Consider the following 72,089-nt stretch of genomic DNA (forward strand, 5'->3'; position numbering starts at 1 on the left):
GGTCATATAGCAATTCAGTGCAGAAATAGGAATAATCAGAATAATGCATCATTCACTAGTCTTAGAAATGTAAGATGTCATGCATGTAGTAGATTTGGACATATGGCTAACCAATTCAGATCAAAAGGAAATCAAGGAAATCAAGGGTTTAACAAAGCAATTTGGAAGAACAATATTGTCTACTATGCAAGCAACAAGATTGGACGTATTGCTAAATATTGCAGAGGTAAGAACCCACCAGTAACAAATGGAAATGCAGATGAGAAAGGAACGACAAAGGTGGAAGACATCATAAAACAACATGAGAAAAGATGGGTAAGGAGATTAGATACACAACCGATAGAGCCATCAAGTCATGCAATGGAAGCAGGAACAACCAGTAACTAAGAAACTCTGCCTTAGGGGTAGGCAAATCATTGAAGATCATGTAAATACCCTAGATTAGATCTGTATTCAGATAATTCTGATTCCAGATGGGTACTCAAGTGACTTCAAGTGTTTACTAGAACCTACTTGCAAATTATGCGACCCGATCAGTCTTCCCAGCAACATTTGTGATAGTGGAAAATTAGGGTTAACGGGGATAGAAAGGGAAAGGTTATTTTCTTCACAGTGATTGAGCATCCAAAAGAGTGATTTCCAGAGCATTCAAGTGTCCAAGGCGATTTGTGCAAGCATTTTCTCTCGAAAGCAATCTCATCATCTGGTAGTATCTTGAGGTATTTTCGTTTGCAGAAACCCTAGCTTAAGTATCTGCATTCGATATCATGTCTTCTTCATCCAATGTTGATACTCCTTTTGTGATGGAAATCATGAACCACCCTCATCCTGAATTCAAGAAGTATCCCTTCAAATCCCTTTTGGATGAACCACTGGGAGCGTTCTCGAGTGTTTGCCATGGTGGTCTTCACACCAAAGACATTAAGGCATATATTTACTGTGACATTGAGTATATTAGAGGATATGAGTTATCCTTTATCTTCACTGAAAATTTGATCATGAATAACCAACTGAAACCGGAATTTTCCCACTTGCAGAGGAAGGGTTTCACCCAACTCATGGATTTTCTCACATTTGATGAGGCAGAATGGGTCTAATACATACTAAGATGCATTCACAAAGAATTTATCTGGTTGGACCGATCCTACAAGATCACTAAGGAGGTAATAAAGAACATCACCTACCTACACAAGATTGGAGGTCTACCCGGCCCTAGGTGCAAGCTCTCTAACACAAAACTCTACAAACTCATCAGCACCACCTTCGATGGTAGTTAGATGAGAGTTGATGATGTAAAAGAAATTGATGTTAAATTTTTTGCAATGATAATCAGATACAAAGTTTACCAATCAAACCTACTGAAATTTGTCTTTAGTAACAACATTTTGATTGCTCATCAAATGGTGAAGGAGGATGCACACTATGATCTTTGTAGTGTGATGTTGAAGGAGCTAATGTCAAACCTTTAGAAGATTAAGCAAGAAAAGAAAAACACCTTCCAATATGGTTCTTTTGTTATTTTCCTAGCATTCTACTTTTTGGGTATTGTTCCCAGTTATGGGAAGATACAATGGGCTTTTGATCGACCGGTAGCCACCCAGATAGCCCAAATTTTGGATAGACAAGGGGATAAACTGAAAAAGGAAGATTTATGGGCATTTTTCAAAACTTTTAAAGAGGAAATGAAAAATAGAGCTATAATTCCCAAATCTATAGTAGAAAAATATAAAGATACTATATGTTTTATGGTAAATAAGGATGAATGTATGATGGAAGCAATCCAGCCTAGAATAGTTTGGATTATGCTAATGGGTTATGAGTTGGATAAGGCCACACGCGATGCGTATGCACAACATCTACTGCAAGCACCAATTGATGAGAAAGAGGAGAAATTTGGCATAGCCCAGGAGAAAGGACTGGAGGTTCACCAAGAATAGGTTGCACCAGCAATCAGAAGAAAAATGACTAAGGTTGCAACAAAAACTTTAATAAGTGAAGGGAATGATAGGACAAAAATAGAACAAAAAGTTAAAATTCTTGAAACTCAGAGAAGAGAATAAATGAAACAGAAAAGGAAGGAAGAGAGGGAAGCCAGGAAGGCAGCTCACACCACTCCCAATGTGGTCCTGGTAGCTACTGATTCTTCCACACAACTAGAATCATCATCCATTGAGCCTGTCAGTTCTAAATCGGCTGAACAAGTAAAGAGAAAACAAAAGGCAACCCGATAGTATATGACAGTTTCTTCAGAGTGGGCCGAGTTAGATGAAGAAATCAAAGTTAATCCAAATAAGAAAGACATTTTTGCAAGGGTAATATGGGAGAAGAAGGAAGAACCAGCTAAGGAGCCTCCCTGGAAACCTAAAATTACCATTGTACATAAATGCAAGCCAAAGTTAAATGAGCAATCTAAACCAAAAGCCAAAAGAAGAACCGGTAAAAAGAAATTAGATGCTCAAGACATTATTGATCAGATTATTAATGATGGTAATTTAGATAATATTTCTATATTCTTTGATGAATTTGATGAGAAGGATAAGAAGAAGATTGAGGAAGCTATTCTTTTATATCTTGATTCTTCCAGTAGAGCATTGAATGAGTTAGAGAAAATTTTGCCTAAATAATTGTATGATAAGCTAGAGGCCAGGAAATTACATGCACAAAATTTGGACCAGCAGATGAAAGAAATTGAATTAGTTAATATTTACCCATCAATAACTCTAGAAGAGGTTACTGATTTGATCAATAAAACCAGATCATCTGAATTCAATCCAAAGCACAAAATAAATAATTTAATGTTAGAAAGATTTGAATAAATCAGGAAGGAGACCATAGACATTTGGGTCAGAATTCTTTTGAATTTAGGTTATGGGTTGAGCCCCAATTTTGTTCAATCACAGAATATACAATTACCAAGGGACAAGAAACTGGCAAATACTGAGGAACAAAATGTAAATACCTGAGCAACCGGCTAGCATTCCACCAGCTACTATTGTATCGAATAGTGAGTTCAATTTTGCAGCAAAGGATACCAGACAGATAATGTATAGAATACAGAGGATACTATTGATAAGGATAAGGATACATACAATAAGGTTGTTGAGGGTGTATATGATCAGGATAAAGTACCAAGTGTTGGCATTTGACACTCATTGGATTCATATGTTGTCATTGATGGCAACAAGATTCTATAGAAGGCATATACCGGCAGATACCGGCATTGGAGTATTCAGGGTCATCACCGACACCGACATCCAGCACTTCAGTGAAGTCGACATCGTTTGGGATCTGAAAGGTTTTATTTGTAAAATCATTTTATAATTATTGTATAAGGCCGACATTGAATATATTTTATAATGTAAGCCGACATAAGGCATATTGTTTGTAAAGGGTATATAAGTCAGTTTATTAGGTCATTTTGATATAGGACAAGGAAGTAGAATAGTGTGATGCAAAAGATATGTATGTAGGTCATTTGTATGAGAAATTTATATCATGCAATGATCAGTAGATGGTTTGTAAAACATTCTTGGAGGAAAGGAGATACCGGTAAAAGGGTTTAGGGTTTATGAACTGATACAGAACAAAGCTATAACCAGAACTCTTTTTGGCATTGCAAATGCATTTTGTGAGTTCACCATTACTATTTTATCTTAGCAGAAGCTTGTAGTCAATGAGACTCTTTTGTGTTGAGAAGTGTGATCTAGGAAGTGTGCCTTCTTGCATGTGCAGGCCCCCATGCTCTGTAATATCTTTCATATGGCCAGTGAATTGATATAGTGGGTCACAAATCCCACCATGGTTTTTCCTCTTTGAGGTTTTCCACATATAAAATTTAGTGTGTTATGGTGTTCATTCATGTGGTTGGTTTATTTACTTCATGTTATATATTTCTTCATTTACCGATTTATATGTGTATGTTATAATAAGGTAAAATCTTATATTATTGGCAGAACACTGATTCATCCCCCCTCTCAGTGTTCTTGGATTCCTTGTATTCCAATACCAAGTGCCGAAGCCACCTGTGCACAACAAATAAAGGATTCAACAGATACAATAAATAAATCTCTAACAAACAAAGGGAAAGAAACTATGATAGATATTTTTATCGGCATGGCAATTGATACTAGACATCTATAGCCAAAGGAAATTTGTCACAGTTTTCTATCAGTTTTAACAAGCCTTGTCACAAGATGTCTCTGGCAGAGAAGATTTTGGCGGCAGCTACACTTTAGGCACAAGCAACTAACGATTTGGCTCAGGAGGAGTCAAAAGAAAAAATTAATTAAGAATAGTTTTGAAGTGTTGAAATATTTGGCACCTAAATTACAAGCATAGGAGAGCACAAGCTCATCCGATAAATTGGAGGAGATTATTAATTTCATTCCTAAGCATTATGATTCTTTGCTTAAATTTTCAATAACTAAGGCTAAGGACAAATTTGTTGAATCCTAGAAACAAACATTCTTACAAATGATTGCATCTGAAAAGAGTAAACTCCAAATTCTCTTGCAATCCATTGATACAACATTGGAGGAAGGAGGTAAAGTTTATAAGACTTGTCTAGATTTTGCCAAGTTCACAACTTCCATAGACAAGCAACTTTCAGATTGCAAGATTAATTTGATTCAGATTTCTAACTCTTATAACCCGACAGCCAACCTTACAAGTTCTTTGGATGGTCCAATTTTGGTAATCATGGATCAAATTTTGAAATTAGAGAAGGAAAGGGACAACACAATAAAGCAAGCAACTGAGCTCTGGAATCTCATAGGTCCTCGATTGGATAATTTGTTATTTCATAAAACTGAATGTATTTCTAATATGCGAAAGGAGGATCTCACTGAATTAGACGCAATTGAGTATTACACTAGTCACTTGAATGGATTCACCTCCATTATTGACTCTTTCGAGCAAGGTTGGCACTTATTTTTCATTTTTGAAGTCTATGTGTATAGATATTTTAAAGATTGTATAGAACCGACATGTATATCTCTGTACAAAACTATTTGTGGGCACCCCGCTTTGTCATTGATGCCAAAGGGGGAGGAGTATAGTTAAAAATGTATATATTGCTAAGGGGGAGTATCAGATGTATATTGCAGATTCATGAATAGGTCAAGATGTGCAAATTCAATAACAACACCATTTTTCACATGAGTGTTGCCATCAATGCTAAAAGGGGAGATTATTGGCAATCGGCACTCATCTAGTAAGGCCAATGGCACTTAGAGTTGTCATTGATGGCAAGTCATCTAGCAACTCACCTTCTGGTGTCTATATCTTCCATCAAGATTCATTGATCTATCATTTTACTTTGTTTGGGTTAACTAGTATTCACTACACTCAACTGTTATATCCACTTTGCATTACAATCGATTAAGTCTTGATCCCGATAACATGTATTTGGAACCCCGTTAAGGATGGGACCCAACTAAGATATCTTGTGGCTTCGATTATTTTGTTCATGGAATTTTTGCTAGCATGTGAAGGCCGACATGATCATCGGAATTATGCATGTTATACCTTGTGATCCGGCAATCGATAGGATTATATTCTTCATTGAAGACAACATGGTGAAAATTTAATAGGGTATTTAAGGAGATCTTTTAGCAATGGATTACATTATTTTTGGAATGTGATTATGGTTGTGAATTAATCAAAGATTGATGATATGCATGTTGGTCAACAATAGGAAGCTTTAGTGCGTAGTTTCACATGCACAATCTCAACCAGTACCAGAACTGGGCAGAACAAAGCATCAGTGAACCGATAAACAATGAGGGTTAACAGAGCTTAAACCAAAACTTATCCAGCATGGTTAGATGCATCTTATGAGTTCATTTTTTCTTGTAATGACTTTGTAATACTATGTAAGTAAGTGAGACTTCTATTTGAGCAGTGAGCTCTAGGCAATTGGCTTAAATGCATGTGCAATCCCCTCTATGTAATATTTGTATACCTTGATCAAGTATATACATATTGTGGGTATTAGCCCCACCGTGGTTTTTCCCTTTGCGAGGTTTTCCACATATAAATATTGGTGTTATGGTGTTGCTTCTTTAAGTGTTATTTGGTTTATGTACTTTAATTTTTGGTAGATGATAATGGGTAAAGCATGATGCATATGATAGGAAATAGGACTTAGTTGTTTTAGGCCACAAGTAGAAGGCCACCTTGAGCTTTTTTCTATAGATCTACTATCATGGGTAGAAACCATAGAGAAACTATCTTGGACATTAAGCCTAGAAAGGGTTGCATACCCACCAAATAGTTTACATTAAGCCATAGTTAGAAACCAGAACTACATATTTTATGCCTTGATCTGTTCCTAAAGGGGTATGTAGGTAGTCTAGAGACAGAGTTGTCCCTAGTACTTAGGCATTCGAGGATGGGGATTAGGATTTGGTTAAGGTTGAGTTGTTGGTTCTGGAGGCTCCTTAGTCTTTCAATCAAAGGGTTTAGATAACACTAAGTGGTAGATCAAAAGTAATTCAATGCATACTCAGAAGGAATCCCGTATGGATTTTCTTGACTTCCCAAGGCTTTACGCTGAATTCTGAGGGGTGAACTCACAATAATGGTTCCCACTTTTTTGCCACTTTTGACACTGAGATGTACATTTTTAAAATAATCTTCAACTTCCAAGAACTATAACTTTTAAACTATTAAAAATTTGAAGATGATGTAAATTAGTGATTTCTAGCATTTTGTTTGTAGATTCTATATACATTTTTTTCAAATTTTTTTGAAGGATTTTTTTAAAAATTTTCCATCTCCCTCGAAAAGTAGTTTTTTACAACAAACTACATTTTTTAAGAGTGATGTGCCTCCCGAAATGCATAACTTTTTTTCTATAAATGATAAAAACTCAATTCTTTTGAATTTTGGTTTGCAACATTAATATCTAGGGCTTGCATTTGGTTTTACAGTGATATGTTCAATATTTTTCATTTTATAAAGTTTTGAAGTCCGACTAGTCATAATTCAGACATAGGTTTACGTTTGAACACATAACTTGTTCTATATAAATCGAAATTCAATTTTATTTTTTTGTTAGAAAGAAGACATCAATACCAGGGGCATAGATATTTTTCAGAATTTTTTTGAACTAGTTTCTTATTTTTCACAATGCATTGAACAGAGAAGTTCATGTTCGGTGAAAAACCAATTTTCCATAAAATTAAAAAAACAAGAACATAATAAATTCAAAATATAACAAAATTATACTCGTTGGAAAGCTTTCTCCGAGTAGTACCATCTAATATTTTGGGGTTATCAAGATTATTTCATTCGTGCTTTGAACCAGAGCTCCAAAGTCATTAATTCTTCAGAACTCTAAAATTTTTTGGGAGAAACCTCTAATTGGAGAGTTCGAATGAATAGTACTTCGAGGGAATTGGGTTCGCTCGAACCGTAAGGGTTCGAGTGAACCCCCATTCGCTCGAACCAATGGGCTTGATTTTGGACTGTACTTTTTTGTAATGGTCATGTTCGAACAAACTCGACCATTTTTAACTGTCGGGTTTCATTCGAACTCTGGCCGACGCATTTTTTGTTTTTTTTTCATTTGTGGAGTCGTATAAATGTTCATAATTTTTTTCATTTTTTATCACACAAATGATTAAAATAATTCGCATTTTTGGATGAGAGAAGACATTTGAAAATTATTTTGAGGGCAATAATTTGAAGGTTTTTTGTAAAAGCATGGGGAACAAGAAGAGAAGGCAAAATAAGACTTCAAGGAATTATTCTCCTCATGATGCAAGTATGTATTTTTAATTTTATTTCGATTTAATTTAATATGTATTATGTAACAATTAATTAGTTCAATATTTTTTATCTAATATTTTTAATGAAAATTAATTTTAAAAATCTTAATTAAATTAATTGGAAATAATAGGATTAAAAATAATCTTGTTTTAATTGGAAAGCATAATTAATTTGAGATAATACATGTGTATTTGCAAATTTCAAATTCCATCAACTTGCTTGTTGTGTAATTGCATTTTTCTCCTATATAATTAAGTCCATTTATAATAGATAAGACCTATTAAGTCATAAAATTAGTACGACCTATTATGTCATAATTTCTAGGTTCTAAATTATATATATTGAATATTTAATATACATGTACAAGTAATTTCATGTGATAGGTCCTTTAATATCACATAATATATATGTCTTAAGGGGAGTTAAGTATATTAATTGTGAAATGTTTTTTCATACATGGTCATATTGATTTTAATAATAAGGCCTATTAGGACTATTACATTGATTATAGGTCTTAAATGTGACATAAATTTATAAGGTCTATTAAACATGTTGAATAATTTAGGTGAACTATTTATATGACTTCACGTACATGCAAAAACATTTTAGATTATGAAGTCTATTATGCAATAATAGGTCTTAAATATACATAGATGTGACAAATTATAGTCCACCTACATTATGGTCCATAACAAATTAATATGAGGTCACCTTTATCGTATGCATGCATCAAAATATTTGTACTTTTAATTTTCAAAATTGGAATTTCTAACTTATCAAAATTTTATTTTATGTGTTAAATTAGTGCTGAAAATTAGAGATTGAAGTTTAATACTAACCTGAGAACAAATTGAACTTTAAACCTAAACAGGTAATTTAATTAGAGTTATAACAATAAGGTCCTGAAAGTAATTAAATTTAGTAAACCAAATTGAACGGGCTAATTTTTACATGTAAAGCTTTAAGCCAAATTCACCCCTATTCTTAAACCTAATTGAATAATCTCTTATTAATTCAAGAACCTTACACAAACTCTTAAATTATGTGCAGAACGGGCTCGAGAAGAAGGGAGTTTTGAAGCGAGAGTCAAGGCAAACGAACCTATTGAAGAACACAATATAGTTGATGAACATAGGGAGGAGATTGTCCAAGTTGAACCAATGGAGACCTTTGAAGGAGAGGGGTCAGGCTCCTTACCTCCTACCACTGATATGGATGAGCATATTGTGGATCTAGCTAAACAGGTGAAGAGAAATATTTCTTATAAAAATTTAGATCATTTACTTGAAATGGATGTGGATGAGTTGAAACGTCTCAATGAAGAACCTAGACATACTAAAAGGAGGTCAATGAATAAAAGTGGAAAAGAAATAATGTCTCATTTCAACAATCTTGATACTACACTAGAAAAAGCTCAATTGTTATCAATTGTACTTACTCATAAAGACTTAATAGATCCAATGAAATTGTTGGGTATAGATACAACAAGTCAAAAGAGGAAAACTTCTCAGCTACAAAAATCTATTGTTGATAATGTTAAGAAAGGTTTGGTGAACATTGGTAAAAAATCTCGAAAACGAGATAAGACCATTTCAAGAAGAGTGATGTTGACATCTTTAGTAAGTGAAAGATTGCCTGAAAAAAGACAAATCTCTTCACTGTCATCTGAGTTTGGTTTTAGTAGAAGGACAATATCTAAATATGTTAAAAGGAGAAAGATTTTGGATGATACTACCTCAGAAGGGAATTGGGCAATTATGTGTAGAGCTCCTCGTTCTGATAGAATTGAAGATGTTGTTAGGAACTTTGTGACAAGTTTTTGGAATGATAATACTCGTCCTTCATCAAATAGTAGAGATGTTATCAAGCAAAAGATTGGTCCTGATCGTTATGATCTCCATGTAAAACATTGGATAGACACAACAAAACATGAATTGTATGTATTGTTTACTAAAACAAACCCTCATATAAAGATTGGACAAACCATGTTTGAATGGTTAAGGCCATATTATGTGAAGTTAAACAAAGTTTTCAAAACTTCTTGTTGTCATTATCACATCGAATTTGACTTGTACTATCAGGTGTTTTGAAAGATTAGAGAAGATAGTGATGGTTTTGAAAATGCTCCTCCTAAACGAACAAGTCAATTCATAGCATCCATCTTATGTGATAAATCAGATGATAATGCAACCGGTCAAATAAATTGCATAAGTGGAATTTCTGGAACATGCGGGGACTTGGCTAAATTGCCTTTGAGAGATGAAGATACTGACGCGAGGAAGATGGTAAATTGCAAGAGTTACAAGTACAAAAAATTTGAAACAAAATTTGGAAAGGAATCTACAAGGCTAGACTATGTAGAAGAGGAAATACCTATTGGAACATTTATGGAAAATTTTTGTAAGTTGATAAAACCATACATATGCCATGGTTTTTTTGCCAAGTGGCAAGTAGAACAATTTAAAAGATTAAGAGACACTTTCCCACTTGAAACTATTCTATCTGTAGTTGACTTCACAGAGAATTACTCTTTTGCACATCAAAAAGAGATTCAATCAGAGTATTACTTTTCAAAGCAAATCACTATTTTGGTGCATGTGTGTTATCGACATGCACAGATGAATTTGGATGGTGTTGATAGTACATTTGAAAATCGTGTCATTAAGAAAGAGTACCACTTCTATATCAATGATGATAAGGAGCATGACACACTTTCTGTACAACATTGCTTTAAGAAGTTTTTTGAATATTTGAAAGATAGAGGCATAACAATAGTTAAACATTTTGTTTGGTCTAATGGATGTGCAGCACAATTCAAATCTTCGAGGCCATTTTATGCACTATGTAGATATCATTGAAATGACAAAATACCACATGTTTGGAGTTTTTTTTAGAGTGGTCATGGAAAGGGTGAACATGATGGTGCAGGAGCTTGTATCAAACATGCTCTAAGAAAGCATCAAATAAAGTATATAGGAGAACGTATAGAAGATGCACATGATGTTGTTGAATGGTGTAAGAAACACTTTGAGCAACCTAATAATCTTGGGGAATCATCATCGAGAACATACAGACCCGTTTCATATAGAGTGTTTTGGGAGATAATCGGTACGTGTTCTCTTTTAGTATTTTATTTTATTTTTTTTAATTTTTTAAAAAATGTTCCTAGTTCAAATGTTCCAATTTAACAACTTGATCTACATGTACATTCTTGTACACATGTACATTTTGCGGATGTGGATAGAAAATCAATGCATGGATGCAAGAGCGTGGAGAGGAAAAGATATTTGCATTGTGTCATGAGTATAGATAATCGCCCATGGACATTATACACTAGGGATTATTCATGTTCTTGTTCTAAATGCATTTTCGAAAACTATGTTGATTGCAAGAACCAAGAGCTTGGATATGTTAGTGAATGGAAAATGGTGCCACTAGATGTTTCTAACACATACGAGTATTCAAATGAGGATGAAAACTTTGACGACATTCCTTTGATATCTGGTGATTACGATCATATTTCAGGATTGATTAAAAAAGGTACATGCATGACGTACACATGTAAATATTTCCTTAAAAATGACATATAACTTAGAATTTATTTAACTTGTGTCAAATTGCAAGAGATATTTTTGCAGTCATAGCAGAAGATGGAAATATAGAAGGTGTTAGTTATTATTTATTGTGTTGCACAGAAGAGAGAAAGAAGTTATCGAAATCTGAGATGAGTGATGGAATGTCATTTCCCACAGGTTTGAGTTCTGATTTGAATATGTACATGTACAAATCACTTACATGGAAATTTTTAATTTCTCACGTTTCTTATATACATGTACATGCAGGATCAGTTGTAGTGCAAGGGACATATTTCCAACAATTTAAAATTGTTCAACATGGGATTCATTTCACTGAATACCAAATTAACAACAAGGTATATCAGTATAGTCACTTGGTCATTGTTGTTGGCCTGATTCTTCAAACAGTTCCATGTCGAGGGCGGTCTCAAAAGTGGAGACTAGATAGTGAAGATCATGACAAAATATTAAGTGTTATTGAAGAGTGTTCTGAACCACTTGATGTGGTATGAACTATATATATATTTAGTAATCCAAAGTACACATGTGGTTCAGCCCACATGAATTGAATTAATACTCAAGATAAATTCTAGATCTCTTAACTTGTTTTGAAACTAAAGGATAAATATTTTTTAAGTTTAAATATATTATATCAAATTAGGATGTATTCAAAGTTGATTCAAGTACATGTACATGTTTAAATGCATGTTTAATTTGTATGTATAAGGTACTGTATCTAATTCTAAATGCATCTAATTTGTAAGGAGCACTAGTTAAAATAATTTAATTAAAAAATGCATATTAAAATTAGAATGTAATGTACATTTGTAAAATTGATATAATATGGAATTAGGACATTTGTAATTAGGACATGTACATGTTGTCAACTATTTAACTACAATATACATACCTAGAAGCTCACATACCATGTGAACTATTCAATACATGACCTATTAAGTTTAGTTTGTTCATTTCATACATACTCTTTTGTTTGAACATGTTCTTTCAAATTTTAATGCATATCTACTTGTATTTCTAACATGTGCCCGTGATATATATATATATATAATCCAATCCAGTCCATCGAACATAAAGTACATATATAATCTAACATGTATGTACATGTGCACATGGAATATATAATCTAACACATGTACATATGCATGAAATATATACAATCTCTAGTCTAAACTTCATATCACATGATGCAGTGGAAATATATATAATCCGATCAAACACAACAGAGATATAAAGTATAATCTAGTCTAAACCTCATTGTACATGCATGTGAAATATACAATCTAATCAAACATGTATTTAAATCTAATCTAATCAAATATGTATAAATCTAATATAATCAAACATGTATAAATCTAATATAATGAAACATGTATAAATCTAATATAATGAAACATGTATAATCTGATCAAACACAAACCAGGTATAAAGTATAATCTAGTCTAAACTCCATGTACGTGCATGAATATATATAATATGAAAGCCTATAAAAAGATGTAAATGAGCTATAAAGTCTGGAGCAAATCAACAGGGATCATGTCAGCTACGAACTAAGTGACCATCTGAGGGGGAGTCCTGCAAAAGTAGAATTTATTTAAACATTAAATATAATATATCTATCTCTCTAGACGTGCATGTACATCATATCCAAGTAGAGTTAAATAAAAAGTTAAATATAAATTGTAACATGCATGTATACATACATGTACATATATGTACCAAAAACCATAACTAACCTGTACACTAACAGCATCTAAAGAATCTCTCCTACGCACACGCTCAGAGCTCAAGGAAGGAGTGACATGAGCTAACTGTCAATTTAAGGATTAGTCCATGATTAATTTAAATGATCTACAAATTAAAACTTAGAACTCTAGATTATTTATTAAACATGATCTATATATATATAGATTTATCCTACAAATTTGCAACATGTATACATATCTTCTAAAAATTTAAACGCACATGTACATGTACATACCTGTGTATCACCTGGAGTAGGCTGTATAGTTTGATCCTATCTCGTGATGATATCAACAACATCACTTGTGCCTGCATATCTCTCTCTAGTTGTACATATCATTGAGGAGTGCAAGGGGCTAACTAGATGAGTGGGTATCGTGGATGAAGTGTCTGACTGTAGTAGCATGTCCATAAATCTAGTATGGCTCAAATCTCTCAGCTGATCCTCAAATGAGTCCAAACCCTCATTTGTGATATGGACCTGATTAGCTCATATCTCCTCCTCAAATGAATCCAAGCGGCCCTCATCTGTGATATGGACCTAATCAGCTTGTAGCTCCTCCTCTGCAGCAACAGAGTGATCTGTAGGTGGGTCAGTGCCTGGAGCATGCGTAGAGTGATGAGAATGTTGTGACTGCCTCGGGGTATGCATCGATGTTGTTGTAGCCTGACCATCTCTGAGAATCTCCTCTCTAACATCAGCCAATGGTATCCCAAGTCGAGATGAAATAAAACTATAAGCATGTAGTAGGTCCTCGGCTAAATACTGTGACATCTGTACATGTCTACTACCTCCAACTATAGCTGCTACCTCATCTGGGGAGGGGATGCCAGCAGAAACATACCAATCATCTGAATCTGAAGCCCCCCCATGACTAGAAGATGCATGATCTGTGGATGATCGCGAACGTGGTCAACTCATCATATATCTGCCCACCCTGTTAGAAGATATGGTGGCTATTGCTGATGCAATCTGTCTAATCCTACAAATTGCTTCTCTTTGAGAAGCAATCACAACGTGATCCACTATGGGTGCCATGGATGGGACTACTATAAGAAATCTCTGGCCAACAAGGTCCCTGTGTCTAGGCAGAGCTCTATCACGCCTACGATATGCATCTCTATCAGCAATCCTGCCCCTCCCCTATCCATAATATCTTGGAATATCAAGGTAGTTTGGTTTCATCTGATAATGAACCTCAACATATACCTGTTGTGCAAAGTATAATGGTATTTGGTCGTTATTAGGATAACGACCATGGGCATCTAAGAAGTGTGGGTAAATCAATGATGCAACATGTGGGTTGATACATCTGGTAGCCTGATATCCCCTCACCTTACTCTTCTCCTGATATTGTGGAAAGCATCTCTCCTTGATGGTCTCCTTCGAGACCACCCCCACCACATCAGTAAAAGAATGAGGACCCCTCACCTCACTCCTCAACTGTCTATATATATCCTCTATAACCTCAGGTGAGAATGAGGTATGAGAAATTAAGTGGTCCCTCAATGTCCGTAAACTATCAAAAATGGACGTGAATGTACTCTTGTACACGCCATCAGTACGAGGGTCATCTAATATGACCCTCAACCTATGCAACTCCCAATCACTATACTAAAAAATAATAGCAATGCCGGGCAAGGGGGGATCCTGCTGTGGAGGATCAACATCATCAATGTGTGGCTCATGATGTGGAGCCTACATAGGTGGATCCTGATTACGAGCCTGCGAAGGTATATCTTGGGATGCCATCTATCTAGGTACATGTCATAAAGTTAAAATAAATACGTAAGCAGAGAGAGAGAGAGATCATTTTCATGAGAGAGAGAGAGAGAGAGAGATTATACATATAAATCTTCATGAGAGAGAGAGAGAGAGATCATTTTCATTTTCAAAAAATACATGTAAAATTTTCAAATATTTCAGTGAGAGAGAGAGATAAGTTTATTTCAGATCTAGAGATAACATATATTTTAGATAGATAGAGAGATCTAACACGTGTATATTTAAATCTTTGACATACATAAAAAATTCAAGAACATGATATATAACATTTGGGCCCAGATATGATTATATTTGGGCCCATATGATTATAAAAGTATTAAATCTGCAATATGTGATCTTAATGGGAATGTCATACGACCCCTTAAGACACTATGTGATGGACTAAGGGGTATGTCATTCACACTAGGATTTTATAAGGGGTCATATGCGGTTCTAAGGGGTCATGCATATGTTAGGACACTATATGATCCTAAGGGGAATGTCATATGTATAGTAGGATGTTATAAGGGGTCATATGTGACCTACTAAGGGGTCACGCATGTGTTATAACACATGCGTGACCCCTCAAGACCACATATGACCCCTTAGGACACATAGGAAATGTCATATGTATAGTAGGAATGTCATATGTATAATAGGATGTTATAAGGGGAATGCCATATGTACAGTAGGAATGTCATATGTGATCCTAAGGGGAATGTCATATGTACAGTAGGATGTTATAAGGGGTCCTATGTGACCTACTAAGGGGTCACGCATGTGTGACCCCTTAGGACCACATACGACCCCTTAAGACACTATGTGATGGACTAAGGGGTATGTCATTCACACTAAGATTTTATAAAGGGTCATATGCGGTTCTAATGGGTCACCGCATGTGTTAAGACACTATTTGATGGACTAAGGGGTATTTTGTTCATACTACAATTTTATAAGGGGTCATATGTGGTTCTAAGGGGTCACGCATGTGTTGTAACACGTGTGACCCCTTAGGACCATGTATGACCCCTTAGGACACTATATGATCCTAAAGGGAATATCATATGTACACTAGTATGTTATATGTGATCCTCTATGACCTCCTAAGGGAACGTATAGTGTCATCAGGGCATATGTGGTCTTAAGGGGTCATGTTGTGCATGTAATAGGATGTGAAAATGGGTCACATTGTAGAGGATTTATTTTGTCTAATTTGTTTAAATTTGTTATCTAAATTTTCTAATGTTTATTTAAATTAAAATTTATTAATTTTTCTAACGTTTAATTTATTATATTTACATTTGCGACATTTTTCTAATTTTCTTTTTTTGCTAATGTTTTTCTAAGTTCTGATTTACTACCTTAGTTTTCTATGTTTTTCATAGCCATTCTTTAAAATGTTGAAAAAAATATACATATATACAATTATGTAATTTTTAAAACAAATTGACACATTTCAGTCAAAACATTAAATTATCAAACATTTTTCTAAAATAATGAAAAACAATAAATTATCAAACATTTTTCTAAAATAATGAAAAATAATAAATTATCAAACATTTTTCTAAAATGTTGAAAAACAATAACTATATACAATTATTTAATTAAAAAATAAATTAACAAACAAATTATTTACTAATTTAATAAAAAAAGACATTATTAAACCAAACAAAGGGTTATTTTGTGCACCTGATATAATAAAGGTCAAAAACTAAAATATGAAAGATGCTAGCTGCTGCAGACAAAGCTCGATGACGTGATGCTGACGACTGGTTCGATCCAACCCCCACCAGACAGAAAAAGACAACTTTGATAATGACCCTTTAGCTGTCACTTTCGCTATTTTTAAAGGTTTTAAAAAACCCTAACTGAAAAAGGGTTCGAGTGAAGGGGGGGTTCGATTGAACCCAAAAGTCACCCGCGGTTCAAGCGAACCCATGTCCGCAACGTGGTTCGCTCAAACTCCCAGGGGTAGTTTGAGTGAAGACCCCTATTTCGCTTGAACACCTAGAAAATTGAACTTCCCACTTTCGCCAAATTCCTTCGTTGGCAAAAGTGGGAACCAACTTTATGAATTCACCCTAAGGTGAAACTTGATCTTTTTATATAAATAATTTCATTTACTCCTAAGGACAATGACCTCGGTGCACTCCTAGTAGGGGAGTGTAGTCTTTAGAGAGTGACTTAGGACCTAGATGGCCTTGATGAGTTGAAAGTCTCTGGCCAGAGCATTTCTTATTCTTATGAATAGATTCCTACTTTGTTTGGGTAGATGCCTACCCCAGATTGGATAGATGAAACCCTCTGCCCCATATGGGCAAATGCCTATCCCATTTGGATAGATGTACTTGAGTATGCAATTGAATCAAACACGATTAAGAATGAGTGATAAAAAATAGTCAAAACTTTTGGGTTTAGTTAAGTGGGTCCTTACAGATTCAATCCCCCCCTCTCAATCTTGTGGTGTGTTCAACATGTCGTACACTAAAGCACCCAACAACCTTGAAACACTTGTCATTGATCAAATACACTATCCTCAACATCCTCCCAAAAACATAAGGTCAAATCAATTATTGTGATAGAATGTGGAGCATTCTAGTGACCCAAACTAAAACATCTTACACTAAGAGACTAAGAACTAGAGATCCAATACTTATCTTTTTTTGTACAAATAGTTGAAACCAGGAAATTGACATAATTGTTCCTGACACACTTCCACAATCTGATGTGGTATATATGATATCCTATTTCTACCTCCATAATCTAAGCAGGAAAAATTAAAGGGGCACATATATCTAACCTTTAATTTCATCACTGTTAGAAGTATTCTTGATGATTTTAAATTTTCTAACAAAGTGGTTTTCAAGGATGTGGTTCCTAACGTTGTATTGTAGGTATCATTGCATTGGAGGCTTCATTTAGCATTATTATGAGTATCCTTTTTCATGAATAATTACTTTTATGTACCTTAGCTTGTATATTCATGTATTTTCATATGAATGCTAAAGTGGGGGCTAAATGTAGTGTTGTATATGGTACTTCTTAATTATGATCCGAGTTTCACACTATCCCTAGCACTTGCTTTAGTTTCCACTCCCCTAGACCATTTTAGGACCATTTCTAGCCTTGAATATACCCCCAAACTCGTAGATATGTTTCATATCCTATTTCAAAGCCTACTTATCTTATTTCACATTCAATCATCATCAAAAGATAAAATTAGGATCATATCTAATATCATAGGCCTAGATTCTTCCATTCCCCTTTCAAGAAACCTGTTTTAGGGGGACCTAGGAACCTAGTACACATGTCCTGCCAAAATATTTTGAGTGTTGGCCTTGAATTATAGAATTTGGTCTTTATTTTTGTTTACGGTCATTTTATGTTATCTTTTTATTAAAAATAATCTTGTGACTCATATAAAAGATAATATCTTTTCTTATTTGGATATAAAATCTTTATGATAGTGAAGCTCTACCAAATTGATAGCATAGGTCTTCAAATCTAAAGAATGATTTTCAACATCAAGTTTTGTTATAGGGTCAACAAAATATGATAAATATTGTTCACTCACCATTATTGCCAAGATGATTGAAGCTTTAGAGAACATTGGAAGATAATCCTTAAGGGTTTGATACGATCTTATGTTACTCTGACAAATTTCAGATTTTTAATAATCTTTAGATATGATATTTATCATTTATTTAGTGTTATCTACATATTGATACACTCTTGAGTTGGTTTGCACACCACTTTTTAAATGATGAACATCCAAGTATCACTCTAACACACTTGAGTAGGGTTTCCTTTTATATGTTATGGATATCATTTCTTTCCACAACCTTATATACACTTAAGGTTCAAATCACACACTTTATTTCAAATCCAATTTGGCTATTCGTGGGGGTGGAAATACCAAAATTGTCCAACTTGACTAAGGCTAGCTCCTATATAGCCACAACCAAGTTTTCCTCTCTTTGTCCTTGTGTAGGTGCAGATCTAAAATTTTATGATACTCTAAAGTTATAGGAAGTTTAATCTTAGAGAGACAAAGACAAACACAACAATTTCAAGAGGAAAGACCTAGATAGAGGTACCCAATGCCCTGGTCCTTCCTATTTGATCTAGATTTGTGAGGAACATGAGTTATGTGTCTTTCGATCTTAAAGTTATAGATAGATTTTGCAGTCTGGATAACCTTTGGACTAGGGAGCCCAACACATCAGTCCAACACTCCTCTTTCAGTCATAGGTGCACCTTTGTGTCTTTATTCCAATTTTTGTATCTTTTAGTGGCTTTCTATGTGTTTATAGTTTTGTTTTATCAATTTATATTGTCACTCATGCTTGCTTTTAAACCTAATTAGACAATACTTAAATCAATCAATCCATATTCTATACAATAAAATAATAGAACCTAGGTTGTTAAACTCTCTTAGATTAGAGTTAATCAAACTAAAATACCTTTGGTCCATTTGTATTTCAATATTTTATGGGGGAGAGGTTGGTTATGGTTAAATTACTAGCTAGATTAATCCATCTCTTTCCCTTATCAAACAATTCCCTTGTCATCTTTAATCTTTGTTAGCTTTATTATTTTATTGTAATTCAAATGTGCTAGATTGATTTGAACCTCTTTGCATTCATTCCAAAAATAATGTATAACTATAAATCTAGTCTAGAATCATATTGCATTCTCAATAGAATTGTGATACTCTAAAAATTTTAAATTTTTCAAGCTTTATTTAGAGTTTGCCTATTTTTTAACATTTTTATTTCTTAAATACATAATGACAACCATCAAATCTCTATTGTGTCAATATCATAAGTTTTGGTTATTTTTAAATCTAATAATAAATCAAGGTTATTAGTGTGATAAGGGTTATTACCAAACTAGCTACATTATATCCTATCTAGGAGGGTTCTATTCACACCACTCTTAAGCTTTCTTGAGAGAAACATCGCTTTTTGTCTCACCCCATATAGACTCATCAATTGTGTCCCAACACTAGTTGATAGAGTCCTACATGTATTTCAATCTTATAGAGGTAGTTAGACTTTCACTCCTACCTACCTTCTCACTGCCTCATCCTTTTCTTTATATGCAATGCTCTTTTGCACATGGAGCATGTTTCTTATATGTTAATCATTTTCATTTGTGTAATCATTTTTTCAAAGTGTTTTTAATCTTGCAACTGACCTTGGTTGCTCCAATAGAGGCTTCAACCTCAATGTTGGTGCCTAGTTGTAGTTTGGAGGAGGTAGCTTTGATCATGTTTCGTTTGCTATCTCTAATTACAATACCAACTCCTAAGGGCCAAGTTTAGGGCACACCATCAAAATTTAACTTATTTCCTTTTGCAAGAAGCATCTATTCAATTTTACTTCTATCTATTTGTGTTTGAGTTAACATTCAAGAGACTCATTTATAAGGTTGTGTTTTCTTATTTAAATATATTAATTTGTGCAATTATGCTATATTGTTGATCAAAAAATAATAATTAGAGGGCACTTTGATTTTATAAAGAACAAAAGAACTTCATCTACATACAAGTAACTTGTGTGTTGATAAATTTTATCTTTAAATCTTAGCTCCAAGTCATAAACCCTATCCAATAAGGGGCTTTACCAAGGATAAATTGACATTATACTCCCTAAATGTGTTTATTAAAATAATCATCCTTGTAAGTTTTTCAAATATTAGAGATTAGGTCAAATAGGTTCTCATAAATTGAATTTCGCTAGCCCATAAATGTTCCTCAATTTTAAAATTTGTGGTAGTTAAGATCAAATATATTGAGCTATAAGATTTAATGTTCCTATTCTAATTCTAAGACAAATAGAATATTAAAGCTTAAATTTTTAGGAGGTGTCAAATCAAGTCGTTGGATAATCTATAGTCATTCCTTATCATTGATTTTAGAGCTATGACTCTCTATCCTCTCATTTAATTTTTTAATATATATTGCAAATTTATTAACCCACGATTGCTATTGTAATCTTGTCCTTTTGGATAGGATCATCGACATGATCTCATCCCTTAAAATTGAAATTTATTTTATTCTTTTTCCAAGCTAAATTTATTCAAAAGAATATTTTTTTGTCAACTTGAACAAAAAATTGTATGAATTGGGGTCTAAGTTGTCATTTTTAAGGACAAGGCCAAAGTCACTTATTTCAAATCAAGATTTTAAAGGTTTTAGATGTCAAAAACATGATCTTGGAAAAAAGGTAGGATCACAACCACAAGTAATGATATGTGGTCAAGATTTTATCCAAAAACTCAAAGCAACAAAATTAATGATTATTACCAAAGGTATAACAATCATGGTCATGATTCTATCCAAAAACTCAGAGCACCAATTTTTTTATCACATTCAAATTTACATCTCTCCAACTTATCAATCATTATATTTTAATATTAAATTCATGTTTAACAATGTTATTCATATACCAGGAGAAACAACCCAATACTTGAGTGTGTTTTAATAGTTATGATAGCATTCTTAGATTTTAATCTTGCTAGTTGTAACTCCAAAGTTGTTAGTGATGACCATTATTATTTATAATTGTACAAAATCTACTCATTAATTGAAAAAATAACAAGTCATATGATGTCAAATTAGCACATCAACAAAACACAACTTTATGAAAAACTATTATAATTTAATGCACAACAATCAGTCTAACATTTTATATTTTAGTTAGTCTTTTCAACACCTCGACAAAAAGCACATCACCCTGACATCATGTTTATTAATGCAAACCTAAAACCATAAACTCAAATATATGATTTACTAAAAATGACTAGAATTCAAAAATCACCACAAAATTAGAAAGACACTACCCAATTTCAAAAATATACAATACATTTAATGTGCACAATTTATAAAATCTTAAATCAGCCGGCAAAGAAAGATAGTGAGTAATTCATTCATTTTATCTTTTATAATCCTATTTTAAGTACACCACTCGTTTGATGCGGCGAGAACTTTGCTGATTTTAAGAATTTTATTGTATGCTACTAACTTCAAGGAATAAAAAAATAAAACAAAATTTATTATTATTCAGTGACGGAGCATTTAACTTTTCGTACATTTATTGTGTGTGATGCTTTATTGGATTTGACTTTATACAAATCATTCTTTATCATAGAGAGGAAAAAACTTACCCTAGAAAATATATGACTTAACCCCCCGACATTTCTAATTAGCTCAATGATTGGACCCAAAGGTTAGAGAGTATACTTTTTGTAAATTTGGAGAGATGCTTGATTCATTAGATTGTGTATATATTATGTTGTATATGCGTAAGAGATATTAGTCTCTTCTCGTTTCATTGGTATTTTTTATTTTGTTTCTTTTCGTTTCATTGGTATTATAATTTGGTAAAAAGTAAGTTCAAGGTAAGATTTGGTGGAAAACGCTAGGATGAGCCGTGGGATATCTCTATGAAAAACGAAAAAAAATAAAATTGAACTCGACATAATATTATTATGAGGGTAAGAGACTAATGATAAGTATTTCAATGTTGATTATTGTTCTATTAAATGTTAGATCATGCATTTTATAGAATGGTAGTGTTTAATGCATTGCATTGTAAGTGGTCACTATTGGTGGAGTCGATGTTGATAAGGGTGTTTATGCATGGGGTGCATTTGTAGAAATTTTCATCTTAATGTTACTAATTAATATCATTTCTTTATTCGTATAGTACCTTGCATGATAATTCAAAGTGGTGGTTGCATTCCTAACAAAGAAGAGTAGTTCACAACAATGTTGGGATTAGTTTGTTAGTTGAAAGGAAATGTGTCATTTGCTAGACATAAATTGGTTTGAAGTTGTTCAACCTAGTGAGTTGAATAGTTGGGGACAATAGGCACAAGAACATTCTTTAACAAAGATAGGGCAAATACATTAATAGTCTAATTATGGCTAGTGTTTTAGCAACTAGTCATCTAAATGTCAAAATAGTGGTATTCCCTAGGTGGAAGCATGGTAAGAGCTACCACTTGTCTACATCATGAGGTTCTCTTTCTTTTGGTCTATAATGCATAAGTTCATTATCATTGTTGGTAGCTAGTTTTGGAGGTGTGCAAACAACATGTCATGCATAGTAGGTGTCAATTGTGTCTTCTCGATGGGTGATAATCTCTTTCTTGCATGACCCAATTTCAATAACAATGTTTCTAAGAACATAAAGAATCAAGCATGTCATTGTTCTTAGAAGGAATAGTTGTAAAATATGGTAACACATCAACAACAATTGGGATCTTACAACAATATATAATCAACAATATCTCATATACAAAAAAGAGATGCCATTACAAAGTATTGTATAATACATTAGAATATTACAACATTAATCACATCCAGGTTATGACATTAAGCAAGCAAACATGACAAGAGAGAACCACCAACTAGATTTAAAGATTCCTTTGAAATATTATAGCTCTCGATAAAGACATATGATCATGTGCAACTACCCAACACAACTACACCTACCTACAACTCATATAGACAACATTAATACATCAATCTCTTACAATACTCTACATACATCAATTAATACCTTAGAATATATGCATGCAACAAACTCAAATACCAACCCTTGGCATACTACAATCATGTATTTAGAATATTATAATTACATTTCAATAATGGAGTCACCACTTCACATGCATGCATATTTCTTAGCTATATAATTAGTGCCCCTTGTGGCAAAGTATTGGTCCACTTTAGGGAAGGAATTAACAAGTCTTTAAATGCTACATGGTACTATACCAATAAAGGTAGCTTTTATTATTTAATACACCCACGCAAGGTAGCTTTATTCTTCACAACGATGGTTTCTACGCGAGTCGCACAAAATAGCAAATGTACAATCATTTCTACTCGCACCTCGTCACCACATTCAACGTGGTTTGCATCTCCATGGATGAACATGACATATTGGATTCACATCGAAGACCATAAATTGGGCATGGTGATTCATTTTCACAATGATGGTTTCTATGTGAGCCGCACAAACTAGCAAATGTATAATTATTTCTACTCACACCTTGTCACAACATTCAACATGATCAACATCTCTTTGAACTTCAGGTTTGCTCCCACAATCAGTGAACGAAAAAAATCTGACAATTGAAATCGTTTCAATTGTCTTGCATTATACTCAAATGATATCAATCATGGATTACCAAGATTTACTATCTGCTTCATATAAGAAACATCTTTAACATAATTATATACCTTTTATCTAGAAATACTAAATAAACATTAATCTTAGAGTGGGGCAAAAAAAAATCCTTGCCCTTACAAGAGGGGATGGGTAATTAAGGGACAAAAATGAATCCTCCCCCTTAACAAAGGGAACATGAATGGCAGCCTCGTGTTCCACGACAATTAATTTGACCTAACTAAGCTCTTAAATGTGGTCAAATTCGATAAGAGTTGAATTTAGTCCCACGGACACTATCCGTCCATTCGGGGAGGAATATGTGTTCAGGTTTGGTGGAGCAGCTAGATACTACTATTTCTAGGTTTAGCGATTAATACAAGAATATAGCCTCGTGTCTTGCCCTTCTCAATGTAAATTTGACCCCGTAATTCCGTAAATGGTTATAATGGAGGGAATAAATCCACAGCACTTTTATAATGTAAAGATACAGTCACCTAACGGTCTTTTTTCAAACAAGATAAGAATTTCCTGTTTGAATACGTTGTGAAGGGCAGCTGAGGTGTTAGTTGTATCTAACACTGGTTTGGCTGGTTTGGCAGCGAACTCCTCCACACGACAAGGAGAAGCGTCATATATTTGACCTCTTTCATAGAGAAAGTAAAATCTAAGTGGGAGTTCTCACTTCAAATTTTATATAAGAGCTTACCAAACCGAAAAGATTGTCGCACACTTTCACAGTGTTTTTTTTTTCTCTCTTCTCCCTCTTTGTTTTTAAGAAAAGAGAGAAAAGAAATAAAATGGCCTGTGCTCCCAACGTCGCGCACCAGTTTAATCTGTCGTGCTTGCAGCCGCCAAAAGATGGGGGTTTATCCATTAACACCATTCTCACCAATGGCAATGGCGGCGGCTGCGGCAATACCGAGAATAGTTCCACCATCATCTCTAATGGTCATCTCAGTGTTTCCAAGGACAAGGCTGTTACTAGCAATGGGCATGCTAATGGTGGGCACAAGGACAAGGAAGTGGGGATCAATGCCCATGTTGAGTTTCTTAACATGGAGAAGGATGTGACCAGTAATGGCCATGCTATCAATGGTATTGTTAACCAGGAGAAGGATGTCACTAGCAATGGTCATGTTAATTGTGGGCACAAGGACAAGGAAGTGGGCATCAATGCCCATGTTGAGTTTCTTAACATGGAGAAGGATGTGATCAGTAATGGCCATGGTATTAATGGTATTGTTAGCCAGGAGAAGGATGTCACTAGCAATGGTCATGTTAATGGTGGGTACAAGGACAAGGAAGTGGGTGTCAATGCCCATGTTGAGTTTCTTAACATGGAGAAAGATGTGACCAGTAATGGCCATGGTATTGTTAACCAGAAGGATGTGAGCAGTAAGGTTCTTGTTATAGGAGCTACTGGTTTTATTGGCCGTTTTGTTGCAGAGGCTAGTGTTAAGTCAGGGCGGATCACTTATGCTCTGGTGAGGCCTACCAGTGCCAAGAAGAAGCTTGTTCAGGAATTGAGCGACTTTGGTGTTCATATTCTTCATGTAAGTGCCAAGTTGGTATGGTATTAGATTGCTTGTTTCTGGTTTTAGGTGAATTTTTTTTGCTTAAGTTGTTTTGGTTCAAGGTTTTATCAGCAAGGTTGCCAGATTTCATAGCATGTGTAGTTTCAGTTTTGTTGTGAATTGTGGGCCTTTTATTAAGTTCTTTCGTTTTTTCAAACTTTCATCTTGTAAGCTTACATTATTCTAATGCGAAGTTTTACTATTCTTTCATTTTTCCAACATTCACCTTCTTGAATATATTAAAGCATGTGCGAAGTTTTACTATTCTTTCATTTTTCCAACTTTCACCTTCTTGAATATATTAAGCTGCGAGTTGAGGATGTTTTGCTATTCAAATTGATAATGAGTTCTTTCTTTCTTTCTTTCCACTTTCAACTTGTTGAATATAGATGAAGTGTAGGTGGAATTTTTTTGGTTGAAGACTTTTGCAATTGTGAACCCATATGAACTTGATTGTCCGATGGAGTATGTATTTAGCCCTGTGAAATGGATTTTTATTTGGGTGAAGATTTTACAATTGTGAAGCCATGTAAAATTGATTGGGTATTTAATGATGATGAAGGGATGAAGTATGTATTTAGACCTATGAAATGGATTTTTATTTGGGTGAGGTTTTACAATTGTGAAGCCATGTAAACTTGATTGGGTATTTAATGGTGATGAAGGTTGTGTTTAGACCTGTGAAAATTGTATGTATGTATGAACTTTGTTTTAAGATGTCATTGTTGACCCATTCCCACCATCATTATGTCTCGTCGTAAGTTAGACTTTATTTGAGATTTGTCTCAAAAGCTTTTATAATTTGATGGTCAATTTACTGATTTAAAAAATCTGATTTCTATTTTTTTAATTTTGATTTTTGTAGACCCTCGCCCACACATATATACTAAGTGAACAAAACTTTTCTGGACGAAGAGTTTGCAATTATAAAGCTATGCAAACTTGATTGCGGGAATTTGTGTTTAGGCCTATAAAATGAAAATATTTTAGATTGAAAATTTTGCAATAGTGAAACCCTACCAACTTTGATTGAATATTTAATGGTGATAAAAGCTTTACTGTGTTTAAACGTGTGAAAATTGTATGCATGCACGACTTCTGCTTTAAGAACTAATTAACCGGACCAACTTCTTTATATCACTGTCTCGTCATAAGATAAATATTTAATGGTGATAAAAGCTTTTGTGTTTAAACCTGTGAAAATTGTATGCATGCACGACTTCTGCTTTAAGAACTAATTAACCGGACCAACTTCTTTATATCACTTTCTCGTCATAAGATAAATATTTAATGGTGATAAAAGCTTTTGTGTTTAAACCTGTGACAATTGTATGCATGCACGACTTCTACTTTAAGAACTAATTAACTGGACCCACTTCTTTATATCACTGTCTCGTCATAAGATAAACTCAGCTACATATTTGTCTTTTTTTGATGTGGTGGTAGATACTGAAAATCTGATTCAGTGTTTTCTCGTGGAGATCCTTTTCGATTTACTTATGTACCTTACACATTGCTTATCCGTAAGCTGTTTAAGAAAACCTTTTTTACTGCATTCACTGCTTTATTTTAAAGATTTATCTTGTTGGTCTGAATGTGAGACAAGTTGTCTATTATTCTCTTTTCAGTGGGGTTTAATTATCGACAGGTGTTGCTGCATTGAAGGCACCACGCTGTGTTTTATGTATGCGAGTCAATAGTTTTTTGCAATGGTGGGAATTACATACTGACATTTATCTGGTATAGGGGTGCCTAGAGGATTACAATTCTCTAGTGAAAGCGGTAAGGCAAGTGGACATTGTTATATCTACCGTTGGTGGGCCCCAGATTCTTAGCCAGCACAAACTCATAGACGCCATTAAGGAAGTGGGTTCTTCCGTTAAGGTTTGACACTTTCTTCCCTCCTCCATCAATTCCTGTCAGATTGCTAGTACAATGAGACTATGATCGTACACGGTGGATCTCAGGTACAGAGATTTATTCATTCATTTGGGATGATTTGGATTGATTTATTTGGATGGAAATTTTGATTTTGCAGAGGTTTCTTCCTTCTGAATTCGGGCACGATGTAGACCATGCAGACCCAGAGGAGCCTGCCCTTACTTTCTACAAAGAGAAGAGAAAAATCCGTCGTTCTGTGGAAGAAGCCATGATTCCTTATACATACATCTGCTGTAACTCCATTGCAGGCTGGCCTTATTATTACCACACACATCCCACTGAGATCCCACCTCCCTCTGACCGCTTTGAAATCTATGGAGATGGCAATGTGAAAGGTAAATAGTTAAACCCAATTAAGCAAAGCTGATAATTGTTATGGTAGGTTTATAAGGACCTCAAGCAAACAAAACTGTGGGAAATACGGAATAGGATAGGATGGGATAGATATCTGGTCAAAAGATCAAACATAGTCTATAGATATTTCTGTTTCGTGATGCGTCACTCTTTGTATTATTCAATTTGATATACTCTCCTCTTCTTTCAACCTTCCCTTTTATCAATGTACACAGAACATCAATTTTGTTTGATATGTTTAGCTCTTCCCATTAAGAGATAAGATTAACTGATCCATACCCATTTTTAAATTTGATATTAACTCTCCCTTCCTTTCTTTCAATCTTCTCTTCCCACAAAAGTGGCAAGGCTAACTCAATCATATTCACTTTTTTTCAATTTGATATAAACTCTTCCCTCCTCTCAACCTCCCCTCGACTTAAGTGGCAAACTAACTGATTCATACTCACTTTTCAGTTTGATATAACCTCTTCCATTCTCTCAACCTTGTCCTCTATCAAAATACACAAAATATCAATTTTTGGTGATCTTTTAACTCTTCCCACTAAAATGACAAAGACTAATTTATCCGAATCTACTTTTCAATTTGATATAAACTCTCCCTTCTCTCAACCTCACCTCACTACATTCATACCCACTTTTAAATTTGTTATGAACTCACCCATTCTCTCAACCTTCTCCTTGCGACACTGAACATCGATTGTGTTTGATCTATTTAAACTCTTCCACACTAAAGTGACAAGACTAACTGATCACGACTGTGTTTGATCTTAGCTCGTCCCACTAAACCGATCCATACCCACTTTACAGTTTGATATAATCTCTTTCATTCTCTCAATCTTCTCGCTATCGATTTTGTTTGATCTGTTAACTCTTCCCACTAATTGACCTGTATCCACTTTTGAAATAAACCCTAAATCGGCAGTTTCCCAGGTAGGTGCTTGAATTGGTTCATTAAAGGGTTTCTAATAAATATTTAAGCTGTTTCATCAGGTACAACACATTAATGGCGTTGTTATTGATTAGAAGTTTTGCCATTTCAGATAACAAATATTTAAGCTATTTCATCTGGTGTAGCACATTAATGGCGTTGTTATTGACTGTGTAACAGCATATTTTGTGGCTGGCGAAGACATTGGTGCATACACCATGCAAGCTGTTGACGACCCAAGAACACTGAACAAGTCTCTGCATTTCAGACCACCCCTGAATTTTCTGACATTAAATGAGATGGCCAGCATTTGGGAAGGAAAGATTCAGAAGACCCTGCCAAGGGTAGTTATTACCGAAGAGGATCTTCTGGTGATAGCCAAAGGTAACTTGAATTCTAGATCAGAGACATTCTGTTGCCACACATCATTATAAATGCACTGAAATTTTCTGAAAGTTACTTTCTGAGTTTTCTTGAATCATAAGTATGACACAATTAGTGGGTTTCGGATCATTTTAGTGCATTACATTCGATTCTAAAGTTAGGGCTGTACCATATACAAAGATCTGAGCTTTAATGAATTCTGATTCTTTGCAGCTAACAAAATGCCTTCAAGTATTGTGGCTGCGCTCACCCATGATATCTTCATCAATGGCTGCCAATACAAGTTCTCAATTCAAGAGCCACACGACGTAGAAGCCTGTGAGCTCTATCCTGCCATAAATTACACTACAATTGAAGATTTTTTCAACCAGTACCTTTGAACAGCCAGACAAACGGGCAGTACATTCTGATTCAATTATTAAAATAAGAAGAAAACCGTGAATTCAATGTATTATTAGGGAAGTTTATGTATTAATCTTCTTTCTCTTCGCTCTTCTTGGTATGCGTTTGAAAGTACCGCCAGTTATAGTGGTGGTAAAAATGTAGTGGCAGTCTAATCGACTACTGTCCATTGTGAACACCATGGATTCATCGATGTGACTTCGATTTTTTAAATAACGAAAATAGAGAAATCTAGTTTTACTCCATTTTGATGAGTTTTTTTTTGGTTATTTTTCTATGCAATTTCACTACTTATAGCTATTATTTTAGTTTATGGAGAGTAAAGATGTAGTCATTATAGCTAACTTGACACACTCTAAGTTCCTAAATCAGAGTAGTCTGATACTTCTTTGTCCCTCCTTGAAGGTGCATAACAGATACATATCTAATACAACCTAGATACACATTGGATATTATAACCATGCCTGCCAAAAAACTTTCATTACATTCAATAATGACTACCATCAATGATGATAATTAAACATCAAGTTCGAAGTAGTTCAACTCAAATAGGTGACTATTTTTAAAGTTTGCTTGGATTGTCAAGGTATTTCATTACATTCAGTAGGGGAAGAGCACCAGTAGCCGTCATAGCTAACTTCACACACCCACAGATCCTAAACGGGACATCAGATTTTGATTTATTTTTTTAGTTGTCTTCGTATGCGACTTAACTGCTTATAGTATTGATCTGGCTTCTGGATAGTAACGATGCACATTGTGGAATTAGTTATGCGCACAAAAGTCAAAAAGTACACCAGTTCAAAGTGTCCCCTGATACCTAACTAAAGATGTTCCAATAACCGTCCACTCAAAATTGCCAGTACTTGTGGACAAATGTTCCAATAGTTTTGCACAAATGTTCCAATAGTGGTGCACAAATGGGCCAATTATGAACAAAAAATGATCTACTATTGGTACAAAACAAATTTATTAATGGTGTTTTCACTATGACAGCTATTGGGGGTTCCCTATTGCAATAAGATGGCAGCTATTGTAACTATGATGGTTATTAGTACTCTTCCCCTAATGACTACATCCTAAAGTTATGAGTTTATCCTCTCGAATATAAGTTCGGCATTTTCTTGATAGAAAAAAAAATTGAAACTAAAGGCGAAAATTTTCCAAATAACAAAATCAAAGTTTTCATAAGTGATAATGGAAGTGGGTGAAAAATCCAATAAATTCTATAAATTATGTAAAATCATAACATTAAACAAGTTATTGCATTATACACTACATAGCAAATTGGTGTGGCAGAAAGGAAGACTCGCTGCATTATAGAAATGGCCATATGTATGTTGAAAGTTTAAAATACATGTAATCTTTTCAGCGTGAATTTTATCAATACTAACTATTTACTTGTTGAATAGAACTCGTACAAAAGTAGTTCGTCAAAGTCCCTTATCGAAGAGGCATGGATTGCTTGAAAGCCCCTTGCTAGTTATCTTTGTGTTGGTGGATGCATTCATATGATTGTGTACCTAATGAAAGGCAAATTGAGGATGCTAAAAGTTTTATAATGGATGGTATAAGCACATAGACTTTGTAAGCCTTTCAAGCACAAGAATATAATCAGCAGGAATGTCGTGTTATATGACAGTGATGATGAGATTGTACCTACTGTAGATGCCAATGGCAGAAGTAAATCAAATGATATCAAGAATGGTAGTGAGAGAGAATAAATTAGAGAGAAGATAACGTGAAAAGAGAAGTGAAAATGAATCATCTTTTTCTTTCCTCTTTTTCTCTTCAAAAGTCTAAGCTCCCAATATGGTATTTGCAAAACATGAAGACAAAAATGGTTGATAAGTCAATATGATGAATGTGTTAAAATAAGAATATGCATAAGATCAACAATGTATCATTGTCCAATTCTCTAAGCATCGATGAACTTGTGTCATACAAGGAGGCTTAAGATGAGCCTCAATGGCAAGAAGTCGTGAAAGAAATTAAATTTATCTTATAGAATTACATTTGGGATCTTTTTAACCTATCTTTGAACAAGAAATCAATTGGTCGTCAATAGTTTGTAATAGTTTATAGAGTTAACTCTAATGGTTCTATTGACAATTATGATTAGTCTTGCATCCAATCGTGTCAGATACTATGTGATTTTAATGTCGTATCCAACTGTATCCATATTGGGGGTCTAAAAAAATGGTCATATTCGTATCCGATACCATATTTGTATTTGTATCTGTATCAATGTCCATGCAACTTTGCCCTAAACAATATATCAAATTTCAATGATATTTTTTGGTTGACTTCGTACACAACTTAACTACTTATAGCTATTGTTCTAGCTTCTAAGTAGTGAAGACAAATGTTTAGTTGTTATAGCTAACTTTGCACTCTTAATTTCCTAAATAGTATATCAGATTTCGGCAAAAAAATTTAGTTGTCTTTGTATGCAACTTAACTACTTGTAGCTATTGTTCTAGCTTATGGGTAGGGGAAGGGTACCAATAGTGGTTATAGCTAACTTCGTGTACCCACGGATCCTAAATGATACATCAAACTTTGACGATTTTTTTTTGTTGTCTTTGTATGCAACTTAATTGCTTATAACTATTGTTCTAGCTTCTAGGCAGTAACGACACACGTTGTGGGATTAGTTATGCATACAAGGGTCAAAAAGTACACATTTCAAAGTGTACTTTGATACCTGCTTAAAGATGTTGCAATAACCGTCCACTCAAAATTGTCAATACTTGTGAACAAATATCTTAGTAGTTGTGCACAAATGTCCCTGTCGTGGTGCACAAATGGGCCAATTATTGACCAAAAAAGCTAAAAAGTGATTGGCTATTAGTACATGTGAAACGTATTAATGAGCTTTTCATTATCATAAATTAGTAATTAGTGGGCTAGGTGCACAAGGAGTGTACTGCTATTGGAACACGATCCACTACTAGTGCTCTTACCCTAGTAAAGATAAATGTGCGAGATTCATAATACACGCAAGGGTCAAAAAATTTGCACAAGTGAAACATTGGTACCAATAAAGTTGCACAAATGATCTAATAATCTAATTACTAACTTTTTGTCAAGAAAAAGAACAACTATTGATCTACTAAATAATTCTTTGATAGACTCTTAATTAGAAAAACCCTATAGACAATAATTAGAATATAGATGGTCTTTCCCCTAGGGGAAGCGTACCAATAGTGGACATAGCTAGCTTTGCACATCTAGAACTCTCAAATCGTATATCGGATTTCGATTTATTTTTTTTGTTGTCTCCGTATAAAACTTAACTTCTTATAACTAAGGATCTGGCTTCTGGGTAGTAACGATGCATACTGTGGAATTCGTTATGTGCGCAAAGGTCAAAAAGTGGTCATTTCAAAGTGTCGTCTGATACATAATCACATTTGCGCTAATAGTAGATAACTCAAAATAGCCACTAGTAATGGACAAATGCCTATGTAGTTATGCACAAATGTCCCAGTAGTGGTGCACAAATGTCCCAATTACAATTAAAAAAGAGCCAAAAAATTATCCACTATTGATACACATGATATTTATTAATGAACTTTTCATGATTATTTTTTGGACTCCTTTTAAATCTAGTAACCAAAAAATTGAATTGAGACAAAACCCTATCCATTATTGATATCTGTCCACTTCCCATACCCTTCCCTTCCCTTAAATGATATCTTTCCTATAAACTTATTAAACTTATATGGTATGTTGGCATGTTTCCCCATATTCTTACGTGGTTGGGTTCATTGAATCTTGTAATGAGTGGAGCGCAGGCATTGTACTGATCTGACCTAGCATTATTGTTAAATGGCAGGACACTAATTTAGTCAGTGTGACGTGCGGATAGGAAGGGATTTGTTTTTTCCTCACGTCAGAGCTATCCGTATACTTCATTTAATGAGGCGACTCGCGGTTATGACCGCACTCATCGTAACGGAACAGTATTGTAGTAGGTATCCATTAAAAGAAATTATATGTTTCACATACGACACTCTGAGATACTCTCTCGAATATGATGTACACCTAATTTTGCATTAGGTAGTTGAAAGGTGAATTAACCCATGTTTGGGTTTTTTGATTACATATTAATTAAAATTTATGTTATTAAAGGTATATAAAGATTTTTTGTCTTGTTGGTATTCTCAAGTCTAATGTTTAATTTGTCTTATCTTGGTTTTACTTATAACAAGTTGGAGTTTCCAAAAGGACGAGCTTAAGATGAGATATAGGGGAAAGGACCTAGTAGTTGTGCACCCTAACTTCGCGCTTCTCAAAATCCTATTTGAAAATTTCAAATCGCTCTGATTTTTTTACAGCAGCTTACTTGGCAAGTCCCCTGCTTATAACTAAGGTTTCAAGGCCACATCATCAAATATGATGCCACATCAGCATGCTTTTTGCCAAGGTGTCCAAAACAGACCCCCAAAAAAGTGAGACCAATAGGCATGCAAAAGAGACCCCAATAGTTGTGCAGCTGACATGGCATCATCTGATTGGTTACTTTTTACAATATTAGTACATTTCTTAACAACTATTGGTACATTTCCTAACAACTGTTGGTACATTTCCTAACAAAAATTGATATTTTTTGTTTCAAACAATAGATTTTATTTGTTCAATTTTTGGAACAAAAGGTATCAACAACCCTCACAACAATTGGTACATGCTCTGGGTCCTTTCCCCTATTATTTATTAGTTATTTTATTTAAAAAATTATTATAATATTATAATTAATATAAAATTATTATTATAATATGATAATGTAATTAATATTAAATTATTATTAAGATATGATTATATTGTTATATTTTAATATGTTTTAATTATTAAATTTTATATTTTTATATTTCCATTAAACTCTTATAAAATCAAAATTAAGAATGTTAATGTTTAAATATTGTGATAAGAATAATGTAAAAGTAAAATAAGTAGTATACCTATCTTTAGAAAAATATAGGTAAAGTGCGTTGAAAGATATCATATTTGTTCATTATTTCAATTAAAAATTAATTATATTAAAGTTATATTTTCATTAAAAAAAATGGTTTTATTGTTATCATTCATAGAACCATATGATTTTGAATTATATTAATTAATATTAAATTATTATTAAGGTATTATATTTTTTTTTATTTTTTTATTAACTCTTCACTAAAACAAAAACATCTATATCTTTCTATTATTATTATAATATTAGATCGACATAATTACAAAGTTAACTATTAGTATGATGGAGATAGACATAATTGATTAATAGTTAAACTTAGAGTGAGTAGTAGTTGTGTTACCCCATTATTTTGTCGATAGTTAAAGTCTTTGTCTTGAGCAAAATAATGTGTCATTAATGTTGCCTCCCCCATTCGGCTTGATCTGTCCTTGGCTATGTACCTTTTTCTTTACGATTCATTTTTTTTGTCCCAATGAACCCATGTGTTGAACCTGCGTCTTGGTTCAAGGTTCAAGGTTCAACCGATGCCTTTGTGTGTGTCGCAGCTTTGTTTTGTTGTTAAGCGGGTGAGCGTCAATGTGTTAAGTCTGCTTTGAACTTGAACCTTTGAACCAATCTTAAAGCGGTTCAAGGTCCTCCTTTATGTTTGTTAAAAGTCTTCGCTCGTTCCCAATTTAGTTGTGTTGAGCCCATTGGTCACCAAATCTGATTAACCCAAGAACACCTACAAATCTATTTATGAGATAGCCAATCTCAATCAATGAAACACTTCAGGGCTTGGACAACATAACAAGGACCTAAATCCTTCTACTCTTCAAGCTCTGCAAAACCTAGGTGGGTGTACCTGTGATGCATTTAATCAGACCCATTACACACAAGGCTACATCAACAAAAGCAGATGGATCTCAAAAGGTTCAAAAAACTAGGAGGTTACTGCAAATGGGCTAGATCCACACTTGCAACTCAACATTTTTGAATCATGAGATGGATGGAACAAACGTAACATTACAAACATAAAACTAAAGGTAAATATTCTGTTTTTTATTTTAAATCCCTGAGAAAACCCCAAAATATGTAAGATCAGTGCCTTATCTATGGGCAATAGAGTCATACATCAAACTGAAAATGAACACCTCTGTTGTAAATCCAATTTATTAAGAAAGATATCCCTGTATTAATGTCTGACATTAATACATTCTAAATTCAAACAGAGGATCATACATATCTAAACATTATCCTGAATCCAAAATAATTGCTCATAAAATTTAAACTCTTCCTTGAAGAGTACCTGAAAACAACCCTTACACTCCCACTTGAGAGGACAAACCCAAACTCCCTTGAAGACTAGATTTATTGAAGACAGAGAATGCTTAGAGACAATCCAATAAACCATGTATATGCCTTACACATACATGACCTGCAACAAAAACATTTACAGCAAGAAGATACTCTATTATATGGAAAAGGACATTGCCCTGTACAATTTTGAAGAGAACTCAGAATTGGAAGCCATGAAAACTTGAGCCACTCTCATAGAATTCTAGAACCATTACAATGAGAAGAAAATGGGAATAAGAAGAGAAGGGAAAAATATTAGGTTTCATCAAAATTTGCCAAGTGTCTCTTTTTCCAACTGAATTTCACTTCTTTCATCTTTCTCATGGAAACTGCTCCCAAAACATCCAAATTTTGTTGAAATTAACTACCTGATTGGATTCCTTATCCCGAGAGTTTTCCAATGATATATGATATTTGGTATTTTGGCAAAAAATAAGCCTCTAGGCGAATTGATTTTGAATATGCCTCTGTCATTTAAATTTTTCCAATTTTTTATATAGTTTACACTATATAATTAACTTTAATTTTTCACCCATTTTAACTCCTGACTTCCTGCCACATGGCGACCTGCGATTCATTGATGGGATCCACTGGGTGCCACCTCGGATGACACCTCATCCATCCGCCATGTGTCGACCATCTGTCTGCCACATCATCACCACCTGTGCACCACTGGACGACCAACTGTTGCCACGTCACCGCCACCTATGCACCAAGTCAACGACACCTCAGTGGGACCCAGACTGCCTTCTGTCTTTTTCCATTTCGCGATGGCTAACCAACGTGAACCTTTCCTTCGCGAAATCACGCCGACCGTCGAATCTCGCTGAACCTGTAGGGTCTTTAACACTTCGTTTTCGGCCTAAGCTTTTCGCCATTTCATGATAGTTAACCTTCGAGCATCTTTGGCTTGTGAAATCACGCCAACCGTTGATCTACTTGGGACCTGCTCACTGGTTAATCTGCCCTTTGTCTGCAAAATTTCGCTCGCCTTGGGATCCATGCCTGCCTGGGGTCCACCTTGTCGTTGCTCAGTCGACCTCCTTGGTTGCCTCGGGAAGCTCACCCACGCTCGAGGGGTCCACTTTGGGCACCCATCAACACTATCTGTCAAAAGCCCTTGAGGCTTTGACACTATGAATGAGTGTGGCTTTAGTTATAAATATCAAAAAATGCTCCCGCCCAACCAATGTGGGATAAATGGCTTTTCCTAGGAATGCACTTCTAAGCTTTTTTTTTTTGAGTTTTAATGGCTTTGCATTTGCTTCAGATTCTTTGAGCTTCCTTCTTCACCATGCCACGTAGAGGGAGGGGGTTTTACACTTACCAAATGCATTTTTTTTTACTTATTCATGCCCATTTACCATGCCACGTTACTTGGCAATTTGTGTTTGCATAAATCTGAAGACCCCCAAATATCTACCAAAACCATGCCCCACGTGAAAGAGGGGTTTATGGCTTTACCAGCCCATTGCATTTAGGAAAAGATCTCAAAGTTGCCCCCTACCACTAATGTCACGCAAAGCTTAGACCAATTACCATTTGCTAAGTGAGATTAGAGGGTTGTTGTTGAATTTGATTTGGAGGAGATCTACAGCCACGTGAGGGAGGAGGGAAGATGTTTGCTTCGTTTGAAAGTTTTACATTGCCTTACATGCCACGCTGCCACTCCAATACTTTGGCTGGGGTTTTACATGTTGTGTGGGAGATTTGGCATCAAATCTGCAATATTGCATTTGCTTGATGGTTTCAATTTCAGTCTATTCCACGTGGGAGGGGGAATGTTGATAAAGTTGTGAAGTTTGGGAGCTTTTGCTACCCTTTCCACCAGCCATCACATGCCATAGCATTTGCTCCATGTTTCTGCAGCTGCCAAACATCAACGCCCAACGTGGGGGAGGGGAACTCCGGTTGCATTTGTTTAGAGTTTAATGCTCTCCTTTAATGCCTCTCTCCAGCAGAGAAGACTAGCAAAGGGGACATGAGACTTGGCTTTGAAATTTCTGCATTTAATTAACATTTTCTCCTTTGATTTGGAGTTACTGCATTTGCTCCATGTTTCATGTTATTTTCCCAAATTTGCTCTCTACATAGCAGGGAAGACTAAGGAAAGGAGCTCCACACCACACTTGCAGTCAAAGAGCACACATGAAAACCCATGTACCACACTCCAACTGCCATAATGCCATTGAATGGAGTTTTTTATGTTTCAAACATCTACTCCAAGACCATCGCCTTCCATTGTATAAGTTTTTTTTTAAAAGATTGGAATCTCTAATATGCCACTGTAGAATGTTCAACCTTGAGTAAGCCAATAGCATTAATCACTTTCTCGATTATGTCTAGGGATTGAAATGCCATGAAATGAAAACATTCTATCACAAAATTAATGCGTAGGCATGAGCCAAGTCGGGCACCAAAGTGGGTCCGACTAAAAAAAAAATCATTTTCATGCAACTGACCTTTGAAATACCTCAGGAACCTTAAACATGCCTCTGGAATCGATCGACACCATTTTCGGATCATTAAATTGAAATTTGCAACTTTCAGGCACCTGCACCACATTTTCGCATTTAATTGCGAAGACATAATTTTCAAACCGGTCAAAACACCTTTCTGGACCACGTCATCTGACAAGTGTGTACTCTAATATACAAGCATGAACTATACCAAACGGTTTTTCAAGATGAATTCCAAGCGAAGAGATATTAATTGCCGAAAATGACCAACTAGCTTTGTCAACACTGCGGACCTGATGAAGTCAATGTCAGGCAACTCATGATGCATTTCTTAAAAATATCAAACGACCTCTGTAGACCCTCAAATTTGAGGTATGGGCACCTTGAAGTACATATGAAAACTTAGAATACTTAGTTTGACCAAAAGTTTGACTGGGTGCAAATGGTGCGCTCATGAAAATAGCAACTTTAACTGATACGGCAATGAAAGTACAAATCCCTGAAATAGATGGCTCAATAAACCCTTTTTGAAAACCGATCAAACGGATTGGCAAAGACTTGAAATTTGAAACATGACTCATCATTTATACCAACAATAGCCCGAAACAAACATTCTAGCATAACACTCACTGAGACAACTTTTACACTTATGTGAAATAGGGCCTCAACTAGGTCTTGAAATAGGGACTTGTCAAACCATACAAATTGCAAACATATTGAGCTTTGAAAACTAAGCAAATGAATTCATGAAGACTTGAAATTTTGCACAGGGGCACACTTTTATGCATAGAATTCAATCCATTTTGAATTTCTTCATGACAATCAATAGGGCAAAAGATGTAAGTACTCAAAGTAGGCTACTCAATAAAATTTGCATTTGCACCTAAAATGCACTTTCAGCTCACCCCTTGAAATGGGTACCTAATACACTTATCCAAACTGAATTTTGAAAGTTTCACATCACTGAATAGGCCAAATGAAATGTGTAGGACATATTTCCTAAGCCTTACCCTTTGAAATCAATTGGCTCCATTTTGCCTTCTCTCTAACTAGGCCATTCAAACTGACTCATTTTATGATCATTTGGGAATGCAAAGCAAAATTTTGAAATGGGCCTCTAAACTTGACTCAAATTTAATGAGTCCCAACAGTGGCTTTGACTGGGGATGGTTGATTGCAAGATTAACACAAGAATCCAAATATCTATGGTTAAGCAGACCACCCAGAAACGGATCTTATCTCATCTCTTCTCAAAAAGAGGGCTTTCTTATTCTACCCAAATAGCAGGGCACTTTATTGAAAACCACAGAACTAAAGCAAAGCAACTGTACAAAATATACAACTTATAAATGGCCCCGAGCCATCAAAACAAAAATCAATTCTTACCTTTGTCAAACACATGATTTTCATTTCCACAAACTGAAGGTAAGCTGAAAGTTTCATTATTATCTGTCTGATCAATCACACTTCCATTTCTAATCAGCTGATCACATAAAACATAATCAACAACATGTTCATAATCATAAAATCTTTGAAAACCAAACGAATGTTGAAAGGGTTGATCACTAGGTGACATAAGAATGCCATACTCTTTACCATTCTTTCCCAACTGAAATGAAAAGTGGCCTAACTTATTTTGAGAGTTGAAAACATCAAGCACATCTCTATTGCTAGTTTTCTCAAATGATGAACACTCTTTCACAATGATGGCTTGCAAACTAGAGAGGAAAACTTCCTCATAACATGACTGCACTCCCACTTGTTGATCACAATTTCTATCAGCACTTTGCACACATGAAAATACATGATTGTCACTTGCCAATGGTTCATTTCCCACTTTCAAATCAGGGAAAATTATTTCAGACTTGTCATACCTTTTAACAGTAAGATCTACACAATGCATACCAAAGTCTAAGTTCATATCAACATATGAATCTACATTATCACACCTATCAACTGTATATGCATTTTCATCTTGTCCATCACTCGAATCAAAAATAGGGAGAGAATCAACAACATATGTATCATACTTCACACCCTCAAAAACATCATTAGTATCATAACATGTACTGGTTGGGTATGAGAGATTGGGCACATGTTTGGATGCATACCTCTGAAGATCAGCAACTAAGAGTTCTGAAATTTGTTCACTACTTAGTGAACCTTCTTCTTCATTTTCATTTTCCTTGGCTTCATCCTCTGAGCTATAAACATTGTCCCAATCTGATAAAGGTATTAGATCAACAGTGCTCGTGTATTTATGCATATTCATTTCATCATTACAACAACTTGCATCTGCATCATAGCCTTTATCATGCTGCTCATAAAGTGTTGTTATATGTTGCAACATAGTTTCATAACTTTGTTTGCAAATATTTTGTGGATTGAACTTAACAACAAGGTGATCTATATCATCAAAATCTGAAACCTCAACAAACTCATGGTTAGTTGAACAATTACTTATGTTCTCACAAATTTCTTCTTGCTCTGAATACACATCTAAACTGTCATGCTGAGAATAAGAATCACCTTCAACATCATAGGAGGCATATCCACTCACGGATTCATCTCCCTCATTGTCCTCAATCTTGTGTACATTTTTAGATTTCATTCTTTCAATCTCATATATCCATTCCTTAATACATACAACACTTTCTTCTTTCAAGGTAGTAGACCAATTAATTGAGTCAGGCTCATCAAGCTCTAAGAATAACTCAATCCAAATAGACTCATGGGGTCTAGCATCAACTGAAAGCTCATTCAATGCACCTATAAATCTTTCATAAAAAATATATGATGACTCGTCTTTTCTTTTCCCTACTTTCCTTCTTAAAAACCAGACAAATTTATCTTGGATCTCTTGAAGACATATTGCAATCTCTTTGTCAATTTCTTTCAAATTTGACAAAGGATTTAGAGATCTAGGCACTAAATCTGGATCCATCAGGTTTATAACATCTACTGAACCATTATCATGACCATGCATCTTACTATTTCATAAATTCTTTTCAAAACACATACAGTCATAATTTTCAGAATCGCATACTTCTCCCATCACTTAATTGAACTTTTTTTTAAAACATAAAGTATGTAGAGTGCATATTTCTTTCCTTGTAATGGTGACTTTTCACCTTATAAGGAACATATAATTTCGTAAAAACCTTGGGGAATACCTAGTAGAAAAATTGTTGATGTTGTTCACTTCACTTCTGACTGGAAATTTGAAGAACTCCTACAAATCTCAGGTTCGTTCTTATAGAGTCGCCACCTCCCTGAAGAGGAATAAATTTTAAAACAACTGATCTTCACTCTAAAACACTTTCAGATTTATGGGTCATACCACACACAACAGAGTCACATAATACTTTCAAATTTCAAAGCAACACGACTTTCCAGGATACACATTTTCAAATCTGAAAATGATTTTTCAGATTTGTATACTTCTAAGACTCTTCCCCAAATCAATTTTGTCAAGACTCATGGGTTTGACTATAATCAACAAGATTGGTACAACTTCTCTCAACCTTACTGACAAATGCAATTACAAAACACTGTTAGTTCCCCAGCAAAGTTGTCATTTTTGTTGGTCACCAAATTTGGTTAACCCAAGAACACCTGCAAATCTATCTATGAGATAGCCAATCTCAATCAATGAAACACTTCAGGGCTTGGACAACATAACAAGGACCTAAATCTTTCTACTCTTCAGGCTCTGCAAAATCTAGGTGGGTGTACCTGTGATGCATTTAATCAGACCCATTACACACAAGACTGCATCAACAAAAGCATATGGATCTCAAAAGGTTCAAAAAACTAGGAGGTTACTGTAGATGGGCTAGATCCACACTTGCAACTCAACATTTTTGAATCATGAGATGGATGGAACAAACTTAACATTACAAACATAATTAAAAGTAAATATTCTGATTTTTTATTTTAAATCCCTGAAAAAACCCCAAAATATGTAAGATCAGTGCCTTATCTAAGGGCAATAGAGTCATACATCAAATTGAAAATGAACACCTTTGTTGCAAATCCAAAATATTAAGAAAGATATCCCTGTATTAATGCCTGACATTAATACATTCTAAATTCAAACAGAGGATCATACATATCTAAACATTATCCTGAATCCAAAATGATTGCTCGTAGAATTTAAACTCTTCCTTGAAGAGTACCTGAAAACAACTCTTACACTCCCACTTGAGAGGACAAACCCAAACTCCCTTGAAGACTGGATTTATTAAAGACAGAGAATGCTTAGAGACAATCCAATAAATCGTGTATATGCCTTACACATACATGACCTCCAACAAAAACATTTACAGCAAGAAGATACTCTATTTTATGGAAAAGGACATTGCCCTATACAATTTTGAAGAGAACTCAGAATTGGAAGCCATGAAAACTTGAGCCACTCTCATAGAATTCTAGAACCATTACAATGAGAAGAAAATGGGAATAAGAAGAGGAGGGAAAAAGATTAGGTTTCATCAAAATTTGCCAAGTGTCTCTTTTTCCAACTGAATTTCACTTCCTTCATCTTTCCCATGGAAACTGCTCACAAAATATCCAAATTTTGTTGAAATTAACTACCTGGTTGGATTCCTTTTACCGAGAGCTTTCCGATGATATATGATACTTGGTATTTTGGCCAAAAATAAGCCTCTGGGCGAATTGATTCTAAATATGCCTCTATCATTTAAATTTTTCCAATTTTTTATATAGTTTACACTATATAACTAACTTTGATTTTTCACCCATTTTAACTCCTGACGTCCTACCATGTGGCGACCTGCAATTCATTGATGGGATCCACTGGGCACCACCTCGGATGACACCTCATCCATCCGCCATGTGTCGGGCACCTGTCTGCCACATCATCACCACCTGTGCACCACTAGACGGCCAACTGTCGCCACGTCACCGCCACCTATGCGCCAAGTCAGTGACACCTCATCAGAACCCAGACTGCCTTTTGTCTTTCACCATTTCGTGATCGCTAACCAACGTGCACCTTTCCTTCGCGAAATCACGCTGACCATCGGATCTCGCTAAACCTGCAGGGTCTTTAACACTTCGTTTTCGGCCTGAGCTTTTCGCCATTTCGCGATAGCTAACCTTCGAGCATCTTTGGCTTGTGAAATCACGCCAACCGTCGATCTGCTTGGGACGTGCTCATTGGTTAATCTGCCCTTTGTCTGCCTTGTCGTTGCTCAGTCGACCTCCTTGGTCGCCTTAGGAAGCATTCCCACGCGCATGGGGTCCACCTTGGGCGCCCATCAACACCATCTGTCAAAATCCCTTGAGGCTTTGACACTATGAATAAGTGTGGCCTTAGTTATAAATATCAAAAAATGCTCCCGCCCAGCCAATGTGGTATAAATGGCTTGCAATTCTGAGCTTTTTTTTCTAAGTTTTAATGGCTTTGCATTTGCTTAATATTCTCTGAGCTTCCTTCTTCACCATGCCACACAGAGGGAGCTGGTTTTAGACTTACCAAATGCATTTGTTTTGACTTATTCATGCCCATTTACCTGTAAAGCGGAAAATCGCGGTCGAACCCTAGTTGTTCTCCCCTCTTCCGACTCCGAGGAGAGAGAAGGGAGGTTCGCTAGGATTCGATGGGTTTTCACTTAAGGGGAAGACTTTACATTCAAAAGAGGGGTTGAAACTCATAAGATTCAATCCTACACAATGTAAGATTGGATGCTAAATGAATTTCAAGGGTGAGGAAAGCAAGGCTACCCTCTTTTGTAAAGAATGTGCATAGAAGAATTAAGCTAAGCATGCATAGAAAGTGACAAAGATTCGCTTATAAACTGAGTTCGGATTATAGGATGAAGCTGCGGACCTGGAATTAGCAGTAAAATGTCGATACGGCGCTGTCCTGCAAATTTGAGCAAAAGTTGTCGGGACGATGGCGCCCGGCGCCACGGTCCTCCGAAAAATCCGTCAAACGAAGGGGGATCGGCTCGTCTCTGCACAAGGATTCCAAATCTTCAATTTCAGCCGCGTACCTGCAACCTACACACAGAAAAGCGAAGACGATTGGGGGGTTAGGGATTAGGGGTTTGCCTTTAGGTCAAACCCCGGTTTTGGAATTAACCAAGAAATGAGCAAGTGCTGTAAATGTAAATGACTGTAATGTAAAACAAGTACTAATACCTTGTTCTAAGGATGTTGGTATCCTTATGTGCGAAGGTTTAGATGTTGTATGTTGTAGTATGTAGTGTGTTGTATGTAGCATGTAGTAAGTGATCCCCTCTTCAATGGTTGAATCCTTGACTTGAATGCAACACTTAGCCTTGAATGGAGACTTGAAATGATTGATTGCTTGAATGCTTGAGTATAGTTTCCACGCTTTGTACACATATCCTCCTCATCCCAAATGAGAGAGAAAAATGTAGTTTATATACTTGTCAATTAGGGCTGATAGACTGATTTTCCCGACCTTAGGCCGACCAGGGAAGTATATTTCCAAATTGCAATCAAAAAGACCCGATATCACTTAGGAGACCGGGCCCAAAATAGGACCCAGGGACCAGGGCGCTAGGCGCTCTGGTCCCACCTCCGGGACAGCGGGGTGCAAGGAGGTTCAGGCCAAGGTGCTTGAAAAATGCAGTTTTTGGTGTCGTGAGCAAGTTTTGGGGTCTCCATTCAGGTTGCGTGTTGCGTCGCCATCGTGAAGACCAAAATGCAGTCGAAATTGCAAGTGTCGCAATTTTAGGACGCTACATTTAGCCCCCACTTTAGCGGGAGTATGTATGCTCATACTTCCGGTAAAGTACAAGGAAACAACATTAAAAGACTTTCACCACGTCAAGGCGGCAAGATACACCAAGCCCCCAGTGGACTAAGGATCTTACGACTTCGATTGACAAAGTAAAAGGGAAGATCACGAGGGAGAACCATGACTGTCAGTAGTAAGGTTCCCTCACTATGAGTCATGTAAGAGAAATACCGAAAATTTTCAAGGCAAAGCTAAGTTCTCCAAGAAATTTTCAAGTATCGTGAAGGGATAGTCAGGGTGTATGCCCCCCTACGTTAAAGCGATCGCACGCGCCTCAACGGGGGTGATTGTTTTAACGTAGTGATACACATAAGAAATGAGAAAAGAAAGGAGCGTGTTATCGCAAGGATTTAGCCCCCAAGTGTGAGATAAACCCAAGGATAATAGACACAAAACACAAAGCACGAGGTGACTTCGCTTTCCTCGGGGTCAGTATGCTGTATGATAAGTCATGTATATATCATATGTATGTATGCATAATTGTTCTTCATTCCCCAATCAAGGAAGGTCACCTAGAAGAAGGGAACACATGTGTCTTTTGAGTCAACATGAGAGAGACCAAAGAGATCTCAATGCTTTGCATCGTCCTCAAGTAGACAACACCAAGGACAACAAATAGAAGAATGAGAATAACATATAGAAGAAGTAACGAAAGAGAGGAGGAAAGAATCTGCTATGCTAATGTAACTAGTCTAGCATGTCATCTACCCCCCGATCTTGCTGATCAATGTTTCGGGAAGGCAGGGAACACGCTAGAGGAGGAACATCCAACACAGCAGATGGAGCTATCACAAGATCCAAACAAGGGCTATGTTCATGTTCCAAGCCACGTTGTTCTTGTCTAGGAGCTAGGATAAGTGCTTTAGAAAATTCATTAGATAAATGGTTATCAACATCAACAAGTTCATATTCACTATCAGAAGCAAGAGGAGTAACATTTTCATCATGAATAACATTTTCATCTATATCATCATCAAGATTTATAAAAATAGGATCTTTAACTCGCACAGGATCAAAACCATCATGCATCTTATGTTTAGGAGATTTAGGCTCAATATCCGGCTGAGGCGAAAATGGAATAATGCTTGTTGAAGGTGTTTTTGGAGATTGTAAATTTTGAGGAGCGGCTGCTTGAGCCCTAAGACGACGTTTTCGTCGGCGTTCGCGTGCAGAACAATTACATCTAGTCTTAGTAGGAAGTGTAGAAGATTGAGGAGGAGGAATGTTCTCATCCTTAGCACTTGGGTGTTTAGGTTGTGGTCTCTTAGGCTGGATAATAGGAGAAGAAGAAGGTCTCTTTTCTCTATAAAAGACAGGAGGAGGAACTGCTCCATATAAAGGAGGAATTTTTGGTTTAGGGAGAAGACCAAGTCCATCATGACGAGGAGGTATAGATCTACTCTTAGAAGATTTATCAGGCATAGACATAGTCACATCCATGGGGACGGGTTGGGAATCTTCTTGAGGAAAGACATTAGTTTTATCTTTCAAAGGAAGAATTTCCTTCTCAAGAATGATAGGAATGTCAAGTTTAGGTGTTCTAGGTTCACTTAAAGATAGGATCATATCTGTTTTCCACTTTTGATAAGATTTGAAAAGATGATCACTTCGCGGAGGAAGAGATTGGAATTGTTTAGGCCAAAAGTAATCAATAGGAACACTAGAGGTTCTTTCAGCTGGTTTAAAGAGACTATGATTGATAGTAACAACTTCACCCTTATGGGAAAATTTCAAACACTTATGTATAGGAGAAGCAATAGCCTTCATGGAAGATAGCCAAGGATAGCCAAGCTTCACACGAAATTGTTCGGAAGAAGGAATAATAGCAAAGTTCACATCAAGAGATTTATTATGGACCTCAATAGGCAATGTAATAGAACCAATTGCAGGAGAAGAAAATGCATCAAATAGTTTCACAATCACATCTGTTTTGTCATAGATCACTTGATTCAATTGCAAAGTAAAAAGAAATTCTTCAGTAATAACATTAACCTTGCACGAAGGATCAATAAGCACTCCACGGCAAGGTGTATTTTTTACTTTTGCAACTATGTATAAAGGACCATCAGGTGCTCTAATGGTTTCACTAGAATCAAATGTGATGGAAGGTTCTTTAGGGATTTCTTGCTGCTCTACAAAGTTAATCACATTCGGAGTCATAGACACAAGACCATCAGATGAAAGAGAGGAATCATTAGCCTCAATCGCATTAGAGGTATGAGAGGTATGAGAAGGCAATGGATCAGTGAAAATCTGAAGATTTTGGTTAGGAGGAGCTACAGATGTGTTGCCTTTATCATTCACTCCAGAAACAGAAATAGTATTATTATCAATCAAATCTTGAATTTTACCCTTTAAAGAAAAACATTTTTCAGTATCATGACCAGGCTGACGATGAAAATGACAAAAAGCTTTGTGATCAAAATAAGGTGAAGTAATCTTTGCAAGATCAATTTGTCGTACAGGAGGAAGAGTAAGCACATTTTGTCCCAATAACTTATTCATAATATCATGCAATGATTCATTCAAAGGAGTATACTTTCTTTCTTTCTTGAAAAATTTAGAAATAGGAGGCACACCTGATGCTGCATTCACATTGTTGTTGATGATGTTTTCATTGAATTTGATGGAATCTCTGTTCGGTTTAATCTTCCCAAATGGTTGTTGACTGCTATCACCCTTATCACTCGGAGCCATAGGATGTGATTGTTCCATTTGACTCACAGTCAATTGATAATTGTGAAGAGTGGCACACAACTGTTGGAAAGAAGTAAACTCAGAAAACAGAAGTTTGTCTCGAATATCTTTTTGCAAATTAGAAATAAAGATTCTTTGAATATCATTATCAGGCACTGGAAAAGAAATTTGAGCATACAAATGCTTATATCTACCAATAAAATCAGTCACTTTTTCTTTAACACCTTGTTTACAATGCATTAAATCAATCAAAGTAACTTTAGGACTTATATTGTTTTGAAATTGTTGAATGAAAGCATTTGCAAGTTGTTCGAAAGAAGTAATAGAATAAGAAGGCAACGAGCAATACCATTGTAGGGCTTTGTCTCTTAATGTTCTAGTGAACAGTTTTGCAAGCAACCTTGAGTCATAAGCAAAATCAGTACAAATTGTTTGAAAAGTCTTAACATGTGTTAGAGGATCTCCTTTACCATTATAAAGCTCCAAATGCGGGATTTCAACATGTTTAGGAGGGATAGCTCGAACAATATCAAGAGAAAGTGGGCTCGCAACGTCAAATGTGGGCACACTAAACTTAGATTGATTCATAGAGGCAATTTGTTGCTGTAAAGAAGAGACAGTTTGTGCAAGATTGTTAATGGTCGCTTCAGTCGAAGAGTTCATATTAGGTGTGTTAGATTGAGATGGAGGTGTGATGTTATTGAAAGAAGGTAAAGAGTAAGGTGGTGGGACCCTATGATAGTCAACCATAGGGGATGATTGGATAGGAGGAACACTACAAGGAGGAATGGAATGGTTAAATGAATTGCTCCCTTGCGTCATGTTCATTTGTGAATATGTAATAGGAACATTCATTGAAGGAATGTACGAAGAAGTTGGATTGAATGAAGGAAGAGGATTAATTGAAGAAGAGGGAGGATTGCCCCCATGACTAGTGATCACAGGAGGAATGTCTTGTATAGAGGTAGCCATGATGTTTGATGTAAAGGTAGGTATACTAGTAATAGGAGTAGTCAAAGGAATAGAATGATTGACTTGTGTAGGAGGTTGTGTATAACCTAAAGATTCAGCACAACTCTTCATAGGCATCATATTCGAATCCACAATATGTGCGATACCACGTAAAACATCAATTCCATTCTTATCACTTTGAAGCATGCGTTTTAGACCCTCAATTAAAGGAAGAGCTTGACTATCGGGATACTCATGAGACATCCATTGGTGAAAATCGTCAAATTGGTTATCCAATTTGGAAAGTTGTTCAACGGAAACTTCATGGGGAGCTTCTTCATCATTAGGAGGATTAGAGGAATTACCCATATCCTCATTAAAAAGGCTACTCAAATTAGGTTCCATCTCCACGGTAGTTAAACCTCGGAAGGACTTAATTCTACGGCTTCGTCTAACGGGAATAGTGTAAGTAGGGCTTACTGTTGTAAAACTCATGCACTAGAGAGAGAGAAAAGATTTTGATCTTAGAGGTAGCAATTTTCAGTAAAACCAGCCAATCTCCCAGATTTAAGCTGTTAAATACAATCACAACAGTCTCCCGAAATTTCGGAAAAAATGTCCGGGACCGTGGCGCCCGGAGTGCAACACGGTCCTTGCAACTTTTTTCGAAATTTGCAGGGATGAAAGGTATGATGATTTTAGAGCTAATCTGAAAAAATTGAGGGATTTTACGATCTGTAGATAGGCCAAATTAAAGTTGCAATCTCAAAATTGAACCCTATCCAGATTGTCGAAAAATGCAAAATCTTGAGTTTTGAAAAAGAGAGGGAAACTGAAATTTTGAATTTTATGATTTTAGAGGGAATGTCAAAAGCAATGCAAATTTTGAAAATTAAAAATTGACTCAATTTCACGCAAAATTCAATTTTGAAAGCGGAAATTAAAGTTGTTGTAATTAAGCACTTAATTTCAAAAGTCATAAATTGCAAGAATTTGAATAAAGCACTGAAATTTCGAATGAATGTAGACACACTTTTCAGATTTAGGACAGTAAGAACACAATTTTGACACAAAATTTTAATTTTGACAATTTTTGAATGATTAGGAGCCTTAGACCAAGCAATCGCAAGACCAACTTTGACTGTAATTTTGAAGGTGTTATAATTGATAAAATCAGCCAAAATTCTGGATTTTAGCAGAAAAACACAGTAAGATGTCGCTCCCAAAATTTCGGAAAAAATGTCGGGGACGATGGCGCTCGGAGTGCAACACGGTCCTCGCAACTTTTTTCCAAATTTTCAGGGATGAAGGATAATGTGATTTTATTGCAGAATCCGAAGTTACAGCTGATTTGGAGACGTTTTGATCGGTCAAATTGTCGGACAAAGGTTGAATCAAGAGGGTTTCAAAAATTAGGGTTTTGACTTTTAACCACTTAATTTTCAAAATTAAAGTACAGACATGAATTGATAATTTGTAATAGAAAGGCAGATCTGAAGCAAGCATTAACAATTAAACATTTCGCAAGTTCAATGTTCAAAAAGAAAATTTAGGGTTTTTATGCAATCACCTCTAAAATTTTGCAAAAGATCAAACATGGAAATGTAATCAACTTTTCAGATCTAAGCATGAAAAATCAGAAAGGATGTTCACGTCGGGTTCACCAAAATGTAAAGCGGAAAATCGCGGTCGAACCCTAGTTGTTCTCCCCTCTTCCGACTCCGAGGAGAGAGAAGGGAGGTTCGCTAGGATTCGATGGGTTTTCACTTAAGGGGAAGACTTTACATTCAAAAGAGGGGTTGAAACTCATAAGATTCAATCCTACACAATGTAAGATTGGATGCTAAATGAATTTCAAGGGTGAGGAAAGCAAGGCTACCCTCTTTTGTAAAGAATGTGCATAGAAGAATTAAGCTAAGCATGCATAGAAAGTGACAAAGATTCGCTTATAAACTGAGTTCGGGTTATAGGATGAAGCTGCGGACCTGGAATTAGCAGTAAAATGTCGATACGACGCTGTCCTGCAAATTTGAGCAAAAGTTGTCGGGACGATGGCGCCCGGCGCCACGGTCCTCCGAAAAATCCGTCAAACGAAGGGGGATCGGCTTGTCTCTGCACAAGGATTCCAGATCTTCAATTTCAGCCGCGTACCTGCAACCTACACACAGAAAAGAGAAGACGATTGGGGGATTAGGGATTAGGGGTTTGCCTTTAGGTCAAACCCCGGTTTTGGAATTAACCAAGAAATGAGCAAGTGCTGTAAATGTAAATGACTGTAATGTAAAACAAGTACTAATACCTTGTTCTAAGGATGTTGGTATCCTTATGTGCGAAGGTTTAGATGTTGTATGTTGTAGTATGTAGTGTGTTGTATGTAGCATGTAGTAAGTGATCCCCTCTTCAATGGTTGAATCCTTGACTTGAATGCAACACTTAGCCTTGAATGGAGACTTGAAATGATTGATTGCTTGAATGCTTGAGTATAGTTTCCACGCTTTGTACACATATCCTCCTCATCCCAAATGAGAGAGAAAAATGTAGTTTATATACTTGTCAATTAGGGCTGATAGACTGATTTTCCCGACCTTAGGCCGACCAGGGAAGTATATTTCCAAATTGCAATCAAAAAGACCCGATATCACTTAGGAGACCGGGCCCAAAATAGGACCCAGGGACCAGGGCGCTGGGCGCCCTGGTCCTGAGGGACCAGGGCGCTGGGCGCTCTGGTCCTGAGGGACCAGGGCGCTGGGCGCTCTGGTCCCACCTCCGGGACAGCGGGGTGCAAGGAGGTTCAGGCCAAGGTGCTTGAAAAATGCAGTTTTTGGTGTCGTGAGCAAGTTTTGGGGTCTCCATTCAGGTTGCGTGTTGCGTCGCCATCGTGAAGACCAAAATGCAGTTGAAATTGCAAGTGTCGCAATTTTAGGACGCTACATTACCATGCCACGTTACCTGGCAATTTGTGTTGGCATAAATCTGAAAAACCCCCAAATATCTGCCAAAACCATGCTCCACGTGAAAAAGGGGTTTATGGCTTTACCAGCCCATTGCATTTAGGAAAAGATCTCAATGTTGCCCCCTACCACCAATGTCACGCAAAGCTTAGACTAATTACCATTTGCTACATGAGATTAGAGGGTTGTTGTTGAATTTGATTTGGAGGAGATCTACAACCACGTGAGGGATGAGGGAAGATGTTTGCTTGATTTGAAAGTTTTACATTGCCTTACATGCCATGCTGCCACTCCAATACTTTGGCTAGGGTTTTACATGTTGCGTGGGAGATTTGGAATCAAATTTGCAATATTGCATTTTCTTGATGGTTTCAATTTCAGTCTATTCCATGTGGGAGGGGGAATGCTGATAAAGTTGTGAAGTTTGGGAGCTTTTGCTACCCTTTCCACCAGCCATCACGTGCCATAGCATTTGCTCCATGTTTCTGCAGCTGCCAAACATCAACGCCCAATGTGGGGGAGGGGAACTCAGGTTGCATTTGTTTAGAGTTTAATGCTCTCCTTTAATGCCTCTCTCCAGTAGAGAAGACTGGCAAAGGGGACATGAGACTTAGCTTTGAAATTTCTGCATTTGATTAACATTTTCTCCTTTGATCTGGAGTTACTGGATTTGCTCCATGTTTCATGTTATTTTCCCAAATTTGCTCTCTACATAGTAGGGAAGACTAAGGAAAGGAGCTCCATACTTCTGAGGGTTTCACAGATTTGATGGTGGCAACAGGTGAGTTCTGATAATTTCTTCTTCGCTGTGTTACTAACTCAAAAAGTCAATATAATGAAATTATTTTCTTTGGAATAGAATTCTGGTCTTTCTAGAAATTGTTTGATGAATGCAAAAGCGACTATCATGAGGCTAACTCTTCCAAAGCTTGGTCGAACATCATGCTTAGTCATTACACTTCCAGAACTGGGTGACACTTCTTTAGCCCAAGTTGACTTAGGAGATTTTTTGGAAAGAGCTAGAAACCATGAAGCTAACTCAATGATGGAAAGAACTGTTAAAAGTGGCTTTATTGAAGCTACTGCATTCCCAATTGCCGCCCCTTGCCCAGAATTGGTGATAGCATGTATGAACAGGTATGATGTCGTTAACAAGAGCATTAGGACCAACAGTGGTGAATTGTTAGTAGAAATCAACAGGGAAACAGTGATGGCTGCAATTGGAATTCTTCATAAGGAGCCATATGAAGATTGGTCCATTAGTACTTCATGCACATTCTTCTCTGAAAAGAAAAGCACTTATAAGAGCATCATTGCTAGGAATTGGCTCCTAAAAGTTTAGAAAGGGGGTTCCCAATTACCCAAACCTCTTACAAGAGAGCATTTTATAATGGAGGTGCGGGCTATTGCGATTTTGTTAAACAGACTCAAAGGGAATTCACAGGCTTTCTACTGGGAGGACTGGATGTATTTTTATATTCAGGTATTGTTGGCTAGTGAATAATATCTTGACTGGGCACGGGTTATTGCTGAAAGGCTTCATGAGGGTTTGAGTAATTTTGTTGGAATGTCTGGTTTTTATGTCCTCATATTTATTTTATATACTAGCTTGTACCAAAGAGTGGCAAGGGTTACATCATGAGCCTTGGGTAGATGGCATGAAGGTTTACGATTATTATCCACACCTACAACAACAGAGATATGCTGAAATGTTACAAGATGGAATGATGTTTTCGCAGGCAGACTTGTCTTTGAACTGCAAGGAGACACAAATAAAAAAATGTCAGCTAAAGCCATGGAGTTGTTCAGTATATATGGAAGCTATTTTATCATTACTTACATTAGAGTAGGGGGCTATGAAGGTGAACCATTCAAATTTCCTAGGTATGCCTTTGATAGCTATATACTTATTGAAGTTTGCAGACAACTTTCCCACATTGATAAAAAGTTGGGGGCGAAATGTAATGCCCCGCCAAGAAACCCCAAAGGGATAAAGCTAAAACACACGAATGGAGTGCAACAAATTTTTTAAAAAATAAGACACAACATAAAGATACAATAAGATATCAAAGTACAGATTACACAGCGGAAGACATCAACTATCACCTAAAGAGTTTCCCAACGCGATTACTTAATTCCACATTTAACTTAACTTACACTAATTAATCCAATAAGCCAAGTGTCTTAATAACGAGAAAATTCTTAAACAAAGATAATTTCTTTCAGCAAGACAAAATATAGATTACAAGATAAAGTTCATCCATTAAGGTTTATTCATACCCTTCGTCCATACTTTTCATTAAAATTTTAGTCATGCATCCAATTTAATAACACACTTGAATTTCATCATAAACTAACGAGATATTTCCATGCATACTTAATTTCCTTAACAATTATAGAATACATTCTGCAAATCAACTACACTCTTTCATGAACCACATTACTGCATAAAGAGACGACTGAAAACATGCATTGCAATTAATTTTATCTAATCCACTTACACATTCTATCAAAATGTCATCCATACATGCTAATACTAAAACATGAAACATAAGAACAAAAGCAACACATAACACCAAAATGATCTCAGAGTTCACCCCTAGAGGGATACATCTCCGGGTCTGCTCAACTGCAAGACCCCTCTGATAATTAAATAAGTTAAGGGTACATAAGTTTCATATCATTTACATTCCTGCCATCAAGGCAAATCATACCAACAAACAACCGACCACATCGGTCAATAATTACATAAATGATCCCTACAAAGAAACGGATCCAACTGAACATATCAAAATCTAATACAAGGTCCATTGCCCGACAGTACTCTAACTAGAGACCTGACTCGCTATGGTCAACCACAAATCACCACTTGACACCCGCATAAAGGACAAGACCAGTTAAAACACCATCACAAAGCAACAACCAAACTAGAAACCGAACACATAAACAGGTACCCCAAATCAACCAAACGACAGGGTCCAAACAAACATATCAAGGCCTTGCCATTACTTTAAACAAAAGCGAATACATAAATTAAACTTGCATAGGTAATAACCAAAAAAGGACAATCTTCTTTCCTATTGGTTTGAACAATAAAAGTCGATCAAGTTTTATAATTGATCTAAGTTTTCAAAATACATTAACAGAAAAATCACCATAACGAGGAGAATACAATACCACAATTGCAATAGTCCATTTGTCTATGTCTCAATACAGAGGAAAAATATAAACTAACCATTTATTTTACTAAATGAAAATCTCATTAACTTACCAATTTTCCAAACGATACATTATTAAATTTCCAATAATTCCAATAGCATATCGTATAATACATTCCTGAATAAAATATTATTTAAAAATTATCAATTTAATAAATATATTTCATTTCAACAATTTTCCAAATAAAATAATATTTTATCTTTTTCCCAAAAAGATACTTCCTCAATAAAACAGATACCAAAATTAAATATTAATTATTATATATTTATTTATCCCCAAAAATATAAACAATTAATAATTTAATAATACACAATATTAACGAATTAAGTATTAATATATATATATATATATTATCATGATTAACATATATCTAAAATATGTATTAATTAATAATTAATAATTAACATATAATAATCAAATATATTAATTAATATTTAATAAAACAATTAAACATTTTAAAACCCACTTTAAATTTTAAATATATATTTTTATTATTATTATTTATTTATTTATTTTTTATTTATTTATTTATTTTTTTAATTTTAAACATGGAAATAATTTCCAAATTCATTAAAACCCCTTTGACAGAATTTACATAGAAATAAAATTCCCAACTCAATAAAATTCATTCACAGAATTTTGTTCCAATTACTTTTTTTTAAAACTAGATAAACCAATAAATTTAATTCACAATTAAATTTATGTATAAAGAAATCAACTAATTTCACAGATATTTATTTAAAGGACTATCAGAACAAATCAACAAGAGAGAATAATTTTTTTCATAATAATTTCCCTAATTTTCTCAAAATTAAATTTCTCCCATTAACTAGAAAATTAACACCAGGCAAGAATTTTAAATCAAAACCTGAATTAACCAGAAGAGGGTTTTGGATCTGACAAATAATTTACACACACACCATTCAGAGAAAAATAGAATTATTTTCTTAAAAACCAAAAAATCAAATAAGCCACCCAACCTATTATAGCTTTCCTGGAAGAAATCTGTAGAAGAGCCCTAATCTTTTCAATAAGCTTCCAATAAATTTCTTCACCTAAATTTCTGACCTGTTTCTTATGTATCTAAAATAAAGACCTATTCCCTATTTAAACTAAAATTCTAGGTTCAATAGCTTTTTCTCAAAAAACCTAAATTTAGAATAAAAGTAATTTTATTTTATTTTCTAATTTTATAACAAAAGATAAGCTAACATGCAATAATTAAAAATCATTATTCTTTCTTTTCTTTTCTCATGCAAATTAATTAATTTTCTAAATAAAGAATTAAAACAATATTTTAATTCCAATTAATTTTTTTATTCATTTTTTTTTAATTTACTCTTTTATTTATTTATTTAAAATTCTAGGAACAATAAATATAATTAATCTAATTTATTTTTCCACTAAAATTTAAATAAAAATATATTTCTAATATTATGCAGTTTGCAACTTAATTTAATTAATTAATTAATTAAGTTTATGGAATTATTTCATAGTTGAATTGTTTATGCATTGAGATTATAAATTTAGTTAATTAAAAGAAATGTTTCTCTCTCTCTCATTTAATTTTTAATTAACAAAGCTAATAGTTGCATTTCACAATATTAATGAGGGTAAAATATTTTTAATTAAATTAAATTCTCAAAATCAATCTTACACACTATATAAAATAAATATGAATAAAACTCATTTTTCTAATCAAAATTGATTTTCTTAAATAATTAAAATTAATCTTTCTATTCCAAAAAGCAAAAGAGATTAAATTATTTCTATTTCGAATAAATTTAAATCTTTCCTTTTTAAAATGCATAAACTGAATAAATTCGTTATTTAAAATTAACCATTAAATTAAACTCACTACAAACATAAATAGGCCGATCTTTTTAAATTAATGATTAATCACATAAAAGAAACCTATTTATTTTAATTCCTCAATTACTAATGCGTAAATGAACACATTAAATCAAAATAAATACTTAAGGTTAAATACTCTATTTACCACACGCCAAGCACGCAAACCAAGTAAGCCAACCAATTACCTGACCTGCAAACCCAAATGAAAAGAAAACTGATGGAACACAAGCGATGCTCATTTGAGTATGACTAGGGTAAACTGAAGGTTTTACGACAACCTAACCCAAATTCTAAGGACGAAAGAGGTATACTCAACCCTGCGAATCCAGGTGAAGACGAACCTTACACCTAGGCGGTATTGTACCTGCAATCTCCTGCAACCAAGAGTCAGACAAGCATATATATATATATATATATATATATATATATATAATGAAGATGTTAGCTTGAGATTAATAACAAGAATCGGGAGGACAATTTAAACTTACATAAGAATCGATGCGAAAGCACATTAACAGATACGCACAATAATCATAATATCTGACTACAACATTACCTCATGGTAATTCAACCATTCAAGATTGCCACATAAAAAGTCAACCAAGGTCAAACTGGTTTTACAAAGCTGACTAGGGTAGGGGTACTACATCCTCCCCCCTAGGCTCTGACTTACTCCCGGAAGTCGTAAGGCTAAACGAAAATCATGCAACACGTATTAGCCCTGAAACTCATTTGACAATTATTAATTTGCACATATAAATATTTTCTCAACAATTGAAACATTATTGCTAAATCCTCTACGAATGTCATCCATTTGCAAGATACGTCGAAAACCATACACTTCTTAAAATATTCTAGGAATTATCCACAATCATAGCAGAGAAACAATAATTTTCTTCCTTTTATTACACCAAATTAAAGCATTAAAAGAGGTAAGCAACAATTACTATACTCATCTGTCAAACATGACAAGAAAAACATGCCAAGAAAACATGCCATCATGATCAATTTCTTTTACCAATACATCTTTTTCATAAAACTTTATCGCATAGGACTAGCTTCAAATATCAAATTCTACAACCAAGTTAACTTTCATGAAATAAGAGAAACATAAATAACTCAATTGTTTATACTTGCCAAGCATATAAAAACCTTTCCAAAGACTATGTCCCATAACATAGTGACAAGTGAACACAATTTACTCCATGATTACACATAATAATCATCCACATAACTGGAATGCACAACACAAAAGGCTACATGTGAGCATGTCTAATGCTCAGTCAAAGATAACATGTACGATCAGCATCTCTATGCTTGATCTCAGAACAATAATATGATCATAAATATCCAACATCTCACTCAAAGGCTTGATGGTGCTAGGGCACACCACAGTGGTGCTACCTTCCATACAAGACCTTCGTGAACATCCCTTGTTGAGTAAGGTGGTTAGCCTCCAAGAGATAGTCACCACTCATAGGTAAGTAGTGGATGCTAGCTGTTTCACAGCCTCACATACCCCCATTCTCAAGGTTCCTTATGTCTACTTCCTCGTACACACTCAACCAAGACCATCTAATACGTCCTTGGAGAGGAATTTCACATTTAAACACAAGACCAGCATACGAAAACAGTAAGGACAAATCAGTTTAGCCACCAAAGTATAGAAGAATAAAGATAATAAATCACCAATTCCAACAGTAAGGCAATAAAATAATCCAGAATTTGCAATACCAAATCAAGTATGTAAAAGATCACAAGATCGTGGCTAAACTTTCAAAGTCTAAATAAAATAAATTGCTGGCCCACAAGGAAATAAAATAAAATAAAAATATCACAATTGCACATAACATCAGTATGTGACTAGAATCTAGCCACCAACAAGGAAGGAAGGAACAATCGTCTAGCTAATGTAGTAGCTCATCATGTGGTGCGACATAGTAACACTACCCACATGGCATGGCGGTGTGCACCTCGACATCACCCCGCATCACGTCGTCATGCGGCATGGCTCTACCCTAAAAACTGTCGGTAGGCCGCATGGAAATGTCTACTACATCCTACATCGTGTCTCAGCACGGCGTAGCAATACTCCAAGCAGAAAGGACACACAATGGACATATCCCACATGGCAATGTACCTCGTGGAAAAGGGCATGCGCAGGTCACACCCCGCATAGCGACATACCTCTCAGGATACTCGTCGTAAGCTAGAGGTATACATGGCTAAGGTCCACCCACATGTTTACCAATGCTGGACAGTTGGCAGCTCATGTGAAAAATAACATACCTTTCATGAAGACAAGGCAAAATATCCTCCAATAAAACCATCATTCTGCTCAAGAACTGACACCAATATGCTCAAATATAAGGATAGGAATAGGCTGGCACACATGAACCTTATAAATCGGTTAATCACAAGGGAAAGTATTGAGTACACCTATAATACAGTTTCATTACAAAACTATATTTTTCCTCAAAGTAGAGAAGCTAAAGTCGCTTCGCATCAATATTACTCGTACGTTGTTCCATACTATTCAAGGAATGGTGACTTCTAATACTACCCCTTCACATACTAACTTATCTACAATCTCGTGGGTTGGCTGTCAGTAAGGAAACAAACAAACAACATCACATAAACAGCATGGTTTCCCATACTCATAAGTAACATATCCTCCATGGTTGATTACTTCACCACCCCATGGGCACACATAGCAAGCACGGGTTTCTTACAATACACAAAGAAAGCACTATTACTAGTTTAGTCACATTTACGGGGAGTACTTTCGATACACTATCATCTACTCAAGAAATATTTTACCTATGCTTTCCACATGAATCACTGAATAAAGTTTACTCTAGATACCAGTACTGAAATTTTTAACAATTCACCATTACATAAGGAAATAACATCATTCTGATATATTTTATAAATCCATTAAGCATTCACAACCACATTACTAACTATGAAAATTTCATTATGAAGCTCAAAACTTTCATCCTTCCATAAAAAGATAAAAATGCAAAAAGTACAATTTCACATGTTTTATAAACACTCTATTTAACTCAATACACTCTTAGTAGCATTACTAAAATCTAAAATCTATGCAAAGAGGAGGAAAAAGAGAGTTTGATAACCAATCTATTTCCTACAAAGACACAAAATCCACAAGACAAGCTAAAATTTCTCACTATAAGTCTATCATTTATTTGCACGGTTTTCATTTTGCTACTATTTTAGAAGGATGCCACACAGTCTAACAAGACATTTCCAATTATTATGGTTGCAACAAAATGTTCTAGTTTTCCAAACAATAGAGATCAAAATAGGTAATCTTATCGATAATGTAAGACCTCTTGAGGACACTCACTACTCACTACTTTAGTACAATACAACCGCATATCATAATTTGCAACCTATCATTGAAAATTTAAGGTACAGTAAGAAGATAAGCGAGGAGATATCAACTAAATAATACACATTTATGCATACACATCAAACAATCTTTTCATTCACACTTTCTAAACATAATAAGACAATTACCTATATCCAAAGGCAAGTTCAATGGAGTATTGCTAAAATAGATCTTCAATCAATTTTGTTTAAAGAAACACATAAAACAACCTTTCTCTTGCAATAAGAAACCACAAATAAGAGAAAAATACACATATAACAAAAACATTTAATTTATAGAGAGAGAGAGAGAGAGAGAAGAGGAAGGATGATAATCATTCATTTTATTGCAAAATAAGCATTCAATATTTACCATACAAATCCTTCAAGTGGACAACACTAAGCTAGATCATACTCTTAAACACACACATTTCGTACTTTTAGATTCAAGACAACACTAACCAACCCAAATGGATTAGTCAAAAGAATACAACAATCAATAAGGAAGGTACATACGACTCTGCTTCAGAATAAGAGAAATCATAAACCAAGACCTCAATAAGAAGACAAAGCACATACAATCACTCCAAAACACCCACATCAAGAAGGTGAAAACAAGGTGTGAACACACCCGTTACACAAAAGTTAAGGTTTGCTCAATCACAAACATACAAAAAGGACGACAAGCATACACATAAGGTCGATACACCACACACCAACTAAGGGAAACCAGAGATCCTAGTGTTTGCAACTTGGGCTCTGATACCAAATGTAATGCCCCGTCAGGAAACCCCGAAGGGATAAAGCTAAAACACACGAATGGAGTGCAACAAAAAAAATTTAAAATAAGACACAACATAAAGATACAATAAGATATCAAAGTACAGATTACATAGCAGAAGACATCAACTATCACCTAAAGAGTTTCCCAACGCGATTACTTAATTCCACATTTAACTTAACTTACACTATTAATCCAATAAGCCGAGTGTCTTAATAACGAGAAAATTCTTAAACAAGGATAATTTCTTTCAGCAAGACAAAATATAGATCACAAGATAAAGTTCATCCATTAAGGTTTATTCATACCCTTCATCCATACTTTTCATTAAAATTTTAGTCATGCATCCAATTTAATAACACACTTGAACTTCATCATAAACTAACGAGATCTTTCCATGCATACTTAATTTCCTTAACAATTATAGAATACATTCTGCAAATCAACTACACTCTTTCATGAACCACATTACTGCATAAAGAGACGACTGAAAACATGCATTGCAATTAATTTCATCTAATCCACTTACACATTCTATCAAAATGTCATCCATACATGCTAACACTAAAACATGAAACATAAGAATAAAAGCAACACATAACACCAAAATGATCTCGGAGTTCACCCCTAGAGGGATACATCTCCAAGTCTGCTCAACTGCAAGACCCCTCTGATAATTAAATAAGTTAAGGGCACATAAGTTTCATATCATTTACATTCCTTCCATCAAGGCGAATCATACCAACAAACAACCAACCACATTGGTCAATAATTACATAAATGATCCCTACAAAGAAACGGATCCAACTAAACATATCAAAAGCTAATACAAGGTCCATTGCTCGGCAGTACTCTAACTAGAGACCTGACCTGCTATGGCCAACTACAAATCACCACTTGACAACCACATAAAGGACAAGACCAGTTAAAACACCATCACAAGGCAACAACCAAACTAGAAACCGAAGACATAAACAGGTACCCCAAATCAACCAAACGATAGGGTCCAAACAAACATATCAAGGTCTTGTCATTACTTTAAACAAAAGCGAATACATAAATTAAACTTGCATAGGCAATAACCAAAAAAGGACAATCTTCTTTCCTATTGGTTTAAACAATAAAAGTCGATCAAGTTTTCTAAATGATCTAAGTTTTCAAAATATATTAACAGAAAAATCACCATAACGAGGAGAATACAATACCACAATTGCAATAGTCCATGTGTCTATGTCTCAATACAAAGGAAAAATATAAACTAACCATTTATTTTACTAAATGAAAATCTCATTAACTTACCAATTTTCCAAACGATACATTATTAAATTTCCAATAATTCCAATAGCATATCGTATAATATATACCTGAATAAAATATTATTTAAAAATTATCAATCTAATAAATATATTTCATTTCAACAATTTTCCAAATAAAATAGTATTTTATCTTTTTCCCAAAAAGATACTTCCTCAATAAAATAGATATAAAAATTAAATATTAATTATTATATATTTATTTATCTCCAAAAATATAAACAATTAATAATTTAATAATACACAATATTAACGAATTAAGTATTAATATATATATATATATATATATATATATATATATATATATATTAAAAATTAATAATTAACATATAATTTGAAAGTAATTTCAACGTTTGTTCTGCTCTGCGAAATATGCGAAATTTTAACTTTGCGAGTTTTCCAAGTTTTCCGTTGGGGGGGCGCAAACAGGTGTTCGCCACTTGCCCGGGAAGTATCACTGTGTTCAGTCCGCCATGCAAGAAAAACCCTGCAAGAGATAAATCGATATTAAATGCAAGGTGGGATTCGGATTATGGAGCGGGTATATCTGGGAAAAATATAGAAATTAGGGCAAGCAAAGCCGAAGCTATGTCGCATCCCTCCGACGGAAAATGGCAAGTATATCATTCAAAAAAAGACATGAGGAAGATGGGCAAACGAAGAGATATCTCACTAAACTTCAAAAGGCCCAAATGCATAACCACAAATCAAACTCCGGCATCTGGGGCTAATCTGGTGCCGCTTGGGAAAATTAGAGTTTTTAAGCCAAAACCTAAAATAAGGCAGAGGCGAATATGTAACATCCCGGCAAATTTGATGGATCCCCAATGGAATCTATATAGCCAGTGTGGGGTTTTTGCAAAATGGACAGGATTTGGAGAAGATATAAAAAAGATCATCGATTGGTGGTTTGCCCTATACCCGGGACAGGTAAGTATTACTCTCCTGGAAAATAATTTTCTCTCAATTCTGTGTGATAACCAAAATATAAGGAATGACATTCTCTTTGGTAAGTTAAAATTATATAAAGGATATGGTTTCTTTCGCTGTGAATGGATGCCGAATTTTGACCCACACTCTCAGATTTTAAATAAATGCCCAAGATGGATTAATCTGGGCGCATTACCAGTCGAATATATAAATTTCAAAATCTTAGAATGCATAGGGGAACATTTTGGGTCTTTTCTGGGCTGCGAAGGAATAGACAAAGAGGTTTTAAATAAGAACATCAAAATCTTAGTAGAATTTAATTCTCTGGACTTAGAACCCACCATGTTAGTTTCAAACAGGGGGGAGTGGAGCATTCATCCCACCTTCTACAATGGGGACATAAATGAAACTGAAATATGGTTGAAATCATGCCCAGAACTGGTCAAATGTGTTGAGCGAGAGGAAAACCCTCTTTCTGCACATTATGATAACATCATATTGAATTCAACCCCTGTACAAGCTAATTGCACTCTAGGGACTAACGCAAATGAAAATAAACACAATAATACCAGTAACATCAGAGATCTTGATAAAATAATAGATGAGGCAAATTCTATAAAAGAAGAAGCCCTTGTGGAGATGTCAAAAAGAATCTCCGATTCGGTGGATTCATTGAGAATACCATCTGAAACAAAGACAGTCGATAACATGGGACAAGAAAATGAGGCAGATCAAGAAGAAATTTCTTCTAGAATGGCTGCAGTATTAGAAGTTTTCAATAATAAAGCAATTGAAAATCTTTCTCCTAAAGAGGAAGCCGAGAAGAGGTATCTAATTCAGGAGCTCATGGCTTCTATGGATGAGGAAGAAAATAATGAGCATAGGGTAGGAGATATCATACCTCACCCTGATAATGAATTCTCAGTAGCTCAGTCCCAGCTGGGAGAGGATGATGGAGAGGAAGTGAAAGCTTCCTAGCAAACCTTAGGAATAACAAATATCTACGACGGGAAAAATTTTCCTGACTGCGCTAAAGAAGCCAAAAGTAGAGGCAGAAAATCTTTGAGCGAATTGAGATTGCAGGATGGAAATGCAAAGGACCAAGGCAAATTAACAGCCTTCTTTGATGCTGGGAAGGGGAAGGGCCTTCCCATGGTCCAATGAAAATCTCATCATGGAATGTTAGGGGCATGAATGCCCCTAACAAACAGCGTCTAATTAGACGCAACATTATAAAATGGAAACATGACATCGTTCTCATACAAGAGACCAAACTGGCCCAAGTAGAAGCTGAGGCTTTTAAAAGGAAATTAGGTCTTCTTAGCTGTGAATTTGTGGAAGCCAGGGGAGCTTCTGGTGGTTTAGGAATCATTTGGAACCCGCGTAGCACATTATTTTGTCCAATAGCTGGTAACAGAAACTGGCTAATGGGAAAGGTAACTAGCAAACACAGCAATCTTACATTTACTCTAATAAACATTTATGGCCCGATTCTAGATGCAGGAAAGCGTAGAGTTTGGTCTGAAATCTCGTTTATGATGGGGCTAGACACCTCTTCCCCTATTATTCTAGGAGGGGACTTCAATGCTATGCTAAATTTATCAGAAAAAAACGGTGGTATTCGTAGGGAACCACAGTCCTTATAAGATTTTAGAGAGTGGGTTGCTCATGACAATCTGGTAGATATAGAAACTAGTAATGGAGTGTATACCTGGTACAATAGAAGATCAGGCTTTACACAAATCGTGGAGAGATTAGATAGATTCCTGTTTAGGGGGAACATGAGTGATCTAGCTGTTAATCTCTCAGCTTCGTTACTCCCAACTTCAGGATCTGACCATTATCCTGTCATCCTCAACATTGAGGGTGAGGCAACACCAAGGTGCTGCCCTTTTAAGTTTGAAAAAATGTGGATGCAAAATCCGGATTTCTATGATCTCGTCTCCAGGTGGTGGTCAGAGGTAAATTTTCAGGGATCTAAGATGTTTTGCCTAGTAAATAAACTAAAACATATCAAGAGCAAGCTATTGAAATGGAATAGTGAAGTATTCGGTAACATTTTTGAAACCAAAATTTCATTAGAAAAAGAAATCGCAGACCTAAATGAAAAAGTGTTTAGAATAGGAATGGACCAGGATAGCTTCCTCAAAGAAAAGGAGCTTCTCGAGAAATATGAGGATACGTTAACAAAGGAAGAAATATTTTGGAAACAGAAGTCAAGAGAGAATTGGCTACAAAATGGGGACAGGAATACTAAGTTCTTTCACAACAGTACAAAAAACAGGAGGAACACTAATAGTATTCACAAGATCATGAGCAATAATGGTATTCTATTGGAAGATCAAAAGGACATTGCTACAGAAGCAATGGACCATTTTAAAACCCTGTTCAGTTCGGAATCTTCCCTTTTAGACGCCAATTTAACTTTGCTTAGGAATATTCCTAAGATCATATCTGAAAACCAAAACAAAGCACTCAGCAACAAATTTACGAAATCAGAAGTTAAATTAGCATTGGGGCAACTTAACCCTGATAAAGCCCCCGGTCCCGATGGCTTTCCTGCTTGCTTTTTTCAAAAATGCTGGCACATTATTGGTAAGGAGGTAGTGGAAGCATTGGAAGCAATAAGAAATTCGGGAATTATTTTGAGGGAGATCAACAATACTTTCATCACCTTGATTCCAAAGAAGGAGGAATCAAGAAATTTTGAAGACTTCCGACCTATTTCCTTATGTAACACAATTTATAAACTATTTACTAAAATTTTAGCCAATAGATTAAAAGGCATCCTCCCTTGCATTATTTCAGAAGAACAGACCGGATTTGTACCAGGGAGATCTATCTTTGATGGCATTATTATTGCTCAAGAAGTCATGCACTCATTACAACAGAATCGATCAGCTGCTGTGATGATCAAATTAGACATTAAGAAGGCATATGATAAAGTTGATTGGAGATTTCTATGTAAATGTTTAGAATCCTTTGGTTTTTCTAAACAATGGATTAACTTAATATTTGAATGCATCTCATCTCCCAGGGTATCAATTCTTATAAATGGTTCCCTAGCAGGCTTCTTCCAGATATCTAGAGGGATTAGACAAGGAGATCCTTTATCCCCTTTCTTATTTATCATAATGGCAGAGGGCCTTGGGAGGATCATTTCTAGTGCTCGTATGAATCGGATTATTAAAGGCATTAAAATTACTGGAGGGATGGAGGCCATCACCCATCAGCAGTTTGCGGATGACACAATGCTGATGGGAAGTGCGAATAGGACTGAAGCCATGGCTTTCAAAAGGATACTTGACATCTATGCATTAGCTTCTGGTCAGGAAGTAAACAAGAGTAAATCTGAAATCTTCTTCTTCAACACATCGCAAAGCATAGAGACAGATATTTGTAATATCTTAGGGTTTGATAGAGGGAAACTTCCTTGTAAATATCTAGGGATCCCGATGGATAAGGGTAACAATATTAATTCATTATGGAAAGGCATCGTAGAAAAGATGGATTTCAGGTTGAATTCTTGGAAGAACAAATGCCTCTCTTCGGCTGGGAGGATTACATTATTAAAAGTTGTAATGGCGGCTATACCGATATATCAAATGTCCTGCCAGCAATTACCTAAAGGAGCTAGACTAGAAATGGTAAAAATGATGAGGAAGTTCTTTTGGAATATGACCTCAGACAAAAAGAAATTTGCTTTAATTTCTTGGGATAAAATTAGCCAACCTATCAGTACAAGGGGAGTTGGCATCAAAGATTTGGGGGTACAAAACATGGCTCTGGGGGCGAAGTTAGTCTGGAAAATGTATTCGGAACCTTATCTTAAATGGGTAAGAATCCTCAAAGCAAAATATCTTACGAACTCCAATCCTAATAGTATACTGAGGACGAAAAGATTACCCAAGGGATCCAAAGTCTGGAATTTTATGCTAGAATGTAGGGAGGTGATCAGTAATTATCTAACATGGGATATTGCGGAAGGTTCTGAGGCATTGTTTTGGGAAGACTCTTGGGGGGGCTATACAGCCTTAGACAAAATAGGTATAACCGAAGATGTTATAGAACATTGCAAATCAATCAGGGGTAGGTTTGTCAAGGATTATATTAAGCTAATCTCCAATGATCCCGCTTTGGGATGGGAGTGGAAACCCCTTGATGAGCTGCACTTGACAAATGCAGACAAGGATATCCTCTGGAATAATTTGAGGCATAGGCATCTATCATTACATAGTGGGAAAGACAGGATAATTTGGGTGGGTAGTTCATCGGGCATTTATAAAGCCAAAGAAGGATATTCACTTTTAAAACTTAGACGAGCTGTAACCAATCCTAATATTCCGACTAGCCTATGCTGGAATAACATTGGTCTCCCCAAAGCAGGAATCTTCACATGGGCAGCTTCCCAAAAAAGGATTCTTACCACTGATTGGTTCTCAAAATTAGGATTTGCAGGACCATCGAGATGCCCTCTATGCGAATCAGAGGAAGAAAATGCGAATCATCTGCTTCTCGAATGTAGATTCAGCCAAAGATGTTGGGACTGGCTTTGCTCAAGCCTAGGTTGGCAGACACCGAGACCTAGGGACATTTCAGAATGGCTGCTTAGTTGGCAACCTCCTCACACAAAGGATATATATCATTCAGTGTGGACAATAGCACCGGCAATCCTCATATGGGAAATATGGAAGGAGAGAAACAGGCGAATCTTTAAAGAATCAAAATTGAGGGTAGAATCCCTTCTAAATAAGATCGAGGTAACAATTGTGGAAAAAGTTAATAATAGACTAAGACATACACAGGAAAAGTCTATCAATTTAACCAGATGGGATGAGATACTTCGTTCTAAATGGATGGGTTTGATAATTCCCCCGTTTATTGGGATTGGAGGTAGACAGGCTGAGATAGATAGGAAGCTAACAAAATGGGAGCCCCCCCGAAAGGGCTGGGCTAAGCTAAACTTTGATGGTGCTTCCCGTGGGAACCCTGGTGTAGCAGGTATAGGGTGTGCTATTCACCAAGATAACGGAACATTAATAGCTAGTATTAATAAACCCATTGGTGAGGCTACAAACAACATGGCTGAGTTTTCAGCGTTGAGGGAGGTATTGATCATAGCTAAATCACTCAAGATTAAAAATCTGGAAATTGAAGGTGATTCGACCTTAACTATAAATGCAGTCAGGACTAGAGAAGTGTCAAACTGGAAACTGAAAGCAGAATTAAAAAGTATCCTGGATTTGATCAAATACTTTGAGGAAACTTCAGTTAAACATATTTATAGGGAAGGTAATACTATAGCAGACAAGTTAGCTAATTTAGGGGCAGATGGCTATTCGTATATCTATAAGAAGGATATTCCTTCAGATTAAATTAGGGGGGATGGCCGTGTCACTCCTCCATCTTATTCCTCTCCAAGACCCTCATTTATAAGTTCTAGGAGGTGTTGTCTCTGTTTCCTTATATCAGCATAATAGGTATTTTAAGCTTCAGATATATATATATATATATATATATATATATATATATATATATATATATATATATATATATATATATATATATATATATATATATATATATATATATATATATATACTCTCATATATATATATATATATAAGTATATATATATATAATCACATATGTATTTATCTTCGAGTATTTAAGGTTTGATTCATGATATACTATGAATTCATATATATATAAATATATACATATGTATATTCATATATATATATATATATATATTCATATATATATTCATATATATATATACTCATATATATCTATATGTGTGTGTGTGTGTGGGTGTAAATAGACACATACACAATTACACACATACATATATACATATATATATATACAAAAACAATATATATATGTATATATATATATAGAGAGAGATATATTTATATCTATCCGTATTTGAACATTCATACATCTGTTTGTATATTTCTCTCCTCACATGTCCCTAGACACCCAATTCTGTGTGTGGGTGAATTAGGGATGTTTCAGGCGAGAAGAGAGGAGATTGGAAGTAGCCTGGTATCCCTGCTCTGGCTCATGCAGGCCACCCCTCCAAAGCAAGCAGACTGGGTCAAGACTTACCTGGACAGAGAGGGAATTGACATCTATGAGGAATATATTATGCCTTTCAATGACAATTAGGGACTGACAGGTTATGTGTCTCCGTGTTAAGATTACTAGTTTTTTGAAATTTGGTACTTAATACCATTATTCTATGTATCGGATAGTGTTGGTTATTATTATAGGATATAAGGCTTTTGTTTAACAAGAGACAGTTATCTTTGGTTACAGCTTCGTCGGTTATATGGTATGAGAGGTTTTATAGTATGTCATAGTGTTTGACATCTTCGAGGGTTTTTGAGGTGCCTTTTTTTACAGTATGAAATTCATTCGGGCTCTTACAAACCCCTGAGGTATGGGTTGCATGTTTTTTAGATGTATTGTGGAGGGTAGAAGAGGATATGTTCAGATAGGTATACAGATATATAGAAGGAACTATATTTGTTCTGCATCTGAATAGGCTCTTTGCTCTTGTGTTATCTCTTTCCTTTTTCCATACCTATATATATCTGTGTGCATCTGTATATATTCATGACAACGCTGTCCGACTCAATGCTAGACTAACTCGCATATAGGCATATCAATTTACATACATATGCATATGAATATATTTATGTTTTTGGTGAATTAGATGTCTGCAGAGTTAGAAATAATTAAGGAACTGACAGAAATTGATCATTTTCATTAGTGTAGGCAGAATTGTAGCCTAGATAATCTCTTAAATTGAGACCCAAAAGGTTAAGATGGTTTCAAGCTAAGGGATATCCAGGCTATAATCCTCCTACATAAGATAGAAAAGATGTTAATAATGATCGAATGATTGTTGCAAGTTATTATGTTTACTATGCTTCTAACAGTCTGGCAGGGTAAGATGCAATAAGGTTTTTGCAGATTCGGGATACAGGACAAAAGATAAAGCTCGAAGTATAAGAGGTTTCGCCAAAACTGAGAGGACGGATCCAACCGGGAAAAGATTTGCAAGAATCTATGTATAGAAAGAAACTTAAATGTCTATAAAAGAAAGCATACATCCTCAGATGAGGAATTGTAAAAATTACAGTTGTTTATGATATCTGATCCCATAAGGGATCTGGGCTAGACCGGAGGTTTTCTTTTCTCCATTCTTTCCTACCGGTGCCCACACTGAATGGAGATGTAATATTTATTATAAAAGAAATAAATTTTGGCTTCGGCTTTTTATCGATCAAAAAAAAATAATTAACATATAATAATCAAATATATTAATTAATATTTAATAAAACAATTAAACATTTTAAAACCCACTTTAAATTTAATTTATATTTTTTTATTATTATTATTTTTTTTATTTGTTTTTTTTTAAACATGTAAATAATTTCCAAATTCATTAAAACCCCTTTGACAGAATTTACATAGAAATAAAATTCCCAACTCAATAAAATTCATTCACAAAATTTTATTCCAATTACTTTTTCTTTAAACTAGATAAACCAATAAATTCAATTCACAATTAAATTTATTTCTAAAGAAATCAACTAATTTCACAGATATTTATTTAAAGGATTATCAAAACAAATCAACAAGAGAGAATAATTTTTTTCATAATAATTTCCCTAATTTTCTCAAAATTAAATTACTCCCATTAACTAGAAAATTAACACCAAGCAAGAATTTTAAATCAAAACCTGAATTAACCAGAAGAGGGTTTTGGATCTAACAAATAATTTACACACACACCATTTAGAGAAAAATAGAATTATTTTCTTAAAAACCAACAAATCAAAGAAGCCAGCCAACCTGGTATAGCTTTCCTGGAAGAAATCTGTAGAAGAGCCCTAATCTTTTCAATAAGCTTCCAATAAATTTCTTCACCTAAATTCCTGACCTGTTTCCTGTGTATCTAAAATAAAGACCTATCCCCTATTTAAACTAAAATTCTAGGTTCAATAGCTTTTTCTCAAAAAAACTTAAATTTAGAATAAAAGTAATTTTATTTTATTTTCTAATTTTATAACAAAAGATAAGCTAACATGCAATAATTAAAAATCATTATTCTTTCTTTTTTTTTCTCATGCAAATTAATTAATTTTCTAAATAAAGAATTAAAACAATACTTTAATTCCAATTAATTCTTTTATTCATTTTTTTTTTAATTTATTCTTTTATTTATTTATTTAAAATTCTAGGAACAATAAATATAATTAATCTAATTTATTTTTCCACTAAAATTTAAATAAAAATATATTTCTAATATCATGCAGCTTGCAACTTAATTTAATTAATTAATTAATTAATTAAGTTTATGGAATTATCCCATAGTTGAATTGTTTATGCATTGAGATTATAAATTTAGTTAATTAAAAGAAATGTTTTTCTCTCTCATTTAATTTTTAATTAACAAAGTTAATAGTTGCATTTCACAATATTAATGAGGGTAAAATATTTTTAATTAAATTAAATTCTCAAAATCAATCTTACACACTATATAAAATAAATATGAATAAAACTCACTTTTCTAATCAAAATTGATTTTCTTAAATAATTAAAATTAATCTTTCTATTCCAAAAAGCAAAAGAGATTAAATTATTTCTATTTCGAATAAATTTAAATCTTTCCTTTTTAAAATGCATAAACTGAATAAATTCGTTATTTAAAACTAACCATTAAATTAAACTCACTACAAACATAAATAGGCCGATCTTTTTAAATTAATGATTAATAAC

General features: G+C 35.0%; 1 protein-coding gene across 1 annotated transcript; it reads left to right on the top strand.

Moving 5' to 3' along the window:
- The first annotated feature begins 24,721 nt into the window (after positions 1 to 24,721).
- On the top strand, positions 24,722 to 29,884 carry LOC131027773 (isoflavone reductase homolog A622). Its single transcript, XM_057957859.2, has 5 exons — positions 24,722 to 25,606; positions 27,374 to 27,511; positions 27,666 to 27,903; positions 29,034 to 29,237; positions 29,451 to 29,884. The coding sequence occupies exons 1-5, from the start codon at positions 24,851 to 24,853 to the stop codon at positions 29,615 to 29,617; spliced, it is 1,503 nt and encodes a 500-aa protein (XP_057813842.1). The 5' UTR covers positions 24,722 to 24,850; the 3' UTR covers positions 29,618 to 29,884.
- Positions 29,885 to 72,089: the final 42,205 nt, after the last annotated feature.

This window comes from Cryptomeria japonica, chromosome 5 (assembly GCF_030272615.1).
Source record: "Cryptomeria japonica chromosome 5, Sugi_1.0, whole genome shotgun sequence".
Classification (NCBI taxonomy): domain Eukaryota; kingdom Viridiplantae; phylum Streptophyta; class Pinopsida; order Cupressales; family Cupressaceae; genus Cryptomeria; species Cryptomeria japonica.

Coding starts and splice junctions, on each gene's coding strand:
- LOC131027773 (XM_057957859.2), top strand. CDS start 24,851: ATGGCCTGTGCTCCCAACGTCGCGCACCAGTTTAATCTGTCGTGCTTG. Junction 27,512..27,665: donor AAGTGGGTTCTTCCGTTAAG/GTTTGACACTTT, acceptor TTGATTTTGCAG/AGGTTTCTTCCTTCTGAATT. Junction 29,238..29,450: donor TCTTCTGGTGATAGCCAAAG/GTAACTTGAATT, acceptor GATTCTTTGCAG/CTAACAAAATGCCTTCAAGT.